The sequence below is a fragment of the Vulpes vulpes genome, chromosome 7 (assembly GCF_048418805.1).
Source record: "Vulpes vulpes isolate BD-2025 chromosome 7, VulVul3, whole genome shotgun sequence".
Taxonomy (NCBI): Eukaryota; Metazoa; Chordata; class Mammalia; order Carnivora; family Canidae; genus Vulpes; species Vulpes vulpes.
Window position 1 is genome coordinate 51,185,953 of NC_132786.1, and position 71,311 is coordinate 51,257,263.

The window sequence follows — 71,311 nt, forward strand, 5'->3', positions numbered from 1 at the left end:
AATTGAGCATTATAAGTGCTAACGTTGCATGGCATGCAAAGTTCAAACAAATGTTTTGTTTTGGTCACAGGGTCTTGTAGAACCCCTAGCTACATCCCATAGAACCTGGGGCTTTCTGGCATTCCAGTTGAGAAACCATCCAAAGACAATGCAGTTGGTGGAAACTACTTTATGAATGTGGCCAAGGAAGGCCTCTCTCAGGAAGTGCCTTATGAATTGAGACCCATAGGATATGAGCTAACAGGCCTTGCATCAATCAGAATACCCCAAATCAATCTTAGAGACTCCAGTTTCTTTCAAAGTTTGTTTTTATTCATTCCCTGCATTGCTTTGTGATAGTAGAAGACATTTAAGTGTGGATTGAAATGAATTCAAAACCGCTTTGTATATATACAAGATTGTGTTCCTTTCTGTCTGTTGTTGGCCTTCTATCCAAAGGCAGAGGAAAGCTCCAACATTTGAAAAAGACTGAAGCAGTTATTGTACTTGGTTTTTACAGGGGCTTTCTTACGTGTGGAGGGTGTTGGCGTTGCCTTACAGACTTGTATTAGAGCACAGCAATCTAGCAGGGAAGCCAGAGGCTGTGATCAGCCTGGATATAGATATAGGAATGCTCTAGAATTGCTAATAGACCAGGAACTCTTCCTGTATGCAGTAGAAGAAAAAAAGTAAGACAGAGTTCATATTTCGTTGTCTCTGGCAAAAACCATCAAAGAGTTGCTGATGAAAGAGTTATTTTTAGGATAAAAAGAAGAAAATTCTGAATGTAGCTGAAGCCATAGCTCTATACCAGAGTAGTTAGTATACATGCATGGATATATGGATGGGTGACATTAACCAAGTTGTTTCTATTCAAGGCAAATAACAGCTAACACTATTCCAAGTTGAATTAATGCATGGTATATTTATCTGAATTCCTGTCTTAGAGAAAGATTTTTCATTTTCCTGTCTTTTAGTTTGAGAATAGGTCACCAGATAAGGTTTAAAATATATCTTTCCTTTTGAGCAGGCTATTTCTGGTCTCACCTGCATTCTTGTCTGATAACATCTCAACCCCAGCTTTCTTGGGTAGTTTATTTTTTGTTTTCATTTTTTAAAAAGATTTTACGTATTTATTTGAGAGAGAGAGAACACAAGCAAGGGGGAGGGGCAAAGGAAGAGGGAGAAGCAGACTCCCCCTTCCCCCCCACCCCCGCTGAGCAAGGGCTTCCTTGCTCAGGAACCTGGGATCATGACCTGAGCCGAAGACAGATGCTTAACTAACTGAGCCACCCTGGCGTCCTGTGTCGTCATTTTAATAGTACTTTGTGCAAAGCAATGTAAGCACTTCTACACGGTACCTCATTTAATGTTTTTTACTTTTATTGATAAATTTTTGCTTATCCCTTTATTTTCAAACGTTCTGCATAATTTTCTTTTAGTCATGTCTCCTAAATGCCACATAGACTTATATTTTGCTTTGTGATTTCAGTCTGAAAACTGTTTTCTTTAAAAAGGTAATATGTGTGTGTATGTATATACACACATATAAAGAAATTTGTTGAAAGGAATTGGCTCATATGGCTTTGGAGGCTGAGAAGTCCCAAATCTGCAGTCAGCAAGCTGGAAAGCCAGGAGAGCCAGAGGTACATTCTAGTCATTAGTCTGAAGATCTGAGAGCAAGGAGAGCCAGTAGTATAAGCTCTAATCCAAGTCTGATTCTGAAGGCAGAAATTGATGTCCTAGCTCCAAGATAGTCAGGCAAAAACAGCAAATTCTATCTTCTTCTACCTTTTTGTTCTATTCGAGCTTTCAATAGATTAGATGAAGCCCACCCACAGTGGGGAGAACCATCTGTTTTCTCAGTATACCAACAGTATACCACTGTTTTCTCAGTATATGGGATATATCTATTCTTATCCAGAAACACCCTCACAGAGACAACCAGGACAGTGTTTTTTTGTTGCTTGTTTTTTGTTTTAGAGAGGGAGGGAGAGTATGGAGGGGTAGAGGGAGAGGGAGAGAATCTTAAGCAGGCTCCATGCGCAGGACAGAGCCCAACTCAGGGCTTGATCTCACAATCTTGAGATCATGACCTGATGAGCTGAAATCAAGAGTTGGATGTTCAACCGACTGACTCCCCTGATCCCCCATCCAGAACAATATTTAACCAAATATCTGAGCCCCATGGCCCAGGCAAGTTGACAGGATAAAATTAACCATCACACTATTTTATATACTATTCCCAAATTTAGTCGATTATTGAATATGCATACAATTCCCAAATTTCAGTGAGTATCTTTCTCACTACTTGAAAAAAAAAAAAAAAACCACTATTATTTGATTCATCAACCTTGAATGGTGACCTGTGATCCCATCCATTACAGATGAAGAAATTTGCCTACTTATTACTACCTACCTTCTTACTCACCTTTTGCCCAAAATTTTATTAATTTTATCATTTCTATATTATCACAAAATATAGTATTTACTTTCTTTTCTGTCACTTTAATCTTCAAGTTTGCTTTAATCTCTGTTATACTGTTAAACAAAGTCAATAATCACTGCCAACATTTATGTCCTAGATTTCCCAGTTATCTCTTGCTGGTTAAATTTTCCGCTAGTATATTATTTATGAAGCGCTCATAGAGACAACATTCCTTGAGTTCTTGAATGTATTTTTCTTTTATATCAGAATCTATTTCCTTCTTATTTTATTTTATTTTATTTTTAGAGAAGGAGGGAGAGAGGGGGTAGAGAGGCAGAAGAAGAGAAAGCATCTTAAGCAGGCTCCATGCCCAGTGCAGAGCCCAATGCAGGGCTTGATGTCACCTCTCCGAGATCATGACCTGAGCCAAAATCAAGAATTGGATGCTTACCTGACTGGGCCACCCTGGCACCCCAAGGTCACATTTCCTTCTTAATATCTTCTAGTGCTGATTGTTGCTATGAAGAAGTCTGAGGCCACCCTGATATTTTGCTTAAAAATGACTTAATCTTTTTGCTTGGACACCCAGAGGATTCTTTTTTAAGCCTTTCAAGTCAGTAATAATGGGATATATCTAAAAACTTAGTATTATGGATCTAGTTTTCCTGGAATGTGGTGTACTCTTTGACATGTTGAGTCCAGCTTTATTTTATTTCAAAAATATTTTCTGGAAATGTTATTATTCATCCTGTTCAACCATTTGAACTTTCCTTTTTAGACGTTGCAGTTTGCTTACAGTGAATCTCCTTTCTCTGTTCTTCCCATATGTCCTTTTCTCTCTCTAACCCTTTCTAATACTGTTTCCATTTCCTTCCATCCAGTTGGTTGCTTTCATTCTTATGATGACTCTACTTCTTTCTTCTACTTACTTGTTCCCTGAATTTTGCCAGTTTATGTCTTACATAGTCTATTCCTCACTCTTTCTCCCCTGTGTTATTGCATCTCTGCTTTTAGCTCCTGCTTCAAAGGACTAATTGCCTTTTCAAAGTTGTTGTTTTGAACTCATGAAGTAATACAATGGTCCCAATTTTCAGCCATTCTATAGAAACATTTTTCTTTTGTGGTTGTTGACTACTAGTTTTTTTTTTAATTTGTTTCACCTATTTACCTTTTTTCTTTCCTTGAAGTATGCTTTCATAGTTCCTGTACAGTTTCTTTTTTTGCTTACTCATCTCTGAAACAAATTATTCCTGTACCAGCTATTTGTAGGACATTATATTGGGGAGGAACCCAGATCAGGAACATGATTTGGGTTGGGGAGGAACATGATTTGGGTTCCTCCCCCACTCTTACAACCTACAGTTTTGTCTGTAGGCTTGGGAAGGTTTCTTTTTCAAATACCAAATCTCTTTTCTCCTGTTGCTACAGAGACAGACTGCTTCCCCCATGAGAACTTACCCCATCAGTGCATGTATCCTGTTCCCACTGTTGCAAACAAAGGATTTAAGTTTTGTGCTTCATGATGATAGTATAGTTTGCTGGCTTTATGACCCTTTGATTGCATTTTCTCTCTATACACTTCCATGCTCTTAGCTCATTGATCCTTACTGCTTTTCAGAGTCCCTCTTCTATTTTGTGATCTGGCATTTCTGCTGTCTCCTAATCTCTCTCTCTCTCTCTCTCTCTCTCTCTCTCACACACACACACACACACACACACACACACACACACACATTTTTATTTTTTGCTCATTTTCTCTTATGCTTTTGGATTATTTCCTGGAAAATAAGAGCAACTTGCCAACTTTAACACCACCAACTTCAAACTCTGGAAATTGGTCTGGATTATAACAGAACCTTATAAACACATGATATATAACTCATATTTATTCCCAAATTATACACATTAATTTAAGTGCCAATTTCATTTACATTTTTACCTTGGAAGGCTTTATTCTCATTCCATCTGTGCTACTATTGGGCCATACTTTTTTATAGCCTCTTCTTTGTGAATTCTTTCCCAATTAACAAATTGTGGAGTCCTTTTTTTCATTGCTTTACAGTGTTTTCATTTTAAAATACAAAACAGTATTATTTATGGTACCAGATTTCTTAACTTATTTACAGAAGAGTCTTAGACTGACATTTGTGGGCTCATAATATTACTCACAGGGTCAAATATGCCTGCTGTTTACCTTAGGGCTCCTCAAGCTGCTAGGTTTTAGGTATGAAAAATCCCCTCTGGAAATACAGATCAAAACTACAATGAGATACCACCTCACACCGGTGAGAATGGCTAAAATTAACAAGTCAGGCAGCAATAAATGTCAAGGATGTGAAAAAAGGGAAACCCTCTTCCACTCTTGGGAATGCAAACTGGTGCAGCCACTCTGAAAAATAGTGTAGAGGTTCCTCAAGAAGTTGAAAATAGAGCTACCCTATGACCCAGCAATTGCTAAGGTATTTACCCCAAAGATACAGATAGAGTGAAATGATGGGACATCTCCACCCCAATGCTCATGGCAGCAATGTCCACAATAACCAAACTGTGGAGGTAGACGAGATGGCCTTCGACAGATGAATGGATAGATGGATGAATATCTACCATTTACATCAATGTGTATGAAACTGAAGGATACTATGCTGAGCGAAATAAGTCAATCAGAGAAAGACAATTATCATATGGTTTCACTCATAGGAATATAAGAAGTAGTACAGCAGACAATAGGGTAAGGGGGTGGGGAGCTGAGTGAGGAAAAATTAGAGAGGAAAACAAACCAGGAGAGACTCTGGGAAACAAAGGGTTGCAGAAGAGAAGATGGGTGGGGGGATGGGGTAACTGGGTGATTGGCATTAAGGAGGGCACGTAATGTGATGAACACTCAGTGTTGTACTATATGTTGCCAAGATGAATTTAAATTCAACTATGTTTATTAAAAAACATAATAAAATTGACCAAAAAATCCTCTTTGTGGAAGGTTAAGTATTTTGGATGACATAGGTGAGTATGCCTGATGTTAGGATAGTGCTAAAAAGCAGCAGTCACTTTGTGCTTAGTTAGGATGTGCAATGTGTCATGTGCCTCGTTAACGTTCCAGAATTGCCTGCTAAGTATTCTCAACAGTTCCTGAAGACAGGGCATTGTGTTCAATACAAAGACTTTCTCATGGAAGGTGGAAAACACTAAAGAACTAGACTGGTATCAGACTCTCTCTGCATGGAGTTTGTCTGAAAGAACGGTCCTATGGGGCTGGCTCTGTCCTCTCCAGAGGAAGCAGCACTTGCTATTAGTGTGCTATCCTTTGGTTGTGAGATCTACTATGAGTACTTTTTACTGATAAAACAGAGAAGATTGAATAATTTATTTCTTTTACAGATTATATCAGATTTAAGAGCATGTGCTGTGTCTGTGGTTGCCACCTCTTAGCTGTTGGAATGGAATAAAACATTGGAGATTATCTTGGTGAGAACAGCTTCTTCGTGAAGTCAGTGATAACCAAAAAATTAGGGTAGCAGCAGAGAGCTGCTTCCCCTGTATGTGACAGTAGTTTGAAATCCAGGAGAAAGGAAACCACAGTAACCAGACTGAGGTGAATCCATTGTGGGAAAGCACCTGCGCCACCCCATTCTGATCAGTTTTAGGGGGTAGTTTCTGAGGCAAATCCCTTGCCTATTTTTCTTTCAAGGGTATGATTGCTTGAGGTACTTTCAGAGAAAAAAGACTTTGAGAATGGGGACAGCGTGTGCTCCAGGACCTGGGTAGGTTTAATGACTAGCTCTTTAGGGAGTGGAGCACGGGAAGCACGCGTTGGAGATCCCGACAACTAATCATTCATATAAGTCTCTCTACAGGACCTCTGTTTTGGCGAGCACATCTTTCCCTTTTTATAATTAAAACATCCCTCTGGAGAATGATCCCTGAGGCAGAGAGAACTTGAAGGAACTGTCATCTCCTGCCATCACCACTGCACCACCCCTGCCTGCACCCACGCCCAGCCCTGTGGTCTCAAGGGGATGTCAGTCAAGGGCCTGGCTCAGGATCGCCCCTTTAACTCGTCCAGGAGCTATCACGGACTTTGTTCTGCTCCTACAGCATTGAATTCGAGTATGTTCTTGGCTCAAGCCATGCTATCTTGCAAAAAAGCTAAGAGCAAGAGATGAAGTTTTTCCAGACCTAAAAGCACTATATATTGAACCCTAGAAATCACAGTGCACAGAACCTAACTCTACCATGGGGTGCGTTTGGTGTGGATCCAACAGCCTTCAACATATTAGACAGGCTGTCTCTCAGACTTCTAGCCTCTGAAACGTGGGCCTGAGGGGTGCAATTGAGCTCTCAGAAGGTCTGATGTGACTCTTGCCAACTCACCACATTATCTTTTGAGGGTCTGGGTCCAGAAGTTTCAACTTTCTTTGTCTTTGGAGAATATTGTTGATCTTTCTGCAGAGTATCCCGACTGTGCTGACTTCATTCTATATCCTTTAAAAAAGTAAATTCTGATTTATCCAAGTGGTATCTAGGTCTGGACCTTCATGGAGACAAAACTGCTGTTAATATTGGTCAGTAAATTATTCATGCACCTCTACCTGCACCCCGTGAGACAGACATGTAACCTAAGCTTAGCAATTTGGATTTTCTTTCCTGAGAACCTGAAGCTTGAGTTAAATTACAGAACATAGAATGGTTGGAACTGGATTGTTTTGATGATAGTACCTTGATGAAATTGTCTCTGGGGCACCTGGCTGGCTCAGTTAGTAGAGCATGTGACTCTCAATCTCATTGTTGTGAGTTCAAGCCCCTCCCCGCCCAGGGGTAGAGTCTACTTTTAAAAAGAGAGAGAGAAGTTGTCTGTCTCTGCTACTTAGATTTTTTACTTTCGGCATAGTGGTTTTTAAAAGTTTTTATTTTAGGGCAGCCCAGGTGGCTCAGCAGTTTAGCGCCGCCTTCAGCCCAGGGCCTGTTTCTGGAGACCTGGGATCAAGTCCCACATCAGGCTCCCTGCATGGAGCCTGCTTCTCCCTCGGCCTGTGTCTCTGCCTCTCTCTCTCTCTGTCTCTCGTGAATAAATAAATAAAATCTTTTAAAATAAACAAATAAGTAAATAGAAGTTTTTATTTAAATTCTAGTTAGTAAACATACAGTGTTATATTAGTTTAAGGGGTATACAATATAGTGATTCAGCACTTCCACACACCAGCTAGTGCTCATCATGACAAGTGCACTTCTCCTATTTCTCCCATCCCCCAACCCACCTCCCCTCTGCTAACCATCAGTTTGTTCTCTTTCATTAAGAGACCTTCCCTTTTCTCTTCTCTTCTCTTCTCTTCTCTTCTCTTCTCTTCTCTTCTCTTCTCTTCTCTTCTCTTCTCTTCTCTTCTCAATAGGCTCCACACTTAATGTGGAAGTCAAACTCATGACTCTGAGATCAAGATTCACCTATTCTACAGACTGAAACAACCAGGCACCCAAAAAAACTATTTCTTGATTTGTCTCTCTCCTTTTCTTCCCTTTGCTTATTTGTTTTGTTTCTTAAATTCCACATATTAGTGAAATCATATGATATTTTGTCTTTCTCTGACACTTATTTCACATAGCATAATACTCTCTAGCTCCATCCATGTCATTGCAAATGGCTGAATAATATTCCATTGTGTGTGTATATATATATACACATACATATATACCACATCTTCTTTATCCATTCTTCTACTGATGGACCACTTGGCTGCTTCCAAATCTTGGCTATGATAAATAATACTGCTATATAGGGGTGCATGTATTCCTTTGAATTAGTGTTCTTATATTTTTTGGATAAACCCAGTAGTGCAATTGCTGTATCATAAGATAGTTCTATTAACTTTTTTTAAGAGATTTTATTTATTTATTCACGAGAGACACAGAGAGGCAGAGACACAGGCAGAGGGAGAAGCAGGCTCCATGCAGGGAGCCGGATGTGGGACTCGATCCCAGGACTCCAGGATCATGACCTGAGCCAAAGGCAGATGCTCAACTACTGAGCCACCCAGGTGCCCCGTTCTATTAACCTTTTAAAAAAACATTTATTTATCCTAGAAAGAGAGAGAGAGAGCACACGAGTGAAGGGAGGGGTAGAGGGAAAGAATCTCCAAGCAGACTCCCTGCTGAGTGCAGAGCCTGATGGAGGGCTTGATCCCACAACCCCAAGATCGCGGCCTGAGCTAAAACCAAGAGACAGACCTTCAACCACCTGAGCCACCTTGACACCCCTCTATTTTTTGCTTTTTTTTTAAAAAAAAATATTTATTTATTCATGAGAGACAGAGAGAGAGAGAGAGGCAGAGACACAGGCAGAGGGACAGGCAGGCTCCACACAGGGAGCCAGATGTGGGACTCGATCCCAGGTCTCCAGGATCACGCCCTGGGCCAAAGGCAGACACTAACCACTGAGCCACCCAGAGATCCCCTATTTTTAGCTTTTTGATGAAGCTTCATGCTATTCTCCACAGTGGCTGCCCCAGTTTGCATTCCTACCAATGGTGCAGGAGGCTTCCTTTATTTCCACATTCACTCCAACACCTGTTGTTTCTTGTGCTATGGATTTTGGCCATTCTGACAGATGTGAGGTGGTATCTCATTATAGTTTTGATTTGCATTTCCCTGATGATAAGTGATGACGACAATCTTTTCATGTGTCTGTTGGCCATCTGTGTGCCTTCTTTGGAGAAATGTCTGTTCATGTCTTCTGTCCATTTTTAATTGGATTTTTGAGGTTTGGGGGTATTAAGTTCTATAAATTCATTATTTATTTTAGATTCTAACCCTTTATCAGATATGTAATTTGCAAATATCTTCTCTTATTCCAAAAATTGCTTTTTAGTTTTCTGATTGTTTCCTTCACTGTGCAGAAGCTTTTTATGTTGACAAAGTCCCAATAGTTTATTTTTGCTTTTATTTCCCTTGCCTCGGGAGACATATCTAGAATGAAGTTGCTATGGCCGACGTCAAAGAAGTTACTGCCTATGTTCTCTTCTAGGATTTTGATGATCTCAGGTCTCACATTTAGATATTTAATCCATTTTGAGTTTATTTTTGTGTATGGTAAGAAAGTGGTCCAGTCTCACTCTTTTGCATATAGCTGTCCAGTTTTCCCAACACCATTTGTTGAAGACACTATTTTTTCCCCATTGCATATTCTTTCCTGTTTTGTCAAAGATTAATTGACCACATAATTGTGGGTTTATTTCTGGATTTTCTATTGTGTTCTATTGACCTATGTGTTTTTGTGCCAGTACCATACTATTTTGATTACACAGCTTTGTAATATAACTCGAAGTCCAGAATTGTGATGTCTCCAGCTTTGCCTTTCTTTTTCAAGATTGCTTTAGCTATTTGAGCCCTTTTGTGGTTCCATACAAATTTTAGGATTGTTCATTTTCATTCTTTGAAAAATTCTGTTGGTATCCTGATAAGGATTGCATTAAATGTACAGACTGATTGCTTTGGATAGTATAGACATTTAAAATATTTGTTCTTCCAGGACACCTGGGTAGCTCAGTGCTTGAGCATCTGCCTTTGTTTTTTTTTTTTTGTTTGTTTGTTTTTTTTTTGAGCATCTGCCTTTGGCTCATGATCACTCCAGGTTGTGATCCCAGAGTCCTGGGATGGAGTCCCACATTAGGCTCTCCACAAGGAGCCTGCTTCTTCCCTCTGCCTATGTCTCTTCCTCTCTCTGTGTCTCTCATGAATAAATAAATAAAATCTTAAAACAACAACAACAACCCCCCCCCCCAGTATTTGTTCTTCCAATCCATGAGTATAGAATGTCTTTTCATTTCTCTGCGTCATCTTCATTTTCGTTCATTGGCATTTTATAGTTTTCAGAGTACAGGTCTTTTACCTCCTTGGTTAGGTTTATTCTGAGATATCTTATTTTGGGGGGTACAATTGTAAATGGGATTGTTAATTTTTCTTCTTACTACTTCATTATTGGTGTATAGGAATGCAGCAAATTGCTGTACATTGATTTTGTATTCTGTGACTTTACTAAATTTGTTTATCAGTTTTAGCAGCTTTTTGTTGGAGTCTTTCGGGTTTTCTACATATAGTTTCATTTCATCTGCAAACAATGGAAGTTTTTATTTCTTCCTTACCAATTTGTCTTTTATTTCTTTTTGTTGTAACTGTTGTGGCTAGGACTCCAGTACTATGTTGAATAGAAGTAGTAAGAGTGGACATCCTTGTCTTGTTCCTGATCTTAGGGGAAAAGTTTTCAGTTTTCCCCCATTAAGGATGTTAACTGTGGGTTTTTCAAATATGGCCTTTATTAGGTTTAGGTATGTTCCCTCTAAACCTACTTTGTTGAGGGTTTTTATCATGAATGGATGTTGTATTTTTTTCTGTATCTATTGAAATGATCATATGACTCTTATCCTTTCTCTTGATGTGATGTATCACACTGATTTGTGACTGTTGAACCACACTTGCATCCCAGGAATAAGTTTCATTTAACTATGGTGGTTGATTTTTGCAACGTATCATTGAATTCAGTTTCCTAGTATTTTCTTGAGAATTTTCGCATCCATATTCATCAGGGATTCTTGCCTATGCTTCTCTTTTTTAGTGGTGTGTTTATCTGGTTTTGGTATCCGGGTAATGCTGGTTTCATAGAATGAATTTGGAAGTTTTCCTTCATTTTCTATTTTTTGGAATCGCTTCGGAAAAATCAGTATTAATTCTTTAAATGTTTGGTAGAATTTGCCTGTGAAGCCATCTGGTCCGAGACTTTTGTTTGTTGGGAGTTTTTTGATTACTGGCTCAATTTCTTTGCTTGCTATTGGTCTGTTCAGATTTTCTATTTCTTCCTGTTTCAGTTTTGGTAGTTTTTATGTCTCTAGGAATTTAATCCATTTCTTCTAGGTTGTCCCATTTGTTGGCATATAGTTTTTCATAATCTTTTTTTAAAGATTTTATTTTTAAGAAATCTGTACACCCAGCATGGGGCTCGAACATACATCCTTGAGGTCGAGAGTTGCACACTCCACTGACTGAGCCAGCCAGTGCCTCCCTAATATTCTCTTATGATTGTATTTCTGTGGTGTTGGTAATTATTTCTCCTCTCTCATTTGAAATTTTATTTGAGTCCTCTTTTGTCTTGATAAACCTGGCTACAGGTTTATCAATTTTAGTGATTTTTTCAAAGAACTAAGTCCTGGTTTCATTGATTTGTTCTATTGTTTGTTTTTATTAGCTTGTATATCATTTATATCTGCTCTAATGTTCATTATTTCCTTCCTTTTGCTGGTTTTAGGTTTTGTTTGTTGTTCTTTTTCTAGCTCCTTTATGTGTAAGGTCAGGTTGTTTGAGATTTTCCTTGCTTTGTGAGGAAGCCTTGTATTGCTATATACTGCCCTCTTAGAACTGACTTTGTTTTGTTGTTTTCATTTTCATTTGTTTCAGTGTACGTTTTTATTTTTTCTTTTACTTCCTGGTTGACCCATTCATTATGTAGTAGCATGTTATTTAATATTCATGTATTTGTGGTCTTTCCAGATTTTTTCTTGTGGCTGACTTCTAGTTTCACAGCATTGTGATCTAAAAAGATGCGTGGTATGACTTTGATGTTTTTGAATTTGTCGATACTGGTTTTATGGCCTTATATGTGATCTATTCTGGAGAATGTTCCATATGTACTTGAAAAGAATGTATTCTGTTGTTTTAGGATGGAATGTTCTGAATATATGTTAAACCCATCTGGGGACACCTGGGTGGCTCAGCAGTTAAGCGCCTGCCTTTGGCTCAGGGCGTTATCCTGGAGTCCTGGGATCGAGTCCCACATTGAGCTTCCTGCAGGGAGCCTGCTTCTCCCTCTGCTTATGTCTCTGCCTCTCTCCCTGTGTCTCTCATGAATAAATAAATAAAATCTTTAAAAATAAATAAATAAATAAATAAACCTATCTATTCCAGTTTGTCATTCAAAGTCATTGTTTCCTGGCTAATGTTCTGTTAAGATGATTTGTACATTGTTATAAGAGGGGTGTGAAAGTTCCCTATTGATTAGTTATTTTATGTTTGTTATTAACTGTTATTATGTATTTGGATGCTCCCATATTGGGTGATAAATATTTACAATCATTATATCTTCTTGTTGGATTGTCCTCTTTATTATTATGTAGTGTCCTTCTCTGTCTCTTGCTAGTTTTTGTTTTAGAGTCTATTTTGTCCAGGAACTCCTGCGTGGCTCAGTGGTTGAGCATCTACCTTTGGCTCAGGGTGTGATCCTGGAGTGCTGGGACTGAGTCTCACATTGGGTTCCCTGCATGGAACCTGTGTCTCTGCCTCTCTCTGTGTCTCTCATGAATAAATAAATAAAACCTTAAAAAAGAAAGAGTATTTTGTCTGAAATAAGTATTAACTACTCTGGCTTTCTTTTGACATCCATTTGCATGATAGATATTTCTCCATCCCCTCACTTTCAATCAACAGGTGTCTTTAGGTCTAAAATGAGTCTCTTATAGGCATCTGCTGCCTACATTCTTGAGATCTGGTAGTTTAATTTGTCTTTCATTTCAATGAGTAATCTTTCAATAATTCTTGTTTTGCCATTTTAGAATTAATTTCTGTAGCTTGAAACAAAAGAACCCTAACTGAATGGCAAGAAATGGTAAGATTGGACAACTTTTGGGTTAAGCCAGTTGACACAAGAGCCCTTAAGTGGGGAGTAGTGAATTATCAAAACTAATGAGTTAATTTGAGGCCTCATCTGATAAGTGCATTTTGTACCCTAAACTCAAGTAAAAGTAAAAATAAAATCAATCCACAAAATAGAAATATTTCCTACCACTAAATAAATGGGGCAGTTCTGAAGAATATGCTCTGGAACCAAAGGCAATTCCAAAAGAGGCAGCTTAAAAATGCCTTGAAGATGGTAAAATAATGAAATACAGATATTCTTTCCAAATAAAGACACTCTTTCTTTGAAGCATACAAAAATTCTGTTTTGTAAATTTGCTGCTAAAAAAAACAGATAACTCTGATTTTAGAAGTATACATATTATCTGGAGCAAAACATGTGCTGCCATGTTCCTCATGAACATTTTTCCTTTACCTCTTTAGAATACTTGCAATGAAATGTTAGGTATTTGAAGTTAGCCAATGTGATTTTTCAAATGCCTAGGATGTATTTAACCATATGACTATAGAGAATGTTCAATCATGTGTTTTAATAACTATATATGCCATTTGGTTATTTGTTCAGCTCTACTTGAGAGTTATAAATTTAAGATGTATTTGGGGCACCTGGCTGGCATCAGTGAAGTTTGCAACTCTTGATCTCAGGGTTGTGAGTTCGAGGCTCACATTGGATGTAAGATTACTTAGAAATAAAATATTAAAAAAGAAAAAAAATGTAGGGCACCTGGGTGGCTCAATTGGTTAAGTGTCTGACTCTTGATTTTAGCTCAGGTCATGATCCCAGAGTCCTGGAATCGAGCCCCACATTGGACTCGTCACTTAGTGGGGAGTCCACTTATCTTCCTCTCTCTCTCTCTGCCCATCTCCCTGCTCTTTTTCTCCCTCTCTAAAATAAATAAATAAATAAATCTTTAAAAAATTAAGATGTATCTTGCTCAGCAATGACTTGACATTTAACATTAGTGAGATCAGTTAGGCACTAAGTAAATGAAATTAGGCATGGAGCACTTATTTTATAGCTCTTACCACACCCACCAGCCTCATTATGTCAAAGATGTAATTCTACTAGCCCCCAAAGTCGTCTTGAAAAACTGCCAACAATTTGTTTGCCATTATAGCTATTATTGTACGCCTATTATCTGACACTTAAGAGGAAGTCATTCTTACTTAAGGATACTGGGAGTAGAAAGAGGCTCCCTTATTAGACTTCGAGGATTAAATGGCAGAGAAACGACTTGTGACCATTGTTTAAAATACAAAGATCCATTTTAACTACATCAATTTATTGAGCTGTACTGTGGGACTCATTTTTAAGCTGCACCACTTTCCATTCTGCATCTGCTCAGCAGGAAAGCAGTAAACACTTGTCATTTATGAAGTTAAAAAGCCATTTATTCATAAGATAAATGGTGGTGGTGCTGGTGGTGAATTTGAATCTCTATATGGTAGGCAGAATGATAGACCTCCAAGATATCATGTCCTACTATGTCTTAAGCCCTGAAGCTTGTGAATATGTTACATTACATGGCAAAGGAGAATGAAGATTGCAAATGGAATCAATAAAGTTAATCAGATGATCAACTAATCAAATGATCTTAAAATAGGGTGATTATCTATGTGAACCTGATGTAATCACAGGGGTCCCTCTGAGAGTAGATGGAGATGTCAGGGGTAGGAAAAAGGATGTGACAGCAGAAGCAGGGTCAAGGTGATGCTATTTGAGGACTTGACCCACCATTTCTAGCCTGTAGGTAGAGGAAGAGGCTAAAGAGCAAGGAATATAAGCAGCCCCTGGAAACTGAAAAAGGCAAACCGATTCTTCCTCCGAGCTCCCAAAAGGGGACAAAGAGCTGCCAACAACTTGATTTGAGCCCTGGAGACCTACATTGGACTTCTAATCTATAGATTTGTATAGTATAAGCCACTACAGTTTTGGTAATTTTTTATAGCAGGCGTAGAAAATCAATATGTTGTTAATGTTATTTTGGTTTTCCTGTTATAAGTCAAGACTCAGTGGAAAAGCTTTGCTTTGATATATGATGGCATGGATTTCCTTACCTGGGATAGAATTTTAAATTCTAAAGAAGCACCAAAGTCTACACAAAATTCATAGGTCCATTTGATGGGAACAAAGTTGCTTGAGCTGATCTTATTTTCTATGATCCACTCTTTCCCCTCTTGCTTTATACCGACAGAGATCAAAAGGGGTCAACAATTTTCCCTTTCACTTTTCTCCCAGACCTAACATCACTGAAATTTATGGGATGTCCAACTTCTGAAGGATGTACTATCTTCCATGATTTTAGAAAGTGAAACTCTTAAAAATCTCTGATTTATGTTAGCTCACCTCAGCAAAGTTAACAATCGGGAGAGAATTAATGGAGCAAAGAAATAGATCGAAGGGAAACAGAGACAGATGGTAGGTTTACATTGAATGTGCAGAAGTAAACCTGATAATTAAGGGACATTATCTGTCTGTGGGAGAGAACACAGAGCAGATTCTCTGTTATTCCATATCTGAACTGACACAATTCTTCATCTGCCTAGTTCCTAACTTGCCCCCAAGCTTTGTGAATGGAGAAAAAAAAATCCTTAAAATAACTCAAGTAGGCAGTGGAAAGGGAGGTGGGCGGGGGGTTGGGGGACTGGGTGACAGGCACTGAAGGGGGCACTTGACAGGATGAGCACTGGGTGATAAGCTATATATGTTGGCAAATTGAACTCCAATAAAAAAAAAAAACATAACCCAAGTAACCTTGCATTACCTGATATGATGTGATTTTATACTGTTGTCTTAGAATAATTCTTCCTAGACAAGAATGTGTTGGGCAAAGTAACTCATGACCAAGTATGTATAAATAGTGCCCCAGCATGGTCAAGTACCTTTAACATACACTAGTCCCAAGAACAGTTTGTTTTTTTGTTTTGTTTTGTTTTGTTTTAAAGATTTTATTTATTTGAGAGTGGGGGAGAGAGAGAGCAAGCACCTGCATGCCAAGAGCAGAGGGAGGAGGAAGCAGACTCCCCACAGAGCAGGGAGCCCAACATGGGGCTCCATCCCAGCACCCCGGGATCATGACCTAAGCCAAAGGCAGATGCTTAAGTGACTGAGCCACCCAGGTGACCCTAAAGTAAGATTTTTAAAATAAGTTTACTCATATAGCAATCTCAGGGGATTCCAAAAAGGGTAACCTTGTTCCACAACTCCAAGGGACATCATTCCTTGGATTAAATGACATCTGCTGCATTCCATGTGAATGATGCCCCCTGGTGTTGTATGACTCTGTGGCTCTGGACTTAAGATCCTGATGCCTTCAGTACTTCTCTTTGTTTGGATCTCTTGGACCTCACTAAGGAGTGACATGTTCTTTGATTACAGTCAGGATAACAAGGCAGGCTCAGTAAATGAAAACTGTCATTACTCCCACTGCTGCATTACTGACCCCTGAAGGTCATGCTATAGACTAGAGATCAGGACCCATGTGTCTCATGCCTGCTTCCCTTCTTTACCCTTCTTCACCTCAAAATCTACCTTGCTACCCCTGGTATGGACTTCCCTAAAGTCATATAATCCTTTCCTGCCCTGTAGGAGTTATAATAGCAGAATGACTGCTAAAGAATGTGAATTATGGGGGGGGGGGGACAAGTATTTTCAAAATGTGTCCTTATTTTACCTATATCATATCTCTCTTGATTGCATTGAAGATTTTGAGATGAAAGACAAGGACAGAAGATGTACATACTTCATCCCATATTGGTTTCACGACTACAGGTTACTATTTGGGAACTCCCTCGTTGAATGTGGCCCACTGTCAGTGCACACAGGTAAGATAAACTAGAAATGCCTCCCTGGACCTCTGTTAGTTCTTATTTCATGAAAACCAATTTTCTTTAGCTGGTATACAAAACAAACAAACAACAACAACAAAAAAAACCTTAATGATATACAAATGGTGAAGGGTAATGAGACAGGATTCATAATTCATTTCAACCATTGATTACATCATTGATTATACCATTGCCTCTGTGAATTGTCCTTTGAAGTCTACAAATAGAATGGCTAGAAAATATTTTACAATAATTATTTCAGATACATAGTTGAGCAGTTTCCTTTAAAGTTTACTTCTTTAGGGATGCCTGGGTGGCTCAGTGGTTGTGAACCCGGGATCCTGGGATCTAGACCCACATGGGGATCCCTGTGGGGAACCTGCTTCTCCCTCTTCCTTTGCCTATGTCTCTGCCTCTCTCGGTCTCTTGTGAATAAGTAAATCTTTTAAAAAAAAATAATTGTTTACTTCTTTAGAAGCTTCCTAAATAGTCAAAGTTTCTCAAATTTTCCTCAAAGTGTGATTACACTTAGTACTTTCTGGAACATAGGAAACAAAGATCATGGTACCACATGTTTCATTGGCGTTCACAATGACCGCCCTAGATTAGAACCAAGTCATAGCTTAGTCTTCTGTGAGAACCCTGAATTTGAGTCCCTGCTTCAACATAACACTTGTTCTGTGATTTGAGAGAAACAATTCAAAATGCTCATCAGTTGTCTCATTTGTAAAGATCAACAATACCAACCCCCTCATAGGGTTCAGGAAGACTTAAATAAGGCCTCAGTAGGGGTACATGGCTAGCTCAGTCAGTAGAGCATGTGACTCTTGATCTTAGGGTTGTGAGTTCAAGTCCCATGCTGGGCATAATGCTTACTTTAAAAAAAAAGAAAAAGAAAAAAGACAGGCAAATTAACACATCGAAGGCCCAAATAAATGGTAGCTACTCACATGGGAGTTCTTGCAGTACTGATAGTTTTATTTTGTATACTAGGTATGGACATTCAACTAATAATTATTGGATTTTGTGCACTTCCACAATTATATTTCACAATAAAAAAGAGATGGTAGCTATTTTTAGTTTTATTAAAATGTTAATTTATGTGATGGTCCTTTTTTTTTTTTTTTTTTTCCTTTTTCTTAGTGGGTTCTAGGCCTCACCCTGTTGATAATTAGTAATGTTACCTTTAGTTTTGTTTTTTTTTTATGATAGTCACAGAGAGAGAGAGAGAGAGAGAGGGGCAGAGACATAGGCAGAGGGAGAAGCAGGCTCCATGCACCGGGAGCCTGATGTGGGATTCGATCCTGGGTCTCTAGGATCGCGCCCTGGGCCAAAGGCAGGCGCCAAACCGCTGCGCCACCCAGGGATCCCTATGTGATGGTCCTTTAAGGCTTACTGGAGTCCCTACTAATTACAAATCCTATATGGTATACTACTTAAAAAGAGTAATTCCGTTTTGTAGTAAACTGGTGACTTTCTAATACCTGTTGCAGAAGTAAGCTACCTACACTGAGCCTTACAGTTGTTAAGCCCCCTTCTGTTCATGGTCCATAGAGGTGCTGAAGGAATTCAGGGGGTGCCACCCTTCTTGAACTAAAGTAGTTATTTTTTTTTTAATTTATTTATTTATGAGACACACACATCAAGAGGCAGAGACATAGGCAGAGGGAGAAGCAGGCTTCCTGTGGGGAGCCCGATGACCCAGGCGTCCCTAAAGTAGTTCTGCTCCTGTTTTATACACTCAGGGCTCCTATTTTTCTTTGAGGATATATGGCCAGAGGAAAGTTTGAAAACCAATGATTACATATTCAGAACTAGGGTTTTATCATTTGGGTGTGTCTAAGCCGTGGTAAGCTGATGTACATGACAAATTGTAAGGAAAACACTAGGTGGTTCTTAGCATTTTGGCATGTTACTTTACATTCCTTTTCAAGTTTTATACATTCCTCTAGTTTGGTGTATTTACCACTTATGTTGTGACTAGTTCGGTTGCTTCCTAATGACTGCTAACGTGGATTCAGATTCTACTCATAAAAATTCCAAAAATCACAAAAGGTATGTGATTGCTTCCTGTTACAGTTTTGGCATATGAAATCTCTAGTTTTTTAAGAACGTCCTGTATGTAACCCTTCCTTTTCAGCATTACATTTTTCCCCCTTTCCAAATTAGCCAATTTAGTTGGGGACTTTGTCCACCACTTTCTTGTTTTGTTTTTTTGCTTTTGGTGTATAAACAGGAAAGGAACAGATAAAGAAAACTTTAAAGATTAATATTCATTTGCAGGTAATAATTCAATCTTTTTTCTTTTCTTTTTGAGAAACAGAAAAGTAGAGAGGTATTAAAGCTGGTAAGACGGGAAGCAAAGTAAAAAGGAATGGTTGCAGCTGGTTAACAACCAAGGTGCGTCCAAGAAAGCCAGGGAAACATGAAATTCTACCAATATCTTTCATGTAGAGTAGTGGGAAAATCAATGGCTTGACAACCCCCGCGACTTTCTATTTTTGTTGAAATGGTAAAAAGCTACAAAGAGCATTTCTATTCACCAGCTATATTAAGGATTTTTCAAAAGTCATGGCTGAAATTGATACCCAGAGATTTGCCAGTGAAGTGAGTCACTTCACTCTTTGTGACTTTAGCACAATCTTTGAGGAAAAATACTCCAAATTCCTCTTAAACTACAGTGACACAATTGTAGGACTGACCTGGTTCCCAGTTGAAGCTGGCTTTGGTTACCTTCTCACTGCTGTTACTAGGATCTAAACAGCTAACAGCTAGCAGAAGTGTGTACCCAAGAAAGCTGCACTTGGTAAGAAAAACAATGGTCCTTTCACACATAAATTGGAGGCTTTTTCTATGTATTTTATATACATGTGTATACATGTGTATATGTATATAATACATATAAAAGGCCTTAGAATTACAGATATCCTTATGACACTTACCTTAGCTAATGGGAGCAGTGTCAGGCCCCCAAAATCCTAGAGTTTAGGATAAAAATTCATAATACCATGCTTCAAAGTCAATTAAGTTTACCATTAAAAGAAAATCCTGATTTTTAGCACCACCAAGAAAAATCAGTTTTAAGACATCATCTCACCTCAGTGATTAAAAAAATGAAATTCAGTTATTTCCTATCTTGATTATTTACTCCGTGCAAAGTGAGCAAGAGCATGAGTGGTGGGGGAGGAATGGGGTGGTGGTGGTGGTAGGGAGGTCAGGAGAGGGAGAAGCAGACTCCAGAAGCAGGTTCCTTTCTCAGGGCACCCAATCCCAGGACCCGGGGATTATGATCTGAGCAGAAGGCAAAATGAAGGCAAATCTTAACCATCTGAGCCCCAGGCACCCCTACAGAGCTTTCTTTAAAAACTAATTTCAGGGGCACTTGGGTGGCTCAGTTCATTAAACTCAGGTCATCCCAGGGTCCTGAGATTAAGCCCCACATCAGGGTCTGCAGGGAGCCTGCTTCTCCCCCCACGCCCCAATCGGCCACCGCTCACCCTGCTCCCTAATAAATTAAATCTTTAAAAAAAATTCAGTTGCACTCTGTAAGGGTTAATTCTCTAGGTGAGAATATTCAAGACATGCAAATACCAAGTAGAAAGATTCATTAAGGAGAAGAGCTCCTGATATGACTCACTCCAAGGAAATGAGGTTTTGGGAAGATGTTTTGTCACTTAATAAAACTGGTAGAAAACTACTGTCTGGGGGATTTTCAGAAATTTTAGCATTTAGAGAAATGAGAAAGATAAGCAAGACAACAAAGCAAGAGCTAGCGCTCTGCAATCAGATATGGGCTTGTATTCATTCCTTCACCAAATTACTTTGTTTCAATTGAAAAATGGGCCGAATAATAGCTACTCCTAAAGTTGTGAGGCAATGAGCATACATAAGCAATTAAACTATGGTATATTGCACTGTACCAGACAGTTTAAACGGATCTCCTTTAATCCTCACAGCTCTTTGCATAGGGCATTAGTCCTATTAGTCCTATTTTACGGATGAAGTTTAAAGGTTTTAATTCCCATAAGGAGCCAAGATTCGATCTCAAGAAAAACAGATTGCTACCCAAACCTTGTTTTCTTCTGCACTATACTATCTTGAACTATTGTAAAATACGCATTTCTATCAGGGAGGCTTTACATTTTTATTGAGTATTTTGTAAGCTTTTCAAAGGCTATATAGCAAATAATTGTTTATAAACATTGTTTTTACACTAAGCAACTTCCTCCAGTTCTATCAAAAAGTTACAACTTAAAATATTTTCAGTAATGTTTATACTAACTTGAAATAAGCCGATTTAGAAAATTGCCAAACCACGTAATTAGATACATTACAGAAATTTATTTGTCCTTTGTAATATTTGGCTCATTTTTCTGGCAATTGTCCCACGAAATACACATTCCAAGACTGAGGAAAGTCAAGTAATCAGAAGTGCTTTCATGACATTCATGTTATTGCTTCTCGCATCTAAAGGCAACCCACTTACAGAATGTAGACTTTGGGATCTAATTTCACATCCTCAAAACTAAATCATTGAAGATTATCTGGTAAAATGAAAAGTGATCATTTCAAGTATGTAAGCATCCTTGTCTATTTCTAGAATGTAAAATTGAAGTAACTTCTGAAAATTGTGCTACTTATGTTCAATTTTCCTATCCCAATACAACTAGCATATAAAAGGGCATTTCTTTAATTTTTCTCTCAACATTATTGCCACTACTGCTCAAGGTGCAGCAGCTAGACAGAAGACCATAAAGATAACATTCTGGGCGAGTCTGAAGAAAAATTAAACAGAATATACAAAATAAACAGAATCACCTAAAAGACACCAGATTCCATTTCATTACTAACAAACGTAATTCAACTGAACAAGCTCCTAAGAGCTGTGCGTGGCCGTTCCCAGTGTTCTTCTAGACTTATAAATTAAAAAACCATCTAGTTCCAGATTTACAGACTATAACCTCTCTATCCATACAAAGTTGTGTATCAGCTATGAAAAATTACCTGATTGTAATTCCTACTGACGAGTAGTGGGAAGCCCATTTGCAGGAACTCATTCTGACTTAGAGCGGGAGAAGAAAAACACGACTTCTTGAAAAGGTAAAATAGCTTAAAGCATTTAATATCTAAACAAATCAATCTGTTAATAGTAGTCACAAAATATGCTTAATATAGAAACCCACATTTATGTCTTTAAGAAAAAAGTGTAAATTGTATTTTACCTCAAACATAAATTAACCCACTTAAAGAATCTGCAGCGGTCAAAATCATGGTGAATTTTAAACAACTTCAGAATAAAATTACCTTAAGTACTTTATACTGCTTTATATCTAAAAAATGCTTACAACTTCTCATAAAAATAGTCTGAGGCAACTATTTTTTCTTTTATTCTTTAACAGACATGTTCAACATTATGGGCAACATTCTTAAAACCTTAAGCTTCACAGACTTTCAGACATTCAAATACTATGGTCCCCTTTTCTTTGATGTGGAGGTTTATTCAGCTAGGGAAAAAAAAAAGCATGGTAGACAACTTAATACATTTTCACCAAATTGAAAGTAGTACAAAAATTTTAAGATTCTACAGAACTACACATCGTACCTAATGGATCATTAAAAATAGAAGACAGTATTTTCTTCAGCAAATAAAACAGCATAATGGTATGCTGTTAATGCATACTTTTTAATATGTACTGTCATTCATAAATTATTTACAACTTCTACTGTGTGAAGAGAACTAGAATGTAAATTTTCTGCAAAACTGGAAAAAAGCAATACAAAATTTGTGAAAGCCTGTGTTTCATATTATACAAAAGTAAGCCAGTTTTTCTCTTCAAATACCAGACATTATATGCAGTGGTATTCTGGACGAATTATAATAATTCTTGAGGATGTTTTAATGCTGGCGGTAAGTTTACCGGCCTTGACTCTTCATCAAGGAGGACCAGATCTTCTATTTCACTGCCTCTGTATTTCCTTTTACATATCTTTACCACTACTTTCTTCTTGAGAAATAACTTCAGTGCTTCTCTTGATGCAACAGCTTTTGCATTTTCTTTGCTTTTTCCACAGCCAGTGCCCAAATACACAGACTTGCACCTCAATTCACAAACAATACTTTCTTGAGAGCTTTTATTTTGAGGCAGATCTGCTAGTTCTTTAAGCGGAACAAAAAACACATCCAGTGTTGCCTTCAGAGCTTCAATAGCTGCGTTTAGGAGCTCGCCATGATTCACATTGGGACTAAAGCCACCAACAGCTACCAACTTCCACGCCACCGTCTTATACAGTCTGTTGAAAAACGGCTGTTTCTGTTTCACATCTTCATTGGTTAACTTGCAACAAGAAAATTTGACAGAACTCTCACTTGACTGTGAAGTACTTTTAGAAGGCAACTGTGATGTGCTAGTCTGAGAACTACTCTTAGAAGCCAGCTGGGACACACTTGCTAAGGAAGTGCTTTTGGAAACTAGAGATCCGCTGGTCTGGGAGCTGCTCTTGGAAGCTAACAGTGATGCAGCTACCTGCGAAGTGCTTTTGGAAGTCAGCAGAGATGTACTTGTCGATGTGCTGCTCTTGGGAGTTAGTAGGGATGTGCCTGATGAGGAAGTATTTTTAGAAACAGATGAAGAAACACTTGCCTCTGAACTAGTTTTGGAAGTTAACCCACCTGAAGCTGTCTCTGAACTAGGCTTGGAAGACAACAGTGGCAGCTCTCCTTCTGAGCTTCCAGAGGATCCCAACAAGGGCAGCTCAATCTCCGAGATACTTTGAGAAGCTGAGACTGAAGAACCTTCCAAAACATTCTTTTTAGGTGATCCACTCTGTTGTCTGGAATCAGTAGATTGGGTCATGTGACTATTCACACTGGATTTCAACAACGAAGAAACAATTGAGGCTGAACCATGTTTATCTGGAGCTTCTGATTCCAAAGCTTTTCCAGACCCTGCCGCTGTTACCTGAGAGGAAATGCTGCTACTATTTTGGCTGGAAAGAGATCGATCTCCATCACCTGTAGAGCTATTCTGACTCGAGGTGCCAGAGCTTCGAGTGGCGTTCCCACTTTCTGGCTTCACAGATGACCCCGAACATGTTGAGCTGTTTTCCTGCTGAGCTGATGCACGTTCTGTTTTGGCAGAAAGTTTTGCATGCTCTTGCTCAACTGCAGAATTGTTTCTTCCTTCTAGGAGTCGTTTCTTCGCTGGCTCTTCTACCCCTTCTAAAAAGAAGGAAAACAGATATGTGACTAAGTCTAGCTCATACGCATCACCTGAAAATTTACAAGACAGATACTTGTCAAAAGAAAGGCAGAAGTCCAAAAAAAAAAAAAAAAATCAGGACTAGTAATTTAAGAAAGAAAATGCAGAATAACTTCATTAATTTCTTACAACAGTGTCGAATAATAGAATTTACTTTCTGATATTAAAATCAACGGCATAGACATTCGACACTTGAAATCTAACGCGGTCAAAGTTAACTATCAAAACCAGTGCCTGAAACACACACACACACACACACACACACAATTTAGGCTTTAACATTCCAACTTGATTAATAACATCGTATACATTCTAGCTTGTTAAAAAAAAATTAGTTAACAATTCCTAATTATATCAAACTTATGTTCTAAACTCCTATGTATGTTCACATCTATGATCTGCTAACCATTGCTACTCGATATCCCTCTTTTCTTCACCTTGGCAACCAGTTCGTCTCTTGTTGTATGGATTGGAGCATCTGTCACTTTGATGCCTTCAGCCATACTAAGTATTTTATCCATAACTTTTTGTGGGTACCTGAAAGAGGAAAAACAAAACAAAAAACAAAAAAAACAAAAAGACACTTTTAAAAAGTGTTTTTCCCCAAGCTACCACTCTGGGTGTGCAAAAACAAACAAACAAACAAAAACAGGCCACAGGAACTGCATTTCCTGGTTGTGATCAAGAAAAGTGTACGACCCGCCAGGAACTTTCGGTTTCCTGCAACCCCAGAAACCCACGCCCCAGGGGCAGGGGGGCGGGGTGCTCCCCGAGCGCGCGGCCGGCCGAGCCCCCAGCGCCCCCCCCCCCTCCCCGCCCAGCGGGGGGCCGGCTGTTGCCCGCCGCGGCTTCTGGCTGAGGCGCCCCGCTCGCCCTCAGAGGGCGGCCCGACCCGCGGCTTCCCGCGCTTCCCGCCTTCCCCTCGCCGCTGAGGCCTGGGGGCGGCTGACACAACCGGGAGGGCCGGGCAGGGGCGCTTCCTCACTCACCGGCACCCGAGAAAGACGTGGTTCGCCCAGGCCATGGAGAAGGAGACGAGCTGCTGCAGCTGCCGATGGCGGCTCCCGCTCTCGGCGTCGGCAGCTGCCTCCGCGTCAGGGCCGGTCGGGGCCAGGCCCCCGGCGTTGCGGAGCAGGAACTCCCGGCGGTGGCGCCAGTGTTTGTCAGTCTCGCCGTCGCAGCGCAGCGCCTCCACCCAGGCGGCCGCCCGCGGGTTCTGGCTCAGGTACTCCGACACCTCCTGCGCCATGTTGGGCCTGCGGGGCGCGGAGGCCGCGAGCAGACGCTGCGCCGGGGAGAGGCGGGTGCGCGCGGGCGGCGAGCGGCCCTGTCAGCGCGGCCTGCACCGCGGCCCTCCGGAGAACGCCCCTCGCGACGCCCGAACGCCACACAACAGCGCCCGCAGCCGCCGAACCGCCCACTTCCGCCCGCCGCCGGCTCCTTCCCTTTTATAACCTCGCCGCCGCCGAGCGCCCGCGCGTCCTTCCGGCGCGGGCCGGCTCTCCCAGGACGCTTTGCGGCGCCCCGGCCGGGCGGCGGGGGAGGGGACGGGAGGGGGCGGGGCGGGGCGGGCGAGCGCAGGGCGGAGGCGAGCGCTCGCGCCTCCCGCTCCCGTCTCCCGCTCCCGCCTCTGCCCGGGGCGCCCCGGCTCCGGCGCCGGCCTCGGCGCTCCGGCTCGGCTTTGTGACGCCGCGCGCGCTCCCGCCGCCTCCCTCCTTCCCGCGCCCCGCCGGCCCCGGCGCGCGTACGCAGCGGGGCCCCAACGCACGAGAGCCCGCCCCCCGTGTTTCCGATCCCGTCCGAGCGCCGTGCCGGGTGTAGACGGGCGAGGCCTTCGGAGGCCGCCCCGGACCCCGCGGCGTTTTACGAATGTGCTAGGGTTTCCGTGTAAATAGCAGGAGGGGGGCGGGGGCGGGGGCGGTGTCTGGGCTGGTCGGCTGCGGCGCGCTGGCCCCGCGTCCCGGGCCGCTGCGAGCCTCTCCCCGTGCCCCGTTTTCTCCCCCCCTTGCGTTCGTTTCCGCTGCGTGACGTCCACGCCTGACACTGCTGGAGGCTTTTGCAGCGTTTTCTTCCCCCTTGCGTTCGTTTCCATTGCATGATGTCCCCGCTCAACAACATTCCTGGAGGCTTTTGCAGCGTTTTCTCCCTCCTTGCGTTCGTTCCACTGCGTGAGGTCCACGCTTGACATTCCTGGAGGCTTGCTTAGCGCCACGCGTCCAGTCCCAGGTACACGTGCTTTCGGGACGAATCCCTTTTAGTAAAGGGCGGTGCGATCATCCCAAATGACGAGGCACAAAGGAAATTTTCCTTGCGTTCAGTGTTTGTGGACTTTGGTTCGAAAATGGCTCGAATCCGGATGATCAAGCCAAAAAAAAAAAAAAAGCCACTTAAACTCGATTAAGATTTTTTTTTTTTTCTTTAACGTAATTTATATACATGCCGGAGTGATCACCATCTATCATGTGAAAATAACACAGCCCACTCTCCGGTTAACACCTAGTGAAACTTGGTAAAAGGGCGGGCACAAAGGAGTTTTGAAGCTTAGGATGTTGCTTCTCATTTGGTTCTTCTTTCCTCCTTTTCTTTTTTTAAAGATTTTTATTTCTTCATGAGAGACACAGAGAGAGAGAGGCAGAGACACAGGAAGAGGGAGAAGCAGGCTCCACGCAGGGAGCCCGATGCGGGACTCGATCCCTGGTCTCTAGGGTCACACCCTGGGCCCAAGGCAGGCGCCAAACCACTGAGCCCCAGGTGTCCCTCTTTCCCCCTTTTCATTGAAAATTTCTGAGACTTGAAGAGGGGTGAAAGGCTGCTGAACTCTGACAATTTAAAAGACAAGACCTTTTATGGGTTTTGCTTTCATGAAGTCTTTGGCCATTGGAGGAAAAGAGTGAGTAAAAGAATCAGTGATGACATGCCTCCATCATATGTGTGCATTTTAAGCCAAGGATTTTCTCATTTCCTTCTTGCCATGTAGCCTTCTACCTATGAGGTTTCATTACCTTGAGAACAAATAGTGCCTGGATTCCAAAATGATTTTTTAGAATTACAATAAAAGCAATATGGTCTGAAAGCTGGAGTACTTTTCAAGAGCCAGGTGCTTGCCATAAAGAAAAGATAAGTGTATTTTTCATTCTTAAAAAAAGTTGACTTTACATATATAGAGAGATTCAGGGCATAGACCATGGTCCACAAAGTTAAGAAGAATGGCTTATAGGGACACCTGGTGGCTCAGTGGTTGAGCCCCTGCGTTGGGCTCAGGTCCTGATCCCGGGGTCCTGGGATCGAGTCCCACATCCAGCTCTCTGCATGGATGGAGCCTGCTTCTCCCTCTGCCTGAGTCTCTGTCTCTCTCTGTGTGTGTCTCTCATGAATAAATTTTAAAAATCTCAAAAAGTATCTTTAAAAAAAAAAAAAGAAGAATGGTATATATTCAAAAAAAAAAAAAGATACGTGGGTGGCTCATTTGGTGAAGCATCTGCCTTTGGCTTCAGGTCATGATCCCCACATCAGGCTCCCTGCTCAGTGGGGAGCCTGCTCCTCCTCTGCCCCTCCCCCTACTCATTCTCTCTAGCTCTCTCTCAAATAAATTCTTTTTAAAAATATGAATATTAAAAAAAGGAAAAAGCGTTCTCACCCAATGGAGACACATTCTTTTTTGGGCTGTGGAAGGAATTCAGAGAAAAAAGGCAAGAAGAGAATTTAGAAAAATCAATGTGAGTGGAGGAGAAGGTGAGGGGGAAGTGTTGGCTCTCTCTGGACCTTTGGGAGAAGACTGCCCATTTAGTGTCCTGAGCCCCCTTGGGCTGGCCTCTAGAGATTTTGTTTATTCATGAGAGATACACAGAGAGAGAGAGTCAGAGACATGGGCAGGAGAAGCAGGCTCCCCATGGGGAGCAGGATGCAGGACTCGATCCCAGGACCTCGGAATCACAACTTGGGCGAAAGGCAGATGCTCAACCATTGAGCCATCCAGGTGTCCCAAGAAGAGAATGTTTTAAGAAGACAGTGGTCCCCTGAGTCAGTAGCTGGGGGAGAAATCAAGGAAGAGGGATACTGCTGTTAATGGTTTGAGGTTGGAACCACTGGTGAGCTTAACACAAGTAGTTTTGGTGGAATGATGGAGACACAACACTGGAGCTCAGGAGGAGGAAAAGGAGATGTTTGACTGAAGGAGAGAAGAGAAGGGAAGCTGGACAGGGTCATGGCATCCATACAGCTTTGAATAAGGTGGGAGAGGCTTGAGCAGCTGCATCTGTGACTGGGAGGAGCCAGTAGAGTGAGAGTTTGAAGGAAAAAGGGGTAACAATTTCTGAAGGGATGGGAAAGGGATCCTACACACAGATAGAGAGATTAACCTCAGGTAGAAGGAGAGACACCTCCCCGGTTTTCAAGGGAAAAAAGTGGGCTTGTAAGTTTGGAGGTGAGAAGCTGAGATGGAGCCCATGTAGTGGAAGGTGCTGGAAATGGACATTCTAGATAGGGAGCAAGCTGCCTAGATGAACAGATCCTTTTAAGTTCTGGCCAATGTTTTAAAAATTGGAAAGTATGCGTGCTCACAGAAATGAAACAGTTAAAGGGAAATAAAAGGCATAAAAGGAAAGTAAAAATCTCTCCCCCCTTCTCATCCCTAGTCCCACTGTTAAAATAACAGCATTTATTTACAAATTTATGTCCTCTTTTATCTTTGCTTCTTTGGGCGGTTATTTTTGTAACTAGGTTATGTGCTAATGTTTCTATTTCTTGATTTTTCAACTTTAAGAAGTATTTATTCCTCTGAATGTGAAAGGTGATAAATCCTATCACTTATCCCTTCCTTTTCCCAATTGTTGTTCTATTTTTATTATTCTTCTGTTGGCCACCTGTCATACATTTAAATATTATACTTAATCTTTAATTTCTTAGTCTCCTAATTTTAGACAATCAGCTCTGGATATCCATATCACATAAGAAAATCCCGGAAAAATGGGCCATCTGGGTGGCTCAGACCTGGTCTTTGGCTCAGGTCATGATCACAAGGTCCTGGGATCACAGGATGTAGCCCCGCATTGGGCTCCCTGCTCAGTGGGGAGTCTGCTTCTCCCTCTCCTCCTCACTCATGCGTGTGCTCTTTCTCTCTCTTTCTCTCAAGTAAATAAATAATCTTAAAAAAAGAAAATTCTGGAAGAGAGACCATAAGGTAGATAATTGGGCATTCACAAAGTCTGGCTTTCAGAGAAAATGCAGTCGCTAGTGGTAATTTCACAAAAGGTGGAAAATTCTGAAGTATTCCTATTTCCCTGCATGATTTGTGCCATTTGTGTTCACAGTAATCCCTAACATTAATAAATGTCAATGAATTTGTTTGCTTCTTTGAGAATTAAATAAGATTATGAAGTTACATCTTTCATGGGGGTTAGCTTCCCAAATCAATATGTAAATTAAGGAGATGATATGATTTCACTACCTTTTTCTGTGGCAAAGCAATTACCTCAGTTTTAGAAAGACCCCTTGGGCATCTACTGATGTGGAGAAGTGGAGAATTAGGGACTTTCTCTTTAGGCTCACAAATTCTAGTTTGATTAATTTTCATTGCAAGTGACAAAACAAATTATGATTTAAAATGTCTTCTGCTTAAACACAAAGGGGATTTATTGCCTGTATTTTTGACAGACTAGGGAATAAACCATGGGATCCAGGTACTCAAATAACACAATCGAGAAGCCTATTCCTCTTCATCGCTTTCTCTCTGTCAGCCTCAATCTTGGGCAAGCTCTCCCTGCATAGTGGTAAGATGGTTCCAGTGGCCCACAGCATCTACATCCTTTCTAGCTCAGCAATATGAGAACTCTTTCTTGATAGTTCCTGCCAATGTCTGGAGGTTCTTTTGGGAATCCATTTATTCCTTGAATAAACACTCTAGCCAGGGGTATGAAATATTCCAATTGTGTAGGTCTGAGTCACGTGGTCACCCTGAGAATAAAAAAACACTTGAGTAGGATTGGTATCATGCAAGGAAAAATAAACTAAAGAAGTCAAAGAATTTACACTCAAGGAAATAGAGATAATAGGCATATAAGAGGGATCACCAAATACCAGAAAATATTTTACAGAATGGATGGTAGTAAGCAATCTCACAGGACACAAGACAATAGTCCCGTGTGAGCTCTTGTTATCAGGATGACTTCTTTCCTCCACATCTTAGCCTAAGTGATAAAATCTTTTTACAGCAATTCTTACGTGCCTTTATAGAGTTATTATATAGGGTCTTCCTGAAAACAAACTTTCCTGATGTTGCTTGGAAATACCCTGTGCATATCTGACATTCCATAATTGTTGAGTGACTGAATGAATAATGCGTGGCTTTCTTATAGACAGAGAAATTGTTTCTACATGCATGTAGGATGGAGACCAAAGTTAAACCTCCTGATTTCCTTCTCAGGATAGTGAAGTAATTATCTATTGCTGTGTAACAGATTACTCCAAAATTTATCACCTGAAAATAGCATGTGGGTGTCCATAGTGTCATCTAGGAGCAGCTTAGCCAGGTGTTCTAACCTCAGGTCTCTTCTGAGGTAGCAGTCAAGGTGTTGACCAGGATTTTGGTCATCTGAAGACTGGGCTGTGGGAGGATCAGCTTTCAAGCTCACACACTGGGCTGTTAGCAGGCCTTAGTTCCTCTTCATAGGGCTGTTTGACATGGCAGCTAGTTTTCTCCTAGAACAAATGGTCTAAAGAGAGCAAGAGATCCCGGGACTCAAGCTACACTCTCGTATAATCTAGTCTTGGAAGTGACATAATTCTGCTGTATTCTATTTGTCACACAGACCAATGCTATTACCAAGTGGGAAGAGGGTATAAATACCAGGAGGTAGGGATTATTGGAACCATCTGGAATGCTGGCAGCCACTGATGGCTATTTTATTTATTTTAAAAATGTTTGTATTTATTATTATTGTTATTACTATTTTTAGTAATCACTACATCTTTAGTCTTCTTATTTCTCCTAATGCTAACAAGATGAGATATTATTATATGTAATTTCCCATCTCTGTGAAATGAAACTCTTTACCTGTGCCTTATGCCAAAATGTAGGAAATTTAAATATAGAACCAAGATAGAGATAGAGAACAGATCATATTTGGAGAAGTACAGTTCAAGTTCTCATAAAATAATAAATTTGATCTTGGTTCTTCAGAATCATAGAAGGTTAGAGCTGGAAGGGAACTTTAAGATTGTGTTTATTTTGTAGATGAAGAAACTGGGAGTCAGAGTGGTTAAATGATTGCTCAAGATCATCAAACAATTGGTTAATGGAAGAGCAAGAATGAGAAACCAAGGAACATAGCCAGTATATTGACTTCTGGTCTAGGACTTTGGTCTGTCACATTTTGCTCCTTGGTGAAATTTAATTAATCAGCAATTTTGGTGAACTCGCAAGGTGTAGTAGTTGCAAAAGTGAGCTAAAACTTGTTAAATCAGGGCACTAAGATTATGACAGCAATAAATCACATAGTTATTGAGCAATTTGGTAACTAGGAGCAGGAAGGATATGAACTTTGTGCTTCTTTGTACCCAGGGCTCCAGTACGTCAATGTGTGATTGCCTTGAAGCTACAAATAGCAGGGTAGAAAGGAACGTTCCTGGAGAGATAGAGGAAGCCAAGCAAAGGGCCAGTGTGTAGATTAACTTAGTGGTTAAAAATATTGGCTCAGTCTGTAGAGAAGCGACTCTTTTTTTTTTTTTTTAAGATTTTATTTATTTGAGAGTGAGAGAGAGAGCAAGAGAGAGAGAGAGAGAGAACATGATCCAGGGAGCAGAGGGAGAGGGAGAAGCAGGCTCCCTGCTGAGCAAGGAGCCCAACAGGGGACTCCATCTCAGGATCCTAGGATCGTGACCCCTGCCCAAAGCAGATGCTGAACTGACTGAGCCACCCAGGCACCCCAAGCAAGTGACTTTGATTACAGTGTTGTGAGTTCAAGCCCCACATTGGGTATAGGGATTACTTAAAAATAAGATCTTAAAAAAAAGAATATTGATTTCAAAGCCAGGTATTCCTGGGTTTGAATTCTGTCTCCATTATTTATCACGTGTGGCCTTGGGCAAAGTATTTAACTTCTCTTGGGGCACCGGGCTTGCTCAGTGGGTAGAGCATGTGACACTTACTTGATCTTGGAGTTGTGAGTTTAAGCCCCATGTTGCGTGTAGGGTTTACTTAAAAAATTTTTTTTAACTTCTCTAAATCTTTGTTTCTCTAAACACAAAAAGGAGGTACTTGCACCTATGAATTGTAAGGAATATAAATGAGATCGTGTATATAAAGAGAATAGGTCAGGGATGCCTGGGTGGCTCAGCGGTTGAGCACCTGCCTTCAACCGTTGATGGTGTGATCCTGGAGTCCTGGGATCGAGTCCCACATCAGGCTCCTTGCAAGGAACCTGCTTCTCCCTCTGTCTGTGTGTCTGCCTCTCTCTGTGTGTCTCTCATGAATAAATAAATAAAACCATAAAAAAAAGAAAACAGGTCAGACCTGGTACAGAGTTTACACTCAATAAATGCTCTTTAGAAACATGTTCCAAGTTTTATTTGGTCATTATGCAGTTGTAATAATTTTTTAAAATTTATACAAATAACATATTTGCAAATGAACCGAATTCAGGCAGGTACAAATCTCAGTCCACAAACTCAAGGTGACAAATGTATTTTTCTATGATTGAATTCATTTTGCCTTTTAAGGTCCCATTTCACCAAGTAATGGAGACTAAATTTCAGTCCATTCAAGCTTTTGAGTGTCCATTCCAGGGAGCTTACACAGCATGGAGGCACCGAAGCTCAGGGTGAGGGAGTCAAGGTGAGGAGTTCCCAGGCACCCTCTAAAACATTCATCTTTTTTATCAGCTTTTGTCCTTGTGGGTCTATATAGGCCACTACTTCATCCTTCTCACTCCTGTGAGATGCTCCTCACACCTGTCTCAGGCATGGGGAACATCCCATGGCATAGGGTACCATGTTTTCTCTGTGAGGCTGTCTCAGGTCCACTGGCCCAGACACAATGGGGGAACATTCTAGTCCACTCATCCATGCATGCTGGGTGGAGGGGTGCTCTGAATGTCTTCCAGCATCCCTGGGTCCTTGAAACATGGGTCACTTTGCTCAAGGACCCCCCAAGCCTACTGAGTTGTTCATCATCTGCTCCTTCTGCTCCTTCCTCTGCAGGTGAGCCTAGGGAGTGGCGGGACAGGCTGTGGAGACCAGTAGTCATTCTGTTGGTTCCAACCCTTTCCCTTCAAGGTCTCCTTTCCCGTACAGAATTTCTTAACTGGATCAGAGCCTGGTTCTTTATCTAATATTCTTCTTCCCTTATAGCTATTATTCCCTTCCTGGACTTCTGTAAAAGTCAGGACTTTGCCTCTTTGCCTTCAACATTCTGCTGCATCTTGCAAAAGGCAGTGGCCACAGGAACCCCACAACTCAAATACTAGCCAGAGGGTTATAAAAGTTAGCACCACTTCTGGAATTCCAGAGAAACATGGGGAAAGGGAGCATCTTTAGCCATATCTACCAAAGCCCGCTCAGATTTTAATACTAGAGATATTTTATTTTTTCAGAAGCGATTTAACACCAAAGGATGAGTAGAGTTGTGGAAAACTTGCAAGCTAATCAGGAATATCTGGGTGGATTAATTTTAGCAAGTACCTATCAATTAATCCCTACCAACAGTCACACCGATGACTGGTGTTATAAATCTTCTGGGAAAATAATAAAGCAGAGGGCAGAAAAGATTGCTGCCAGTGATCTAAACAGAAAGAACACACTGAAAACTGTTGATGGTCTACCAAAGGCAACATTTTAAAATCCCATCTTCTCTCCTTCCCTTTCTATGCAACTGTTGGTTGAATAAGGATGAGTTTTTAAAAACCTCAATTAATTTTAAGGAAGGAAACAAAGTAAGTGTTTTTCTTCTCACCAGGGAAGGCAATTTTGATGTTAAACACCTCATTGATAGTGGTAATACTATGCAGTTAATTTTAAAGATGGGAACAAAAGAAGTGTTTTCATTCTCACTAGGGAAGGCAGTTTTAAACACCTCATTGAGGGTAGTACTGCCAGGCTCATTTGGGACTTGATAATAGCTCCTCTTGACAAGACAATGCCGAAAACACAGGGTGAAACCTACCAGCACTTAGACGAGTTTTCACCCCCACCTACTAGCAGAGGCACATTTTCTCTATTTCCTGAAAGGAGTGTTCGTCTGCAGTGCAATCCAATTATTTTTACAATGCCAAGTCCCATGGAAATGAATTCAGGAGCTTACCCCCATTGATTTCAGTGGGGCTTGGTGTGTTAAAATTGATTCCACAGGGCTTTGATAGAGTGAGGAGAGGGGAGAATTTTTATTCACATTTATTTATTTTTCCAAGCTTAAGAGGATCAGAATGCGCCTTTTATCGCTGCCACACGAAACTAAAACCAGTAAATAGGAAGGGAAAAGAACAGAGTTGCATTACCCCCGTGGCCAAGAATCTGCTCATTATTATGGGGTAAAATCTGATTGCACTTTTCACTAAACACATAAGTGGAATCAGACACTAGTAGAAGGCTTCAGCTTGCAATCACAAGAGGAGCTTGAAGTGCTGGGACCACCCTGCTTCCCAAAGTGGGCCTTGTCACTGCCTCAGTGACTCTGGGTCATTGGACTCTGGACCTAGTGTCACTTTTGGTTGTCTTGAAAGTCAGAGAGCATAATGTTCTAGCCACTGGTTCCAAGAGAGGGGACGTAATACACCCATTTGACAAAACGTTGGAGGGGTACCTGTCTGGCTCAGTTGGTAGAACATGTGACTCCTGATTTCACTGCTTGTGAGTTTGAGCCCCACATTGGACTTAGTTTTTAAGTCCAAGTTTTTAAGCTTAGTTTTTAAAAAAAGAAACAATAAGAGAGAGAGAGAGAATTACTTCCATTCTAAATAACTTCAATTCTCCTACGACATCAGAAATTCAAGGAATTCTATTACTGGAGCAGTCTCCTTAGGGATGGATCATTGAGGCTGTTTTCTTGTTTTTAAGAAATTTAGGACCCGTTAGGAAACTGAGGTTGAGAGAGGCCCTTGAGCAGTGCCTGACACTTGATTTCCAGGCTAGCGTTCCTTTTACCCACCCTGGTGTCAAGAAGAGAAGAGGTTAGCATCTAGCCCCTTGGATTCCCCAAGTCAGATATAGAGAAACCACCACTACCTGGTACAAGTGGATTTACAGCTAACCTCGTTGGGGGGGATTCATGGTGCCAGAAAAGACAAGGAGAAAATGGAGTACAAACCCGGGCACACCACAGTGCAGGGAGCCTTGGTAACCAGAGTAGGGCGTCCTTTTGAGGAGACCACAGTCCCCTGATGTGTAATTGGTTCCTTTTCCTGGGCCTGCCTGAGCAGTCTGACGCGGAGAACCCCCCTGTCTGGAGATTCCAAAACGGAGCCCCTATGAGCGCAGTGGGGAGAGTGAAGTGTTGCCTGCGAAGTCTGTTGTGTCGTCTCTTCCCTATGGGGGACTTCTACATTTAGCAACCTAACTTCATTCTTACCGAGGCATTCTTGACTGTTTCTGTCAGCGAGAAGTAGGTTTTGAAGATATTAAGGGAAATTTGTAGAAAGGAAACATGGTAGAGCAATAAGAGAATGTTGGCCAAGTGCTCTGGTATTAAGATCTTCAAACAATAAAAGCACTCTAGAAAGATAAAGTGTATTATTCTATTTATTTTATTTCAGAATAATATGTATGATATTACCTTAGCTTTTACCACGTTAGGCCTTTTTTTTTTTTTTCTTCCGGGTGCGGTGATATCTCTCCCAACCCAGCTGAGAACAAGCTTCAATAACTTCAGATGTTAATATAATTTTTCTATGAACTCTGTCACATTACTGTCTGTAAGAATCCACTCTTGGATGTTTCAGTTTCCCTCCAGGTTAGCAAGAGACTTTCATCCCTCCTTTGTGCTTGCCTGGCTCTCAGGAATCTGAGGGAAGTTGCTGATTGCTCCAGGCTTTGGTTCTTTATTAGCTTCAATCTGCTTAACACTCCACTTTCGTTCCTCCCTTTGAAGATGTGTGAATTCCCGCCTGGCAGGAGTGCCAGGACCCAAACAGCGTAAGGGGGGGGTGGTGGCGCAGAGCAGGAGTGCACAGGAAGGCACACCAACAGAAACCTCCCTCTGAAGCATATGCTCATGCCAGCTCTCCTGGGCTTTCTCACAATTCTAGATGCAGCTTGGGAAGACAGGTAGTGGGGAAGAGCTATATATTCTTGGGGGATGGCTCTCAAGTCTACTGACCTGGTCCTGAGCCCCCCTGAGGAGTCAGTAAAGCCTCAAGCCTGTTTCTGGGGGCTGAGAGAGCTACTTCTTCTAGTGCAAATTCCCGTTTGTCTTAGGATCTGAGAGTCCCTTCTCCCAGCATGCTGGTGCAGAAAGTCTTCCAAGACAGAGGCATCTTAACTCTTTTGCTCCTCATGGAAACCCAAGGGCAACCTTCGCTCTCACCATCAAAGCCCAACAAGGGATCAGAAGGCTTTGACCACAGTTGCCTCTGGCTTCCTAGGTGAATTCTTCAATAGACATAGGCTACCTTTTAGATTTCCTTGAGACAGTCATCTTGGGGTTGCCATGACAGGATGCACAAGGGAAGGCTTTGATGGAAAGGTATGAATCTATAGTATCTAATACAAGGAATAAAGAAAGCATCTCCTGAATTTGGGATTATGGGCTCAGTTTCAGTGAGCCAGTTTGGGTTGGATTTCTGTTACTTGCAACCAAAGGATTAATGATTATATACCAACTTTACTGATTTATATATACTCTATATAATCAGGTTTTTAAAACTGGGTTTTAATCTAGACTCAGTAAATTATGAATAGGGTTCTGAGAAACTCTGGGGTATAGCTTCGCAGACATATCTGTCAACACTTACGTGTGCAAGGATGTATGTATGATGATGTCATGGCAGCATTTCCTTTCTTCGTTTGTTCATTCCTTCCTTCCTCTCTCTCTCTGTCTCTTTCTCTTTTTGCTATTGGTAGAAATTAGAGTTAGCAGTAAGAGTATGGTCATATAATTTTGTTAATCTATACTATTGAAAAGAATGAGGTAGTTAGGGGCGCCCTAGTGGTTCAGTCAGTTAAATGTCTGCCTTCAGCTCAGGTCATGATCCCAGGGTCCTGGGCTAGAGCCGGGTCCTGGGATTCAGCCCCACATGGGGTTCCCTGCTCAGCGAGGAGCCTGCTTCTCCCTCTAACCCTCTTTTCCCCCTCCTCCTACTCATGCTTTCTCTCTCTTTCTCAAATAAATAAGTAAAATCTTAAAAAAGAGAGAATGAGATAGTTATTTATGTATTACTAGGGAAGGATGTCTTTGGAAAAAATCAAGTTGCAAAATCAAATGCATAGCATGATTCCATTTTTGTAAAAATATTTTAAAAATTCTTCCCAGAAGTAATATGAGCAATGGATATGGATAGGCAGTTCATGGAAAAGAAATGGAAAATGGCCAGCAAATATATACAAAGAGGCTAAAGCATGATGGTAGTCATGTAAATACAATTGAACACACCAGTGGTGGGCTCTTCTGCTCATCAGGTCATCACTCTTTAAAAGTTTTTCCCATATCCATGGTAGTGAGTAGGGAAGCGGATTCTCTCATACACCACTGAAGAAATTAAATTCAAAACCTTTCCAGAAAGTATTTGTCAGTATTTATTAAAAATGTTTGAATGCGTATACCTTCCAATACAACAATTTTATTTCCAGAAAATTATCTGACAGAAATAAAAGGTAATTGTTTCCTAATATCCTACCATCCTGTCTTCCTCAGTTACAGAGCTTGAGCTGGGCACATGGCCCCAGGAATAATGGCTACATTTCCCATCGTCCTTGTCGTGAGCTGCGGCCATGCACTCCAGTTCTAGGCAACAGTGTATGTGCAGAAGCAGCAACTTCTAGGAGGTTTGCTCAAAGGCAGGAGTAAAACTTCTGGGGCTCTGCTTTTTTTCTTCTCTCTGGAATGCTGATTGCTGGCTAGAGTTCTGGTAACAAGCATGGACATTGAGGTATCCTGGGAATGAGGTCAGAGCCAGCAAGTTTAGAAGGAGACTGGGCCCAGGGCTCCAGGAGGATCACACCAGCCTTGACCGGACCACTGCCAGGCTTCTTGAACATAAGAGAGAAACTTAAATATCCATCTTGATTCACTCACAATATTTGAGGTTTTATTTTACTCTCCAAGCTCAATCCTCACAGAAATAATCCAACAGAAATAATCTGTTGATAAGGCAATGGTTGAATGTATTTTATGGTCCACTTGTTTATTCATTCGCTCACCAGATATTTTTGAACATCTACCCTATGTCTTTTTTAAAATTTTTTTATTGGAGTTCAATTTGCCAACATATAGCATAACACCCAGTGCTCATCCCACCAAGTGCCCCCCTCAGTGCCCATCACCCAGTTACCCTAACCCCCCGCCCACTGCCCCTTCCACTACCCCTTGTTCATTTCCCAGAGTTAGGTGTCTCTCACGTTTTGTCACCCTCACCGACATTTACACTCATTTTCTCTCCTTTCCCTTTATTCCCTTTCACTAATTTTTATATTCCCCAAATGAATGAGACCATATAATGTTTGTCCTTTTCCGATTGACTTATTTCACTCAGCATAATACTCTCCAGGTCCCTCCACGTTGAAGCAAATAGTGGGTATTTGTCATTTCTAATGGCTGAGTAATATTCCATTGTATACCTAAGACCACATCTTCTTTATCCATTCGTCTTTCGATGGACGCCGAGGCTCCTTCCACAGTTTGGCTATTGTGGACACTGCTGCTATGAACATCGGGGTGCAGGTGTCCCGGCGTTTCACTGCATCTGTATCTTTGGGGTAAATCCCCAGCAGTGCAATTGCTGGGTCGTAGGGCAGGTCTATTTTTAACTCTTTGACATCTACCCTATGTCTGACACAATTCTAGTCACTGGGCTCATAGCAGTGGATAAAAGAGACAAAACTGTCGCTTTATAATTTGTGTTCTAGTGAAGGAACATGCAAAGTATGGGATACTATGGAGCTATTAAAAATGAAAAGCTAGGGCAGCCCAGGTGGCTCAGTGGTTTAGCGCCACCTTCGGCCCAGGGCCTGATCCTGGAGACCTGGGATCAAGTCCCATGTCAGGCTCCTTGCATGGCGCCTGCTTCTCCCTCTGCCTGTGTCTCTGCTTCTCTCTCTCCTCTCTGTGTATTCTCAGAAATAAATAAATAAAATCTTTAAAAAAAATGAAAAACTATTGTATGTGTGCTCCTGTTCCCAATATATCATTTGGTTTTAAAAATTAGAGATATGTTGTGTTAACTATATTTTCTAACATTCTGCTTTTGTGGTTCTGGCATCTAAGGCCTTGCTGATCCTGGAGACACTGCTCCTCCCAGGCCTAGCTAATTCGTAGCAATTCCACCTTCCATATGCAAACCAACTAGTCCAGAGCCTCTACTGCCCACTGCCCCCTTGATGGAGTTCACAAATGAGCCACTAGCTCCCTGTCCTTTTGGCCCCAAGGCCAGGGACCAGGCATCTAGGGCCAGTCTCTACATCTCTAATTCAAACTAGCCAATTCTACAGGACGCCTGGGTGGCTCAGTGGTTGAGCCTCTGCCTTTGGCTCAGGTGGTGATCCTGGGACCCCGGGATCAAGTCCTGCATCAGGCTCCCCTCCACTCCCTCTGCCTATGTCTCTGCCTCTCTTTCTGTGTCTCTCATGAATAAATAAATGAAATCTCAAAAAAAAAAAAAAAAAAAAAAAACCACACACACAACAAACCAGCCTAGCCTAGCCTGCTTATCTTGCCTGCCCATTTCTTCCCACAAAAACCACCATAAAGGCTCCTTCCCATTCCTTTCCTTTCCTCCTTCTGCCTTCCTTGTGTAGCCCTGGGTGGTGCAGCATCCTCCCCTGTGTGTGAACTAGGAGAAACAAACTAGCTTTTCTTTTCTTTCTTTATTTTTTCTTAAGATTTTATTTATTTATTTGAGAGAGACCAGGGGGAGGAGCAGAGGGACGAGCAGATTCATGAGCTGAGCCCAATGCAGGGCTTGATCCTAAGGCCTCGAGATCATGACCTGAGTTGAAATCAAGAGTCAGACTCTCAACCACCCAGGAGCCCCGCAAACTATCTTTTCAATGGTGAGTTTCTCATCTGTTAGCCTCCCCATACCTGCAAATGACAAAACCTACACTTAAAAACACCTGTATAGTGTGATCTCACTTTATGTTTAAAAATCGATAAAGGCATGTGTGTTTGCATATGTTTCAAAAAATAAAGGAAAATTCATGGAAAGATACACAAAACTTGTTAACAGTAATCACATCAAGGAGGTAAGAGGGCACATTCCAGCTCCTGGAGGATGGGAGGCAAAGGACCATTCATTTTACTTTGAGCATTTCAATATTAATCAAATTTTACAAGGAGCATATGTTACTTTTTGTAAGAAAAAAATATGTAGGTATATTTTTCATTTCATTAGTCTACCCCCTTCTTTCTCTTGTCACACCTGAACTCTGCACATCTGGAGCTTCTTCCTCTTCTTCTTTTTTTAGGTTTTACTTATCTGTTTGAGAGAGAGAGAGAGCGAGAGAGAGCGCATGAGCTGAGGGTAGGGGCAGAAGAAGAGGGAGAAGCAGACTCCCCACTGAGGAGGGAGCCCAATGTAGGGCTCGATCCCAGGACCCTGGGCTCATGACCTGAGTTGAAGGCAGATGCTTAACCCACGGAGCCACCCAGACGTCCCCACCTGGAGCTTCTTAAAGTGGTGCCAGGCCTGGGCCACTGTCCCCTGGGCCATGACATCACCATATGGCAGCTCCCTCCACGCTGCGTCATACCCTCTATAATTATACCTTCTGTAAATCTGTTGAAGTCTAGTCTGCTGAAGGTTCCTCTCTATACCTTTGACATTGTCAAATTAGTGCTTTTTTATGACTTGTAATAATGAGATCACCAGGAGGAGAACAAGGCATCATGGAAGCTTGGAGATCCCGTGAGGGAGGGTGTCTCTGAGTAAGTGCTGAGAATCCAGTCTCTCGTCACACATCTCTGAGTGTACCTAGATATGCAATGGCAGCCACAGCCAAGGAGGGTGGAGATGGCTAGGTCCCTTCCTCTATGGAGATGGAGGCAGGTCAGACCCCGGGGAAACAGTGAATCTTCTCTTACTGGGGCCACAGGGAAAGTCAGTCCAGCAGACTGGGGGCAAAGAGAATATGTGGAGCCTGTCTGACTAGCAAATGGCACACAGTGACTTAGTCTGTTGGGGGCTTAAGCGACAAACATCTGTTTCTCGCAGTTCTGAAGGCTGGGAAGTCCAAGGGCCAGGCTCTGGCAGATTCAGTGTCTGGTGAGGACCCTCCTCCTGGTTCATGGATGGCTGTCTCCCAGCTGTGACTCCACACAGTGGAGGCAGGAGGGCTCTCTCTCTCTCTCTCTCTCTTTAAAGGTTTTATTTGTAAGTAATCTCTACCTCCAATGTGGGGCTCAAACTTACAACTCTGAGATCAAGGGTGGCACGCTCTACTGACTGAGCCAGCCATACGTCCCTCTGGGGTCTCTCTTATGAAGGGCACTAATCCCATTCGTGAGGGCTCCACACTCGTGACCTAATCATGCCCCAAGGCCCCAACGCCAAATACCATCCCACTAGCTGTTAGGTTTCAACAGATGAATGTTGGGGGGTGATACATTCATTCCGTAGCGCACAGTAGGCAAGCAGTTGGGAGGGAAGAGGAGGGGCTTCCATTACAGCCAACATGCCATCGGATCATGAGGCAGAGCAGTGGGCGTCCAGGGCAGATGGCTTCAGGAGATCCAGTCTGGCATCAGGCCGACAATTGGAAGTCTGCCCAAGTTCAGGGGAAGGCAACTGCGCCCAGGTAGGCATTAGGTATTCACCAGTGTCCCTGGAGCACAGCAGGCTGGGCCTCCCTATGGGGAACAGCTGCACCACAGGCTCCTCCACGGTGAGTGCTCCCCACTGCGGCTCAGAGCACAGGCCGGATTCTGTGAAATGACAGCTGCCTCTCGCCAGCTGTGCCACCTTCAGCCAGCTCCTTAAGCTCTCTGGGTCTCGTCAGTCTTTCCTCTAGAATAAAAACAATAAAGCCCAGCTCATGGGGTTGTTGAGTATTCATGAAACTAAGGCTCTGTAAGAGCAAACACTCGGTCACACTGGGGAAGCTCGCTTGCAGGCGGCCCAAGTGGCTGTGGAAGTGGAAACCGGCCTCACATCCTAGCTCGGAGACCTTTGGAGATTTTTTTTTTTTTAGATTTTATTTATTTATTTATTCATGAGAGAGAGAGAGAGAGAGAGAGGCAGAGGGAGAAGCAGGCTCCATGCAGGGAGCCCGATGTGGAACTTGATCCCGAGACTCCAGGACCATGCCCTGGGCCGAAGGCAAGCACTAAACCGCTGAGCCATCCAGGGATCCCCACCTTTGGAGATCTGAATGACTCCACCTACCTTGGAAGATGAGGGCAGTCTGCAGATTTGATTTAGAATATCGCAAAGAGGGGGGAAAGGGTACCTGAAACTCTTTGAAACCAATCATTTTAACCTGCCCGTCTATGAGGAGGGAGAGGGAGACACTCTCTATGGCTCCCAGGTCCTTTCTACCTTGACCTGTTTCTGTGCGGTGCTGAAGAAAACGCTGAGGGGGCCTTTTACAGGTGAATAGTGGATGAGTAATAGTGCTGTGTTTATCTGGCCCCTCTGATCTCAGGCCTTCGAAGAATGTTAGACAAATAAATACCTTGAAGCAGATAAGGGTTTTCTCTATCTTCTAGAGGGGAAGTTGGAGGCTCAGTCAACAGACAGTGATGGAACCAAGAATATAATCTAGATCAAGCACTTCAGAGCCGAGAAGGGATGTCACAGAGGCATTAATGTGTGGTTTTCAAACTTGAGTATGCATAAAAAGATCACATGAGAAAATGTCTCCGTATACTCCATCCTGGACCCTACTCTGAGAGATTCTGATTCAGAAAATCTGGATGTGGGCTCTGGATTTTGAATTTCAAAGCAGGCTTTTAGGTGGTACATTTATTACATTTTGAGAAATGCGAGCCTAGTGAAGTCAGAAGGAAGTGTGGCCTTCTCTGTGGGGCTTGGTCCCTGGGTGGCCAAGAGAACCTTCTCTAGGCATTTTATCCAGGGATAAAATTGATATAATTTCTATTACAAAATTTTGTCTTCTAGTGGGAAAAGGCATGGAGAGAATACAAACTCCAGTGACTTGGAGTTGGAGTTGACTTGTCACTGCCATTCAAGGCAGCATTGCATCTCCTTTTGTCCTGGATAAAGGGTGAACCATCATGACCTTCTTTCTCCTTGGGAAGCCTTCCCTGGAGCTCAGCTCTCTGTCTGTCCTTCCTGGCTTTTTCTCCCTAGAGCCCATCAGGCCTATTCCCTCTCAAGATCAAGGACAGAAGAACCTCCTCACTTGCTGCCTGCCCTTAGAACTCTAGCCAGAGAGGGCATGTGGGGTGCCCTGTAGGATCGGGGTGCATAGGGTGCTTTTGGACCAGTTTTCACTCTTGCTTAGCATACTTTTGCTCATATTTTATTTAGAATGTGCATGTAGTGGAAATGATAGTGGTCTTACACTATGGTGTGAGTGCATGGTGAGGTATCTGTCAGCCATTGCTACCAGGGTTATGTTAACTTTAAGAAATGAACTGGAAAGCTTTCCTTCTTTGCCTATGAGCTGAAGCAATCATAAAGCATGGGTTATTTATTAGCAATACCCACTTGAGCTGGCCTTAGTGAGTTTGTGCAAAAACAGCACAGAAAAGGAGCAATTAGAAATACTGATTGGGGGTGGTCGTCGGGACTGGCAGATGGATCATCCTGTTTCCAGATGTTTGCTGTAATGGAACAGTTTGTGTCTCTACTTCCCCAGCTGGCTTGGAGGGTAACCTCCACTGACCTCACAGCTCACTTGTCAGAATTTTGCAGAACCCTCCAGGAGAAGTCCAGGCCGACTCCCTGAGCCATCTCTTTCAAGTGCTAAGCTCTGGAACGTAGAGGAGCATGGAGGGGCCGAGAAGACCGGGCCCCCCAGTCCTATGAGTCAGGGGCAGCAGCATCTGTGGGTCTGTGCGTAGGAAGAGAAGGTTGTATTGCACAAGTGCGCTTTCACCATCGGCTTTAAAATGATGTGCACAGCTGGTCAGAAGAAGAAGAAGAAGAAGAAGAAGAAGAAGAAGGAGGAGGAGGAGAAGGAGGTGGCGGGCGGCTGTAAGACTCAAGGAGATTAGACTGTGGATCTAGTTTTCTTTATCTTTCCAGAAGAGGTTTCATTTGAAAGGTTTTATCACCAGCAGGGTGATAGGCTGCTGTAGTCTGTGGCTCCGTTTTGAATAGGCCTGGAAAGTCATAAAAACCTCTTCCTATTTTAGAGGTGCACCTGCACCTGCCAGCTGGACTAGATATCATGTGCTGTGGGATGATGAAAAGGAATGGAGGAAAGCGTAGGACCCTCCAGATAACCTATATTTATGTATAACACATATGTATCATGTATATTGTATATAAATTAAACATATTAACAATAATATACACAAATTAAACTTACATCTGTTATATGTTTATATATTCCATACTTATGTAATATCTATATATAATATGTTTATATAAAATATCTATTTGTTTATAATACACATTTATATATATTATATTGTTATATAATATATATTTACATACTATTTATGTTTATATACAATATATATTTATAATATGAAAAATAAATGAGAAAGACGAAGTGCCGTTTTACTTAATAGATAATGTTCATTTCAATATATGGACATTTTAACTAAATGACATAAAGGTTTTTCCTTCTGAATTTCACCTCAGGGTTTATGAATTAAATGCCATTCTGACATGGTTTTAAATGACCAGATGAAGATTTAAAATCCGATTATCATGTGGCTAGAATAATAACTGACATAGAAATAATTGCTTTTTGACAGGTGGTCCCACAGTTTCGTGATTAGACCTACAAATTCAATGTCAGCAAGCTGTCCAGAGGCACCTTCCCTGGATCTTAATGAAGAATGACCTGCTTCTCTGAGATTCCACTTCCTCTGAAGCTTAGAGATGCTAATAGCAAAAGAAACTGAGAAAGAGGGGAGAAGCATAGAAAAAAAAGCAGGGAAATGTGGTAACCCAGGAAGGCAAGGGAAGAGAGATAAAGAACTGGATTTAATGCAGACGGTGGGCCAGGGACAGTGAGGTCCGAGAACTGGCCATTGGGGTCAACCACATGCAGGTCATGATGGACCACAAATGGGATGAAGTTCCAAAGTAGCCAGAAATCTTGGCATGGAAATATGACACGCAGAGGGAAGAGTGGAGAGGCCTCCCAGAGCAAGAGAATGAGAAGCCCCACAGAAGAAGCCCATCCAGAGAAAGTGGCTGAGTCACAGAGTGATGAGGCACTGGACTTTCCTGGCCCATCCATCTGTCCAAGCCCCTCATGATGACCTATGCCCCCTGATGTTCTGGAGTCCCTGGTCCCTGTCCCTGTGAGTGTGTACACATGGGAGCTGCTCTACTGAGGCTCCCCTGAGTGCACTGAGCAGACCCCAAAATCACAACTGTCTCTATTTTACTAAATCAGAGTCACATGCAAGCAAGATGTGGTCAGAGGATCCTGAATTAAGACAGAAGAACAGAAACAAAATGGTGAATGGGATCAATGCAGAAGGCATCAGGATTTATTTGTGGTGTGGTAACAACATAAGGATCTCTCCAGCGATCTCACAGGAAAGGGATTAGTCTCTCCTGGACTTCTTCCTCAGCCTGATTATGGCAGGAAGTGATGGAAACCTGAGGAAAGCCTGCTTTTTGTAGTGATGATGATCAACAGTGGTTGTCTGGGGGTGGCCATGGTAGGCATCACCCTAAACTGAGAGTCCAGATGAGCTGGTACCTTGGATTCCTGAAGTGTGGGTACTGAGCAGTATGCATTTGTGAAAGATATCCCTAGAGAGACCTTTGACTGAGGTTGGCATTCTTGGTGGTAAAATTTGCTTTTTTTTTTTCATAACAAATGTACAGAATTCAGAATTTGTTATAGTTCTGGGCACTGAGGTCAAGTAATAGCTGAATCACCCAAGAGATCAGGAAATCTCTCACACTTAACCATCTTGGGAAGGCTTTCCTGGATGTCTGCTTTAGGTCACCAAGGAAGAAATTTCTAGACCTATTCCAGGCCCATGGATGTTAAGATGTTAAGGAAATATTCATCAGAGTCTAGATGATTTTGATTAGATTTAAATGTAGACTCTTTGTTTTCATTTTGTGCTGTGTTGGCCAAATTTTAAGATTTTTTTTAAGCTTTTATTTATTTATTTGAGAGAGACAGAGACAGAGACAGAGATAGCAAGAGACAGCAGGAATGGTGAAGAGAGGGAGAAGGAGCAGGCTTGATCCCAGGGCCCTGAGGTCATGACCCAAGCCAAAGTTAGATGCTTACTGACTGACTGAGTCACCCAGATGCCCTAGTTTTAGGCTTTTTACAATAAGACTTATTGAACAACTACTTTGGGCCAAGTTGTACCTCAATGCTGGGAATGCCGCATGAGTCAGCAACAATGCTGCTCTAGTCCCGAGTGGTGGCAAAGAAATTCAGCCCTTCACAATTAAAGGTGCTAGCACGCTCTGCAATAAAACCACCCAAGAATTATTCTGGCTTACAGCCTATTAACTTTACCACTTCCTTAATACAAAGAGAATTTTATTACCAATTTACTCAGCAGGTTAGATTAATATTTGAGAGATTCACGGAGGCTGAGAAGCCTTGTGAAATTTCTAGATGCCTCTTGTCAATGCCAGATCTTTTCCTAGTCATCTTGGGGCCTCTCAACTGTGACCTAAAATACTTAGCACGTTCTTCTTCTTCTTCTTCTTCTTCTTCTTCTTCTTCTTCTTCTTCTTCTTCTCTCTCTTTTTTTTTTTTTGGTAGATTCAATGGGTGCGCTGGTCCTCATAGAGGATTTTCTCCTGAAGAACAAGAATGCACACAATCCTTTAAAAAAGCCACGAAGAATCTTAGTGCCGTTTGCATTTGGTTAGTTAGTTATTTTGCTGCTTACATTTCTACTGTTGAGCCCAACCTACTGCAGCCAGATTGGCTACCTGGCTGAGAGGCCCTCTGTCCTCTCCTGGGCTGCCCCCCTGCCTGGAGGTGCACATACATTCTCTCTGCCAGCTGACCTGCCCTTACCCATCCTTAGCACATTCTTAGGGCTACTGTCTCCTTTTTTTTTTTTTTTTTTAATTTTATTTATTTATTTGAGAGAGAGAGAGAGAGAGAGAGAGCGCGCGCGAGCCAGAGAGTACAAGCCAGGGAAGCTGCAAAAGGAGCTGGAGAAGCAGGTTCCCGGCTGAGCAGGGAGCCGATGTGGGGCTCGATCCCCTGGATTCCAGGATCGTGATCTGAGCTGAAGGCAGATGCTCAACCCCCTGAGCCCCCCAGACCCCGGCTACTCCTCCTCCTGCAAGCCTCTGCAGCCTGCTGCTCTCCTCTTGGGCTGGGGACACTCTTCAAAGGCAATTAAATGATCAGCCCTGTTCTGTCCACACCCTGCTGCCAGGCTGGGGATCGGTGGCCTCTGGGGAGGTGGGGTGCAAACCGCCTTGGCTGAGGAGTCACCTGGCTTCACAGAGACCAGGCTCTGGGGACAGAGGAGCACGGTCAAGTTCTGAGCCTTCTTAGCTGTGTGAACTTGGGCATAGAGCTGGCACGCAGCACGTGGCCTCAGTCTCCCCATCTGTACAAAGGGACGGTCCTACCAGCCCAGGGACGGGCGGGATAGCGCGACACATAGCACCCCGTGTCACTAGGTGGCAGCTCCTTCCTGGTCACTGTGTTCTGTCCCCTTTACCCTCCTGCTGGAGCTGGGCCGCTGGGAGGTGGCCAAGGGGCAGGTGGCAGAGAGAGAGGAGGGCAGAGAGGTCCAGAGGACTGATTCCACCTCCCCGCCCCTCATCCAGCCAGTGGCTAGAGGTCGGAAGAGATGGACAGATGGCCAGTCTGAGGGCAGAAAGTGGCACAGTCTCTGAGTTCCTGCCACTGCCACCGCCTCAGGCTGGCAAGGAGCTGTTCTGTGACGCAGGCCCCCTGGGGCATCTGCATTTTCGGATTTGCACGAGATGACCTCTCCGGAGAGTTGTTTTCTGAAGGTGTCCACTGAATGTCTGCCACCGCTTTTGCCCCCTCCGTCCCCAACCTATTGGGTCATGGTGAGAACCCAAAGGATGGCTCCCTTCAAAGCCCTAGGGAAGAGGTGGGCCCAAGGGGGGCACAGACAGGTGAATGGGCCCCACCAAAGCACTCACAGTCCTGGCAGCGACGAGGGTGTCCCAAAGCCAGCCTCTGGCATCAGTGACACTTAATGCCACTCACTGAAGGTTCACCTTGTGCGTGTGCTGCTCTTACAGGATGAGGGACGGAGAGGTTAATTTGTGTTTTTCACATTGCTGTTCTTGATTTTTTTCACCTTTGCCACCATGTTTCAATGAAGGATAGTTGGAAGGAAGGCAGGCAGGGACAAGGGACACCACCCCCCACCTCCCACCCTGGCCTAAGAGGAAACCACCCTTAAAGGGATTTTATACCACCCCAGAAGGAGCCCTCTACCCTTTCCCACGTGATAGAGAGACGGCAAAAACCTGATTGGATGACAGGCATGAGGGTTAATCAGATTAAAACAGCTGGCCGACAAGCCCATAAAAAGCCCTAGACTTAGAAACTCTCAATCATAGGAAATAAACTGAAAGCTGTTGGAGGGGAGGTGGGAGGGGGTCACTGGGTGATGGGATGAGCACTGGGGGTTATATGCAGTGGATAAATCACGGACCTCTACCTCTGAAACTACCATACACTATATCTTAATTAATTGAATTTAAATAAAAATTTTTTAAATAATAATAATAATAACAATAATAAAAGAAAGTCCGGTGGCAACCCTCTCGGATCCCCTCTCCTCAGGAGCTTTGTACTATCACTCGATTCTCGCTCAATAAACGACTATCAGGTCTACCTCTTTACTCTTCCAAGTAGCTTAACCAGGCACTGCCAGGCCCCAGAGGAGAAGAAATCTTGTAATTTTGGCTTTTTTGCTTCCTTTCTAAAAATTTTTTTTTAATTTTTAAATTAAAAAAAAATTTTTTTTCATTTGTTTTTACTAAAGATCAATTTGCTTCCTGTCAGAGATTGTAGGTGATATTTTTCGAGGGTATAGGACAGAGTTTGAGGTCTTTGCAGGGGAAGAGGTGAAGGTGCCAGTGTGACCAGAGGTTGCAGAGGTTCCCTCAAGGCTGGTTTCTGCGAGTCCTACAGGACCCATCACCCTGCGCAAGGCCCCCAGCAGAAGAGGAAAGAACTCAGGGATAGGGGAGAGAAAAAGGTTTTTCTCTACCCTCTTAGACTTTGCAACGGAGGCCTGTGAATTAAGCGGATGAAGGGCGGGTTAACAGGAGAAAAGATGTGAAATTAAAAATATATATTTTAAATGTTACATGCACAGGGTTTCACAGGAAAGAGGAAAAAGTCTCAAAGAAGTGTTTAGATGTGGGGACTTACATTCCATGTTAGCACAAGGACAGAAGTTGTAGACAGGCGACCAGACGAGGAAGGGGATCTGGGCTTCCGAGGGCTAATAAATCGTGGCAGAAAATCATGGAAGATAAGGTTTGTTTAAGCAGATGATCTTGGTGTTGGCCTCACCTGCTGTGGTAAGGGTTGTTGTCATCCTGGGACAAGAGAGGGGGATATTTTTGCCCTGAGCCAAAGGAAGATGCTCAACCTCTGAGCCACCCAGACACCCCTCAATTACCTTTAACTAAAAATAATCCTAATGCCAAAGGGCATATTTCTAACCCTTTAGAGGAGCCCCGTGAACAGGCCAGAGCCCACACTCAGGGGCTGACAGTCCTTAGGGACCAGGCTGGCTTGGGCATCAGTGAACGTTGGCAGTGACTGTGATGGACTTAGGTGGGAGGCCCAAACCTGGTTTTCTGGACACCACAGCTATGCCAGCCATTCCTGGGTGACCCTGGAGAGGAGAAGGAGGCCCCAAACATGACTGAGATTGAGTTTCTCACCACGCAGGCAGGTTGATGGACTTCAGCATGTGGCATTTTTTTTTAATACTCATGTTTTAGAATAAAATTCATAAAACACGGGGATCCCTGGGTGGTGCAGCGGTTTAGCGCCTGCCTTTGGCCCAGGGCGCGATCCTGGAGACCCGGGATCGAATCCCATGTCAGGCTCCCGGTGCACGGAGCCTGCTTCTACCTCTGCTTATGTCTCTGCCTCTCTCTCTCTCTCTCTCTCTCTCTCTCTCCCCCTCTGTGTGTGACTATCATAAATAAATAAAAATTTTTAAAAAATTCATAAAACAATTAATATCTCTTACCTCGTTCAAAACTTGCAATAATCCTACGAAGGAGGCACCGTTGTGCTGCCCTTTTGCAGAGGATGTGCAGCCCTCAAGGGGTAAGTCACTCAGTTCCTAGCAGCTCTTAAGGCGGTGCTCTGCACTCGGAAGCACCCCTACTGGGGGAAGGGCTGTGCTCGAGGCCCCTTAACCCCCCCTCTACTTTGCATCATAATTGCTGTGGCTGGGATCCCTGGGTGGCGCAGCGGTTTGGCGCCTGCCTTTGGCCCCGGGCGCGATCCTGGAGACCCCGGATCGAATCCCACGTAGGGCTCCCGGTGCATGGAGCCTGCTTCTCCCTCTGCCTGTGTCTCTGCCTCTCTCTCTCTGTGACTATCATAAATAAATAAAAATAAAAAAAAATAATTGCTGTGGCTATTTCATTTTTAAATTTGGCTGAACCTTTACTTTGAATTGGTTTGTGAGAAATTGAATTAATCTTACAGCACCCACTGTGTAGATCCATTTGGTCACCGGGCCGGATGGTAAAGTTGCTTGGTGAGCAGGGAAGCTTTTCCCCTACAGGTGGGCACTGGGGGCCTGTCACCCATCACACGTCTCCAGGGTCACCTGCTCTCCACTGAGAGGGGAAGAGAAATTCAGGCTCAAGTGGTATTGAGAAACTTAAAAAACAGAGAGGAAAGAAAGAAAGAAAAGAAAGAAAGAAAGAAAGAAAGAAAGAAAGAAAGAAAGAAAGAAAGAAAGAAAGAAAGAGAGAAAGAAAGAAAAAGAGAAAGAAAGAAGGAAGGAAGGAAGGAGAGAAAAAGAAAGAAGGAAAGAAGAGAGGAGAAAAAGAAGGAAGGAAGAAAGAAAGAAAAAGAAAGAAGAAAGAGAGAGAAAAAGAAAGAAGGAAGAAAGGAAGAAGAAAAAAGAAAGAAGAAAGAAAAAAGAAAGAAAGAAAGAAAGAAAGAAAGAAAGAAAGAAAGAAAGAAAGAGAAAGAAGAAGGAAGGAAAGAGCGAGCGCGAGAGGCCTAAAGAGGGGACCCCCCGTCTGAGAGCCTGAGCGCCCGGGGAAGTCCCGGGGAGCCCCGCCCCCCCCGCCCCGAGTGGGGCGCAGGTGAGGTCTGCAGGGCGCCCCCGCACCGGCGGCAGCGAAGCCCGAGGGGCCGGCCTGCACCGCGGCCGTGGAGAGGTCCGGGCTCTGTCTCCCAGGCGGGCTCCCGCGGCCGCCGTCACGCGGGGCGGTTTGCTTCGGCCCGAGAAGCGCCTCCCGGAGACAAAGCGGGTTTTCGGCCGGAGCCGCGGGGGCGCCCGCCTGCCGTTCCGCCTGCGCCCGCGCGGGGGCGCCCAGGGGCCGCGCTGGCGGCCGAGCTCCCGGCGCCGCGGGGGGAGCCCAGGCACGGAGCCGAGCGCTGGCCTCGGAGCGGAGGGCGGTGGGGCCACCTGCGCGGCGCACAGCCCTCCCATGTAAACAGGGGGTGGAAGCGTATTCAGACGGGATGGCTGTATTTGGAAGATGCTATTTTTTTAAAAAAATTTTTTACTTATTCAAGAGAGACCTAGGCAGAGGGAGAAGCAGGTCCCATGCAAGGAGCCCAACGCAGGACTCGATCCTGGAACCCCGGGGTCACACCCGGAGTCAAAGGGGGCGCTAAACCGCTGAGCCACCCGGAAAATGCTACTTTAATGCAGGGGTAAAAAAATAAATAAATAAAAAATAAATAAAATAAAATAAATAAAATAAAATAAATAAAATAAATAAAATGCAGGGGTCAACGGCATTAGGGTGTGCACCTCGGCGTCGCCCTTGCCAGCTGGGCCCTCCCGCCTCCCACCGAGACTCGGGCCCACGCTTCCTTCCTGGGTGGCCTGGCTTCTGCACTAGTGCAGGGGTGCCAGGATGGCCTTCCCCTGTGTTCCCGGCCCCGCCCGGTCCCACCTCCCCTCCCCTGCTCTCCTGAATAACCTCGCTTTGCAATCTCCATCTTTTTTTATTTTTTAACTTAAAGATTTTATTTATTTATTTGTGAGAGACACACAGAGAGAGGCAGAGACACAGGCAGAGGGAGAAGCAGGCTCCCTGCAGGGGGCCTGATGCAGGACTCGATCCCAACACCCCGGGGTCAGGCCCAAGCTGGAGACGCCTAACCGCCTGAGCCCCCCAGGTGCCCCCTTGTTGCCCAGGTCTTCCCTCCTCTTCTCAACAAACCTGGGGCTGGACTTGCCTGTGATACTGCATCAACTTCCGTCCCCCTTACTTCCTGGGATCCACCCTGAGTTAATCTCTGTCCCTTCAGCTCCACTAAAACTGGCTTTGCCCATAATCCCAAATCCAGGAGATGCTTTCACCTTTTTTCTGTTAAATCGGGTACCTACCATCCCGATCTGGAACCTGGTCCTGTCTCCGTTCCTGTCACTTGCTTCCCTTGAGTGAGCTCGTGGGCCTGCCCCTCGTTGAGCCCACCCCCCTCTTGGCCCCACAGTGGCATCCGTTTTCCATAAAGCACTGTGCGTGGAGGTGCCAAGGGCCCCAGGGCAGCAGGGGGTATGGACTTGAGTCTGGGAAGCCAGGTGACTGGGGCCCTTGGTCTCCGTGGGTTTTTACTGAGTTAGAGTGAAGTTGGCCAGGATCCTGAGCATAGGGCACGTTCCCAGGGTCAAAGGACACAGGTAGGGGATAGAGGGAGAGAGGTTGGGATGCATGGGAAAGCCAGTTGGCGCCGTGCTAGCAGTGACCAGTGTCTGGACCCAATCTCACAGGCCCACACCAGGATGGCCTGACCAGTGGCCACCTTAACGAGGTGGCCGATGGGGTCTGCGGCTTTGACAAGATCAGGATAGGAGAAGGCGCATTTCTGTTCCATCTGGGGTCAGCTGGGACAACTCCCCAGGGATGGGGAGTGGCCGGGGGACCCGGGGACAAGAGGCTTCCTCACACAGCTGGGGATCAGAATGGCTGTAAGGCCGTGTTGAGGGCCAGAGTACTTGGCCTCTGTCCCCATGGGCCTCTCCGGGATCTGCTTGGGCATTCTCGCAGTCTGGTGCTGGGGTTCCCAAGAGCCAGGAGGTGCCTATGGCCGCTTTCTTAGGGCCAGAGTTAGGAACCCAGCAGAGCAGTATTTTGCATCCAGTGTATTCAACTGGTTACACAGTTGCAGGGCTCCAGTTCAAGAGTCCCCACCCGTTGACAGGAGTAGCAAAGACTTGGGGCCCATGTTTTTAAATTGCACACCTAGGCCACTGCCTTTACCCATATTCTCGCGTCCTCCTTGTTACTCTCTGCCTCCGTCCATTTAGGGTAGGGCCAAGTGGGAATGGTCAGCAGAGTTGAACCCAGAAGGTTCTGATTAGGGCCTCCCACCCGCCCTTCTTTCTTCACGCCAACATCAGGACTAATGCCTTCAGCCATGGCCAAACTTGTGGGTGAAAGCGAGGCTGTCCGTAGTTGGAGCCCTGCCTCTTGCAGGAGGGCAGAGAGGAGGGTAGGAAGACCAGATGGTGGAGCTCCTGGCACTCCATTTGCACGCAAGAGGGATTCTCTGAGTGAAGGGAAAAGTGCCAGAGCCAGGGAGTCAGTGCTTCTGCGAGGCCCCAAGCTTGTGGCCTGCTCCGCAAGCACGGAGCCCCATTCCTGATATTTTTTATTTTTATTTTTATTTATTTCCTTTTAAAGATTTATTTACTTATTTATTCATGATAGACACACACACAGAGAGAGAGAGAGAGAGAGGCAGAGACAGGCGGAGGGAGAAGCAGGCTCCATGCAGGGAGCCCAATGTGGGACTCGATCCTAGGACCCCAGGATCACACCCTGGGCCGAAGGCAGACGCTCAACCCCTGAGCCACCCAGGCGTCCCATCCTGCTATTATTCCTGTTGTTGCACGTTGATTTTTATTAGTGGAATGAATTTCAGCTTCTTATTCTTGTCTTCCATTGAGCTTCAAAAGTGGTAGAAATTAAAGGCCCAGCCAGTCCAGGCATTTTCCTTTGAGGTTGGAGACAAGGACGTGAGATGTGGTGCCAGCCAAGGTAGACATCTGTGCCACCGAAGCCACTGATTTACCTCATGGACGCTGCCACGAGCTATGAGTAACGACCGTCTCACTGGAGACCCACACAGCTGTGAGCTCGTGAGCTTGAGCAACATGTGTGACAGGCCATCTGCAAGGTGGAGGATGATAGCAAGTCAGTGGAGTGGCTCCTTCCGATGATGAAGGTGATGAAGGACATAAGGATACCAAGTATGGTGGCTTGGAGGCTGGCAGGGTGACAGTTGCCCTGTGCCAACAACTGTTGTGGCCTTTATACACCAAACTAGGCACATTTCCCTCATGCAGCCTCCTTCCTTTTGCAAGCATTGAATTAATTTCCCTTCCACATGTACACGCACCCCCGTCTCCCTCAGACCAAGAGCTCAGAGTGGCTTATAAAGCACGTGAATAAGGTGGACGTTTTTCTTTTTTCTTTCTTTCTTTTTTTTAGTTATTTATGATAGTCACACACACACACACACACACACAGAGAGAGAGAGAGAGAGAGGCAGAGACATAGGCAGAGGGAGAAGCAGGCTCCATGTACCGGGAGCCCGACGTGGGATTTGATCCCGGGTCTCCAGGATCGCACCCTGGGCCAAAGGCAGGCGCCAAACTGCTGCGCCACCCAGGGATCCCAAGGTGGATGTTTATGGTAAAAGAATTTCCACCGAGGGAACAAGAGAGTCATTGGAAGTCAGAGCCGAGGCTGTAGTTCTGCTTCCTCAGACATCTCAGGCTGAGTGGACTGGGGGCTCCACGGGGCTCTCAGCTGCACCCTGATGGAGGGAGAGGATTTAGATCATCAAAGAGGAAGGAGGCCAGGGGGGTGGCCGAGGGAAGACGAGCAGGGATAGATAAGAAAGGAGGCAGGGGGCACCCGGGGGGCTCAGTGGTTGAGCATCTGCTTTTAGCTCAGGGCGTGATCCCAGGGTCCTGGGATCGAGTCCCACATTGGGCTCCCTGCATGGAGCCTGCTTCTCCCTCTACCTTTGTCTCTGCCTTTCTCTGTGTGTCTCTTATGAATAAATAAATAAAATCTTAAAAAAAAAAAAGAAAAAGAAAGGAGGCAGTGGGACGAGGTTGCTTATGGCAACGAAGCGTACACACATTAGGGTCCCTTGGACTGAGGTTTGCCTTTTGTTCTCATTACTTAGGACCTTTGGCAAGACCCTCTTTAAGTCTTGGTATCTAAACATCTGAATTCTAAATATTTCAGTAGCTAAAAAGTGGAGATTAAAATAATGATCTTACTGTAAATTGTGAGGATTGAATGAGATTGTAGATGTCTGGTGGCTGCCTGAGGCCTGGGAGCGAGAATGAGACCTACCCTCCGGAGGGGCTGCATGTGTGCACCTGGAGGATGGGATCCGGTCTGCCCGGAGCACAGGGCTGGTGCTGGGGTTGGGTGCGGGGAAGGGATCACCGTGAACCACAGGGTGCGATTATGAAGTCACCCAGGATATTGGTGCTGGACGAGTGGGTATACCACCGTCCAGAGAAGGAGTGTGAGCCCCAGAGAGGTGGTCACTCATTACATGAACGCTGCATTCATGATACCATCTGAGTAATTAATTGGCCTTCTCAAAAACAGAAGCTCTTTGGGGCACTGGGCTGGCTCAGTGGGTAGAGCAGCTGACTCTTGATCTCAGGGTCGTGAGTACGAACCCCAAATTGGGTGTAGAGATTACTAAGAAAAATAAATAAGAACTTAAAAAAAATACAAGCTCATGAAGGCAGAGACTGTAACTTACATATCTTTGCAAACTCCTGCAAAATCCAGCAGGATTTTGTGCTGGTGCATCTTCCTATTTTCTTGAATGAGGGGAGCAGGAGCTCATTAAAAAAATGTGGTATCGGGCAGCCCCAGTGGCCCAGCGGTGTAGTGCTGCCTTCGGCCTGCGGGTGTGATTCTGGAGACCTGGGATCAAGTCCCACGTCGGGCTCCCTGCATGGAGCCTGCTTCTCCCTCTGCCTGTGTCTCCGCCCCTCTTTCTCCCCTCTCTCTCTGTCTCATGAATAAATAAATAAAATCTTAAAAAAAAAAAAGAATGGCCATACTTCTAAAAAAAAAAAAAAAAAAGAAAGAAAGAAAAGAAATGTATCTACACTGATGGTGTAGTACACAGTTCACCAACCAATCAGATCCAACCCCATCTGTCTTAGAGTGTTTAGGTACAGACCTAGCTGACTGAGGCAGCTAGATGACATGGCTCCATAAACAGTTACAGGATTCTAGTTCTGTCTTTGGCACATTAGTTATGGGAGGGAACCAAAGGGAAAAGAAACTGGAAAAATGGGGGGCACCTGGGTGACTCAGTGATTAAGCATCTGCCTTCGGCTCAGGTCGTGATCCCTGGGTCTTGGGATCGAGTCCCACATCAGAGTTCCACATCGGGCTCCCTTCGGGGAACCTGCTTCTCCCTCTGCCCATGTCTCTGCTTCTCTCTCCGTGTCTCTCATTAATAAATAAATAAAATCTTAAGAAAAATAAATAGAAAAAAATAAGCTGGAAAAATAGGTAATACCGGATACTAGCAAAGGTGCGGATACATAGCACTCGAATGTGATTCTTACGGTGTTATAAGTTGGCACTACCCTTTAGGAAAGCAATTTTATTCAAAGATCTATAGCCTTTGAGCCAATCATTTCACACAAGTAGACTTTTATCTATTTGTTTTCAAACAATATCTGCGTTAAGGTGGGGCCAAGGAGGGTGGGCATCCTCACAGGGTTATGCCCGGTAAGGAATGCAGAGGCCAAGCTGGGGGAGGTAAGGTGTCCACATGTGTGCAGAGGGAGGAGAGGGCAGGGTGTTAGCACCCACCTGTGGTAAAGAGACATCCCTGCAGGGGACAGTGGAGGCATTTTCAGCCCCCAAGGAATGAGACCAAGCAGTGGTGGAATGGGGGGTGGGCAGTGGGAGATTTGATACAGGAAAGGGAATCAGTTAAACGAGTAAATACAGCCAAGGTGCCAAGAGGCTGGTTTTGCACTTAGCAGCACGAACTACGGAAAGCAAGAACAGAAGCCTGAAGTGTAGACTTGAAAATGGAGATACTGATGTGAGCTCATAGTTGCAAACTTCACAGGTGAAAAATTTGCCTTTAAACAGAGATAAGTGAAGTTGAACATCTTTTTTGTTTGCTTATCGTGCATTTTTAGGGTTTCTTTTTTCCCTGTGAAGTGTCTGTTGACATCTTCTGACACGAAGAATTTTTGGAATAGTTGTAAACGTAGCCATTCATTCCTAACAAGCAGCATGAATATTTTCCCAAGATATTCAGTTCTATGTTGTTTTATAGCCAAACAGACTTTTAAATGTCTTATGTATTCGGGCCTGTCAAATGCTCTCCCCCAGATGCTTCCTGGGTTTTGTATCAGGCTTAGAAACAGCCTTCTCTTCTCCATTTCTCTAAAGGGATGCACTCATGTTTTTGTGACAGACGTTTCTGATTCCACTGGTCTCATTTAAAGTCTGATCCCGGCGCCTGGGTGCTCAGTGGGCTGAGCGTCTGCCTTCACCTCAGATCGTGATCCCAGGGTCCTGGAATCGAACCCCCACCTCCAGCTCCCTGCTCAGCGAGGAGTCTGCTTCTCCCTCTCCTTCTGCCCCTCCTCCCCGCTTCTGCTCTCTCTCAAGTAAATAAACAAAATCTTTAAAAAAAAAAAAAAGTCTGATCCAGCTGGGAGTCCTGGTGGAAGGCCTGCCGGGACCTCAGGCAGCTGGGGACCCCAGCTAGGCCTGCAGCCCTCCCAAGGGAGCAGAGTGGGCGGGGCTGGTCGGACTGTGGGCGGGGCTAGCCGGGCTGTGGGCGGGGCCGGCCAGGCTAGGGGCGGGGCTAGCCGGGCTGTGGGCGGGGCCGGCCAGGCTAGGGGCGGGGCCCTGGCGTCAGCCGCTGTGTGAGCTTGGGCAGGTTCCCTCACTCTCTGTGCATCCACTTTCTCATCTGTAAACTGGGGGTAACAACAGACCCCCCGCCCGGAGCTGTGAGGGAAGGAGTAATTGCGGCGATTCAGAATTTAGGGCTGCGTGTGGCACAGAACATATACTTAGGAAACCTTAAATATGCCTGTCTGTCTTTTAAGGACCTTCAAGATGACGGGCCTCAGTCTGCACCCCCGCCCCCCCCAGCATCGTCCCAGCGCCAGGGGGCTGCCCCAGGGCCCGAGAAGCCGCCTCGAGCTCTGCCCGGCGCGGGGGGCGGGGCTGCCAGGAGGCGGCGGGAGGCCGCAGCTCAGGCCGGCCGCTAGGAGGCTCTGTTGCCCCTGGAATCTCCAGTTTGCGGGCGGATTCTCGGAATGAAACCTCTGGGCTCCTTGCGGCCTCTTGCAGCTGTGTCGGCCCAGTAGGGACGGTGCGCTTTTTTAATAAAGGAAATTACACACACACGCACACGCACACGCACACACACGCAGACACACACATACGGTGCTTTTAAATAATGAACAGATCGAGGCTTAAGGACAGCGACGTCCCGGCCGGGCGGGGTGGAAGCCAGCGATCCCCCATGGGCGGGGCTGGGGAACGGCCGCTGGAGGGCACGGGGCCGGGTGCACAGCCTCTGGGGTGGGATGCTCGGGGGACCTGGGCGGGGGGGAGGCCCCAGAGGGAGCCCCTCCCGCCCCCCGCCTGGCGGCTGGCATTGCCTGCGAGGGGGGTGGGCACCGGGCCAGCCGGGGGCCAGAAGCCCCACTCGTGGGTTTGTAAGCCCATGGATCTCAGCCTTTCCCCCTTCGGCCCCACAGCTCTGCCCCCTTGGGCCAGTTTTTGTCCTGGACTTTGCTGGACTTCACAGCCAGCACTTCATCTTCTTTACCTTCTCCGTGGCCGGCTGGTCCTGCCTCTTCCCCTCTCCCCTCTTCCCCGGCCGGGCTGGATGGTAAAGGGCACCCTCCTGGAAGCCAGCCTGGTTGGAAGGCTGTGCCCCGGTTGGGGGGACACCCTGCTTACCCTCGCTGCTCGTCCCCCGCTGGCTCACACCGCTGCCAACCCACCAGCGCAGCTCCAGCCCCTGGAGGAACCCAGGCTCAGCTTCCTCCACAGCCTTGGCACCTGCCCCGGTGCCCTCCTCTCTCGTCTTTGCCAACCTGCCTGCTTCCCCTGCTCCCACTCTTCATCACCATCGGTCCTGGTCTGGCTGTCCCCAGCTAGCCTTTCTGGTCCACTCTTTTATTTTTATTTTATTTTTTAAGATTTTATTTATTTATTTATGAGACACACACACACACACAGAGAGAGAGAGAGAGAGAGAGAGAGAGGCAGAGACACAGGCAGAGGGAGAAGCAGGCTCCATGCAGGGAGCTGATGTGGGACTCGATCCCTGGTCTCCAGGATCAAGCCCTCAGCTGAAGGGAGCATTAAACTGCTGAGCCACTGGGGCTGCCCATGGTCCACTCTTTTTTCAAAACCCTGCTCCAGTAGCTAAACTTTCTTTAAAACCACTTAAGGCCTCAGAGCTTCACTCATGCTTCTCTGCACTTCCTCTGAAGGCTGTACCTCCTCCTATCAGACTACTGTAAGCCTAGTGGCAATTGCAGAGTTACGTGTCTGCTCTGTTTTCTCCGCACTGAGATCCATGAAAGAAGAGCTCACCTCTTATTTATTTTATTTTATTTTTTTAAAAAGATTTTGTTTATTCATTCATGAGACACACACACAGAGAGGCAGAGACACAGGCAGAGGGAGGAGAAGCAGACTCCATTCAGGAAGCCCAATGCTGGACTCGATCCTGGGAATCCAGGAGCACGCGCTGAGCCAAAGGCAGACACTCAACCTCTGAGTCACCAAGGCATCCTTCTTGTTTATTATTTTAATAAGATATGTTAGTAGTAACTTACATATCTTTGCATTTTAAGAACCAAACACAGTACCTGACCTGGGATTCCTTTTTTTTTCCCCTGAATGAGTCTACCATTAATTAATCACTAACTCTCAGACCATGTCTCTAAACCTTCAGAATATTTTTCTTTTCTTTCTTTCATTTTTAAAATCATTTTAAAATTTATTTAAAGATTTTATTTACTCATGAGAGACACAGAGAGAGAGGCAGAGACACAGGCAGAGGGAGAAGCAGACTCCCTGTAGGGGACCCCATGTGGAACTCAATCCCAGGACCCCGGGATCACCAAAGAGCCAAAGGCAGACACCCAACCACTGAGCCACGCAGGTGCCCTCACCTCTTATATCTTAAACCTTCCTTTCCTCACCCACCGTATTCCTAGATATCCGCTGGTGAGAAAACCAAATTTCTTGAGGATTCACGTTGGAAGGGCTGAATCCACAGAAGTTCACCAGCTGTTTGGTTTGTTCGTTTCAAGGGCAGGCTCCTTACTTATAAGAGTGAACTTGTTTAGCTCTTCAACATGGCAAGAGGAAAAAATTTAGGGAGAGTAGATGGGGATGAAGGCCAGAAGCCCATTCCTGGGTCAGCCCCCCAAGCCCATGTGGCCTGAGAACAATTTCCAAGGGTCTCAACTCTTGCAAACTAGGACTATCTATCATTGTCTTCAGACAAAGACTGAAGTGGGCTGGGGTGGGGGGTTTTGTGACAAAAGGAAGGCCCTGCTGGGTTTGAAAATGGCCGGGGGCGGGGGGTGGCATTGTTTCCTTAATATTAATTTTAATATTCGCCTAAGGATAATGTTGTAAATACAGAAAATGGAATAAAGCATTTCACGACTGAATATTTATACTAGCCTAGGAAATTGAGAAGAATGGCCTGAACCTTAGATAGAATGAACCTAGGCCAGGAGGAGAGAATGGACTCATCTGGAAGAAAGCTGGGACACAGACAATGGAAAGAGAAACAGGAAGGAAGTGGGACGGGTTAGTTAATTTAATCTAAAGCAATTTACTCAGAACAAATCTAACCTATGACTCAGGTAACTGGGTGCTAAAATCGACTTCGATATTGATTTACAGGCTATCACTTGTCCCTTGAAACCCCACTGTCTTAGGGGTCTGGGATATGGGATTGCAGAAAACTCTTATTCAAGTACTGTGCTAGCCTGCCTCCTGCAATAAGCCTGATTCATAAAACACCAGAAAATCATATACTCTCTGTTAATTTCTATTTTTTTTTAAAAAATTTATTTATTTAATCATGAGAGACACACAGAGAGAGGCAGGGACATAGGCAGAGGGAGAAGCAGGCTCCCTGTGGGGAGCCCGAGGCAGCTCAATCCCAGGACCCCGGGATCACACCCTGAGCCAAAGGCAGACAAGTCAGTCGCTCAAATGCTGCTGAGCCTCCCAGGCGTCCCTCCCAAATTAATTTCTAATGACCGTTCTCATCCGGACAAAATCTGCTTTGAGCTATCCTGTTACTGACTTGGTTATTTCGCCTCAAATTAACTAAAACCAGAACAAGGCAAAATCAAATACCTGATTAATTGCAGAGTTCGCTAACTGAACCCTCTGAAGCAGTTCCACCCTACAGATGTGGGTTTTTTGTTGTTGTTGGCTATACAGTGTTTTATGTTGATTTTTGTAGTTTTCAAAATTTAACAATTTGCAGATTTCTCATAAAAATCCGGATTTCTGACTTGTGTTGGAAAATTGGAAGATTTGGGGACCCTGGCCCCCTCATCCTGAATGGTATCACTTGGCAGGCCCTGTTAGATAGGGCAGCTTATCTCCAGTTTATAGGTTCTACTGGTCCTGTTGTCTAATATATTCTGTTCATTCATTTATGTAACTGGCCTGTAGGTTATCACAAGGATATTTTATTTAGCCAGTAGTTCTCTAGCTACTTTTCACTAGGCAAAAATGCCCTTATGTAAATGCTCCTTTAAGTGTGGACTATAGCAGAGGACATGGGTTAAGGAAAAATAAAGGTGAAACCAGGCTCTGCTACAATTAAAATGAAATCTGAAATAGGAAGTCCTTCTCAAAGCTTACATGTCTATTAATTTCATGTATGCATGCTATATGCCTATTATGTCTCCCCTGTTTTAGAACTGTTAATATCTTTGAGCATGAATTTTTATTGGATTATAGTATTTCTACTTGCGACTCTGGAGGGCTGGAGTTAGGAGGAGTTTCCGAACTTGGAAACAAAAATTGGGGCATATTCCATGTTTTTGAAAAAAAATCTATATTTATAGCCAAGAGCTACATTTTTATTGTCATATTGAAATGCGTCTTGGTTTTGTGAACTAGGATAAAATTAGAGTTATACTAGAGTCAAAATTCTCCACGTACTACTTTGTCCTTCCTAAGGTGCTTTATAAAAGAGTAGCTATAATAAAGACATTTCAAACGTCTTAGTTATTCATGGCCCTGCTCTCAAGCCAAGGATCTAAGAGACCGTCAAATTTCACACCAGCCATTTGCAACATGAATCTTAAATCCCCCCTTTACCTTGGAGAACAGTAGGTTTGCTCTCTACTGCCACTTCCAAGACCGGGCTGAGTTACGGTGAAATACTACCTGAGGATTGGGCTTTTATAAGGGGAGATGTTTGAAGAGGACAGGTCAGAGAAATCAACATGTCAGTGTTAGGGTAGTTTTCTACAAGACAGGAAGAAGAACACTAACAAATTTTTTTCCTACTTATTTATTTTAAAGATTTTATTTATTTATTCATGAGAGACACAGAAAGAGGCAGAGACACAGGCAGAGGGAGAAGCAGACTCCATGCGAGGAGCCGGATGCGGGATTCGATCCCAGGACCCCGGGATCACAACCTGAGCCAAAGGCAGCCGCTCAACCGCTGAGCCACCCAGGTGTCCCTATTTATTTATTTTTAAAAATATTTTATGTATTTATTTGACAGAGAGGACAAGCAGGGGAGGTGGGGGAGGAAGAGGAAGAAGCAGGCTCCCCACTGAGCAAGGAGCCAGATGTGGGGCTCAATCCAAGGACCCTGGGATTATGACTCAAGCCAAAGGCAGATGGCCAAACCAACTGAGCCACCTAGATGCCCCAGATTTCTTTTTTTCATTCAATATTTCAGAGGACTTTTGTCAAATCTTTTTCATTGCTTCCCATTGGTTCCAGAGACAGGCAAAATGGAGCTTTACTAGAACTTGGTGAGCCATCAAGAATTAGTTCATGAGGGATCCCTGGGTGGCGCAGTGGTTTAGCGCCTGCCTTTGGCCCAGGGTGCGATCCTGGAGACCCGGGGATCGAATCCCATGTCGGGCTCCCGGTGCATGGAGCCTGCTTCTCCCTCTGCCTATGTCTCTGCCTCTCTCTCTCTCTCTGTGTGTGACTATCATAAAAAAAAGAAGAAGAAGAAGAAGAAGAAGAAGAAGAAGAAGAAGAAGAAGAAGAAGAAGAAGAATTAGTTCATGAAAAGACAGCAGGAAGGTGTTGCATACAGTGCATCTGAACACGAAAAATGAAGACCCAACGTATCAATGAAAATGATGAAAAGCAAGAGTTTCCTTGAGTTCTGGCGGTGTTAAGTCCATGGAGCTGTGTCATGGTGGGAGTCTTGCCATTGGGGTGAGGGCAGCTACTGCAAAACCTGGCTCCTGGGAGGCGCTGAACATAGATACTGCTGCCACTTGCCTGTGGGGAATGGATTTTGCCTCCAGTCCCACACGATTGTCCATCACTAGAGTCCTCCTTTGGGTGTCCTTTAGAAGGAGGTCCATAAAAATTGCTATTCTTTCTCTGCACCAGGTGCTGTTCTAGGCACTTGACATGCGTCAGCTCATTTGATCTTCACCCTAACACTGAGGTAGGTACTATTTGATCTGTACTCTGTAAATGAAGGAAACTGAGACCCAGAGAGGTTAAGTAACTTTCCCAAGGACATCTTAAGTGGAGGGGCCAGGATCCCAAACCAGATACTGGCTCCAGCGCGTAGAACCCTGAATGGGTGGCTGGAATAGCAAAGCATGGCTGAAGATGTGCGAGGGAGATGCCAGCTATTGGCAAAGGTCTGACCCACAGCCATGAGAGCCGAGTGGTACTCAATACTTGACAATACTTCCTGCTTGTAGAATTTAAGACAGCCTTGGGTAGGAACAGCATCTTAGGTGTTCGATTTTTCTCTTACGTGAATTGTCTGCCTTTTTCCTTTGTCCCTTCCACTGCCTGGGGTTCATTGCTGGTACACTCAGCGCATAGGAAACACTTATGCATAGTAAGTCTCAATAAATATTTGCCGAATGACTGAATAAAGGAACATTAACTCCTTGTCCGTCATTTCCTAGCTCACTGTAGCGTGTCTTCAATTCATCCTTGCGTGCCTACGTTTTACATGTTTATGTAGTCATATGCAATGATTTTTTTTTCTTCTCCATAGTTTTTCCATTAAAAATGTTTATAAAATCCTGGGGCACCTGGGTGGCTTAGTGGGTTAAGCGTCTGCCTACAGCTCAGGTCATGGTCCCAGGGTCCTAGGATCGAGTCCCATGTCAAGCTCCCTGCTCAGTGGGGAGTCTGCTTCTCCCTCTTCCTCTGCCTCTCTCCTCGCTTGTGCTTCCTGTCTCTCTGTTAAATAAATAAATCTTAAAAAAACTAAAATTAAATAAAAATGTTTATAAAATCCTTTCTCAGCCATATGTCCTCTAAATATCTGGTTATTTTTTCCCCTAGTTTTCTCATTGTGATTTTTTTAAAAATAACATTTACTACTTTAATTCACTTGCAGCTTGTTCTCTCCTGTGGTGGAAACAGGGACCATAAATAATTTCTTTCCAAATGGGTCTTTTCTTTTTTGACAGACAGGAAGTAGGATTTACTGGTGGGCATGAATAGGAAGGGGGCAGTGCCGAGGTTCTCATGAGTGCAGAGCCTTCCATTTGTCCAAGAGGCCACAATTAGGGATGTGTTTGACTGCACAGCCATCTAGGATGAGCTGCCTTTCAGCCATAATGTCTTCAAATTCATCTGCATAAAACTCCGTGAAGCCCCACTTCTTACAGATGTGCATGTTCTGGAGGCCAGGGAACTTGAACTTGGCCCTGTGTTCGGCCTCAATCATATGCTCCTTGTTCTACAGTTTGGTATGGATGGACATGATGGCTTGGCCAATGAGGACCCTGGCTACTCTACCCTGGGGCTTTCCAAAGGCACCCCACACACCCGTCTGCAGCCTAGATTGGAGATAACATGAGGTAGACTTCAAAATCCACTGGAAAGGGCTGTCTTCAAGATCTGTTAGGGCAACCCACACAATCAGCAGGCTGTATACACTACCAAGGAGGCTGCTGTTTGCAGCCACGGCACACTGAGCCCCATGGAGAAAACCAAATGGGTCTTCAATGTTTTCTTAGCACAATGTATTGGATGATCTACTGTCCTTCCCACTTGTTTGTCTGTCTACTCCTGTGCAAGTAAAACACCTTTAAAAGATCATTTGTGTACATATGGGGGTGTGAGTATGTTCCATATATAAATACATATTTAAATATCTTTTAATACATGTCTGCCATCACTAGTCCTTTTTAAAATTGTATCAATTGATAGTATATGTTCTAACTATAGAATTCAACCTAAAAATTAATTTAGGGTTAACTGACATTTTATAATATTCTTTTATTAAAAAATATTTTATTTATTTATTTGAAAGAGAACACATGTATGCACAAGTACACATGAGCAGACAGGAAGGACACAGGGAGAGGGAGAAGCAGACTCCCTGAGGAGCAGGGAGCCCAGCATGGGACTGATCCAGGACCCGGGATCATGACCTGAGCCAAAGGCAGGCGTTTAACTGACTGACTGAGCCACCCAGGTGCCCTGTGACATTTTATAACATTCATTTGAAACATGACTAGTAAGAGCTAGCTCTTTTTAATCAATTTTCTTGGGTTTCCCAAAAGACTAAAAATGATGGCAAATGTGTTGCTTGCTTTCTGATGGTTGTAGAGGCCAACCTATCAGACCCCAAAACCCGTGGCCTTTACCATCACATGAATTTGCCCCCTGGATTGGGCTCTGGAGCCAGAAGTGACTTAGCTGTACAATCTTGCAGAAGTCACTTTGTATTTTGAAAACTGGTGTCCCATTAGTTTCTCTGAAATGAATGATTAAAAAACTGACTTGTATGCTCAGTGTGGCCCAAAATTACTTGATTCTGGGACTACCTCCAATAACTCAGTGACTTTTCAAAAGTACTATGCATCAGTGCAATATGGCTTGAGGTAAAACTAGAAGGTGTTGGCAATAGCGCTACCTACACCCACACATCCACACCACACTCAGGCATCAACCCTTGAGTGACCTGAGAACCCACCCAGTCATACCTCAAGGATAACTCTGGTTGAAAGCTAACTACCCAAATCCTGTATTCTCTACTTTAAGTCCTGCAGCTCCACTATATATGATCTTTTCTTGTTATGATACTTTAGTACTTTAACTTTTGAAGCTTTACTTATTTATTTTTAATTGCAGCCTCATAGAGATATCTTCAGATATGAGCAAGTTCCCATACTTCCTATATCTTGTTGGTTGTTCTTCATTTTACAAATAGAGAGACACAAAGAACAGACACAAACAGACCAAGACATAGAAACTAGGTGTCCTATACCAGTGACAGAAGGTAGGAGTCTTGACTCAGAATCTAGTGCAAACCACAGAGTGCTGCTCTCCACAGCAGCTGTCTTCATGTAGCCTGGGGAACTAATGATTTGACAACACTCCGGTGTGGGCATGTGGAAAATATGCGTGTGCATACAAGCACCTTCATATCAATGCCTATTTCAAATAGAAAAGAAAGTACAAACTAGCTTACTCTTTCATTCATCATTATAAAAGGAAAAAACAAATCCATCAGAAAGGGAAAAGATCGATGCACCAGATAAGGGGCTAAGAGATGAAACTAATCCCACTCTGATATGGCCAAATCCACGACCATTGCTGCTATTCTCCATGATAAGAGCAAAATGATTTTTGCTAGTCCGATTAGCACTGCTAAACCCTTATTAAAGGCTCACTCTCAGACAGGGAGGGCATAAACTCAAGTGTCTCAGTGATCTATTTTGGCCAAAACTTTTATTCTGATTTATTTACTAATAAGAGGGAGGAAAACAATATGGCGCCACTCAACTAGAAAAGACAGAGAAAAGGACAAAGGAAGGAAGGAAGGAAGGGAGGAAGGAAGAGAGAAGGAAAAAAGATGGAATTGTGATATGGCAATCTTAGTGAGGAAATGAGGTAAATGAGAAGAGATTTAATTTAGATAAATGTGAGGAAATACACCTGGGGAGAAACAACATTGAGCAAATACAGGAAAGAGAAGGCTACTGTTGAGGAAACAGCACTGCAGAAAAAAATTCAGGCAGTTATACTAATTACTTGCCAAAGATATGAATCCTTAATATCACAGCCACAACCATGACGGATGCTGTCTTGGGCTGTGTGTCTAGAAGGATCCCTTAGAAAACAGAAGTGGCAATAAAGTTGCTTCATCCGGCCTTTGTCTGGCAGTTATTTTCCCTGTGAAATGCTACTGCAGACTTGCCAAAAGGAATGCTATAAAAAGGCCATAAAAACACTGTTGAATGTTGAAAGAAGAATAGCTAGGATCCTGCATATACACTGAGGTGGGAGTTTCAGGGGCTCAGTCAGATCCCATTTTTATTTAGAGACGTCAAATCCAGTTGGGCCCACATTTCTCTAGATAGGGATTTAAAGCAGGCATCGGGTTTGATGTTGTTTACTCTGCTCTATTTGTCTCCCTGTGGGAAGAGGCATGTCCTGTAAATGTGCTTGGTGGTATTTTCATTGGATTTCTGGCATTATTTAGATCCTCAAGAAGGGGAGGTTCCCTGACCTCGGAAACTGGTGTTCAGTCAACAAAATGCAAGTTCTTAGCCAGAATGAAAAATAAATAAACTCGGAGTTAAAGATGCAGGGAACCTGCTTCCTGTTTGGGTATTTTCTTGCACTGTGGGATTTTTTTTGTGTAGTTCAATGCTATTTGTAGAGAAGAAAAAGTGCTGGAATAATGGGGATTGGGAAGTCTGGGCAAATTAAGACATCACCCTAGAGGTAGTATGTCATCCCACTAATTTACCAGCCATTATGCTTCAATTTCCCATCAGTAAAGAGAGCAGTTCCATATGGTACCCTGGCCAAAGGATAGCTCATCAAAATGTTGATATCCAAAAACCTGTGTGGGGCTCCTTTATGTTAATTAGTAAGGCATTACCGTCTAGGAGGTGTATCAAGGTTTGTTGCAGTCAATACAAAGGCTGATCCAGCAATGTTTCTCCTGGGCTCTTCCCATTGATATGGCCCAGGATTTACATTTCAGTTGTTCTCAAACTTCTCTGTTCCATTAGAACCTTCTGAGACCTTATTTTAAAACACTGATCTGGTGTGGCGGGGGCCGGGGGGGGGGGCACCTGGCTGGCTCCATCAGTGGAATGTGTGGCTCTTGATCTCTGGGTTGTAAATTTGAGCCCCATGTTGAGTGTAGAGATTACTTAAAAATAAAATCTTTAAAACTAAAACAAAATAAAAATGGGCTGATTTGGGAGCCCAACTCCAAAGTTCTATTGAAGTAGTCTGGAGTGGAATCCAAGGACTTAATTTCTTAGCAAGCATCCAGGATATGCAGATTGCGGTGGATCACGGGTCCCTCTTTGAGAAAGTCTCCACCAAGTTTACCAGTATGACTCACCTGGCTGGTAAATGTCCATCCATGGCCCAGTTAGTACTGTATTCCAACAACCGAGGAAAACCAGCTGTGGTCTAGCAATGTATGAAGAACCTAAGAGTGGATTTGTTTTTCAGCCCAACATCCAATCATCCTGCTTTTCAACTTTTGGAGAACTGTCCATCCCTCTGCTCCCTTCATGCCCTTCATGGATCTCATCCTGCAGACCAGGGTGCCACACATGACCAGACCTGGCCAGTCAGAGCACTGGATCCCCTGAGCCACGGTGACTGGGGATGGACGTGTGACTACAGTCCAAGCAGATTGTGTCTCAAGCCGTATACAGAAACTGTCAGGATTGGAACCGAGGGTCTCTGCAGAGACCCTTTCCATGATGGAACCATGTTGCTACTATGAGGGGAATTTCTATTTAATAGATCAAAAGAGAAAGAGAGAAACCAAGCCTTGGTAATATAATTTGAGCCACAGATTGGGCCAAACCTAAAGCCATGTAGATCCATCCCTGCCTTTTTCAGTTTAGATTGGGGGGAGGGGAATCCATGTTTCATCTTAAGCCAATTTGAATGGGGTTTGCTGTCACTCCTCACCATGAATTCTAACGGAAGTTGTTATGGCAAAGCATCTTACTATAATGTTTTTGATGATCATATCAAATATTCTATAGTCAAATGATTCTATAATTGCCTTGAAAGAAATATATGTCAAAAACGCCTATTTGGTAGGAACTCTTTGGAGTTAAATCTTAGTTTAGGTAAGAAGAAGCTGTTATGGGATGTTCTTAGAAAAAGGTCAAATAACAATAAAACCTATTGTCTGTTGACCACCTATGAGGAGCTGGGCATTGAGCTTATGATACATTATTCCTAATTTTCACAACAAACCCAGAGTTTAAGGATGAGGAAACGAGGGTTCAGGGAGGTGAAATAAGTCGTCCAGGGTCACATAGGAGGAAATGGTAGAACTTGGATCTTAAGGCCTTCTGCCAGTGTCACCAGCCTACCTAGGAGGCTCCAAGGTCATGCGAGGTTTCCCCAAGCCTTCATATCTCTCTCTTCCTGGCAGACCACAGTGTACCTAGAATTCAACATTACTGGTTTCCCTGCCCAGACACCAACATGAATGTTCCCAATCTATTCTTCACCGACGTTTATGTTTTCCTTTTGAAATTGTGCCCTAATCATCCAAGAAACCCTTCTTGCAAGTGAATCACGATGGCTCATCCAACTGAAGATGCCCTCAGCTTTCTCCTGAGCCAGATGTCACTCTCCAAGGTCATGTGTCTGGTCCTGCAGGGCATTGCTCCAAATGGATTTGAACTTGGACATCTTTCCTTGCACACCGTACCATGTCTTGCAGATTCAGCCAGACTCATGCACATTCCACTTCATCTTTGTGTCATTCTTTCCTTCCATGCGGGGCCCCGGGTTCCCTGCCGCTTGGTTGGCCACTTCTTTCTATGCTTTCAGGCTGCCCCTTGTTAGCCTCTTGCTGTAAGTCTGCAGATAGTTTGGCTGGAACTCAGGGGATCTCGGTAGTGCCCAGAGCTTGGGCAGTAATGGGTGTCTGATGAAACTTTCACATCCCTGCAGGTTGTACAACTGTCCCCCCCTTTTTAAAAGATTTTATTTATTTATTCATTGGAGACACAGAGTGAGAGGCAGAGACATAGGCAGAGGGAGAAGCAGGCTCCATGTGGGGAGCCCAATGTGGGACTCGATCCCAGGACTTGGGATCACACCCCGAGCTGAAGTCAGATGCTCAACCACTGAGCCACTCAGGTGCCTGTGACCGTCCCTTTGATGCTGCATGTTCCTCTTTCCTAAATTGGTCTCAGTTATTAAGAAAAATTATTTTGAAAGACAATTGTGGTATAGCTGTTAAGTTAAAAACAGGGGCCAAATAATATCCTAAACTTAGACTCTCATTTAACATCTCCCCAGAAAGGTGACACAGCCACATCCAGGAAAGACAAGCTCCTTTGGACTCGTTAGCAGAACAGACCTCTGAGGCTTAATCTCAAATGCCCGAGGCTCTCAGGCCTCCGGAGCATTTGGATAACCTAGCCCTTGCCCCCTTCCCATGCCATCCC

General features: G+C 43.9%; 1 protein-coding gene, 1 long non-coding RNA gene and 1 other non-coding gene across 6 annotated transcripts; 1 reads left to right on the plus strand and 2 right to left on the minus strand.

Annotated features, from left to right (window-relative positions):
- Positions 1-21,224: 21,224 nt before the first annotated feature.
- Positions 21,225-25,899, minus strand: CDKN2AIP (CDKN2A interacting protein). Of its 4 annotated transcripts, none has more exons than XM_072763853.1 (4): positions 25,830-25,883; positions 25,152-25,644; positions 24,600-24,699; positions 21,225-24,122 (listed from the first exon to the last, which is right to left on the minus strand). In XM_072763853.1, exons 2-4 carry the CDS (start codon positions 25,409-25,411, stop codon positions 24,114-24,116), a joined length of 369 nt encoding a protein of 122 aa, XP_072619954.1. In that variant the 5' UTR covers positions 25,412-25,644; positions 25,830-25,883; the 3' UTR covers positions 21,225-24,113. The 4 variants fall into 4 exon arrangements, with proteins under 4 accessions (XP_072619954.1, XP_025874056.1, XP_072619953.1 ...); XM_072763852.1 differs by having other exon boundaries at positions 21,996-24,122; positions 24,569-24,699; positions 25,830-25,899; XM_026018271.2 differs by lacking the exon at positions 25,830-25,883 and having other exon boundaries at positions 25,152-25,696.
- Positions 25,900-26,195: 296 nt separating this feature from the next.
- LOC140599678 (uncharacterized) lies at positions 26,196-46,894 on the plus strand. Its single transcript, XR_012002609.1, has 2 exons — positions 26,196-26,388; positions 45,191-46,894. It is a non-coding gene; the product is annotated as an uncharacterized lncRNA (long non-coding RNA).
- An 18,844-nt stretch (positions 46,895-65,738) lies between these two features.
- Positions 65,739-65,870, minus strand: LOC112934800 (small nucleolar RNA SNORA70). Its single transcript, XR_003238057.1, has one exon. It is a non-coding gene; the product is annotated as a small nucleolar RNA SNORA70 (small nucleolar RNA).
- Positions 65,871-71,311: the final 5,441 nt, after the last annotated feature.

What these genes read in the sequence shown, in the direction of transcription:
- CDKN2AIP (XM_072763852.1), bottom strand. Translation starts at nt 25,411, where the DNA reads ATGGCGCAGGAGGTGTCGGAGTACCTGAGCCAGAACCCGCGGGCGGCC. An exon ending in CACGTCTTTCTCGGGTGCCG is followed by an intron (nt 24,700 to 25,151) that starts GTGAGTGAGGAA and finishes TTCCTCTTTCAG; the next exon opens with GTACCCACAAAAAGTTATGG. An exon ending in AGGGATATCGAGTAGCAATG is followed by an intron (nt 24,123 to 24,568) that starts GTTAGCAGATCA and finishes CCTTCTTTTTAG; the next exon opens with AAGGGGTAGAAGAGCCAGCG.